The sequence below is a fragment of the Vigna unguiculata genome, chromosome 4, assembly GCF_037176805.1.
Source record: "Vigna unguiculata cultivar grain cowpea cultivar isolate G323 ecotype 2 chromosome 4, ASM3717680v1, whole genome shotgun sequence".
Taxonomy (NCBI): domain Eukaryota; kingdom Viridiplantae; phylum Streptophyta; class Magnoliopsida; order Fabales; family Fabaceae; genus Vigna; species Vigna unguiculata.
In genome coordinates, this window is record NC_140795.1 from 41,262,486 (window position 1) to 41,334,574 (window position 72,089).

General features: G+C 31.5%; 3 protein-coding genes and 4 pseudogenes across 3 annotated transcripts; 3 read left to right on the top strand and 4 right to left on the bottom strand.

The window, feature by feature from the left end:
- Positions 1–5,890: 5,890 nt before the first annotated feature.
- LOC146887201 (receptor-like protein EIX1) lies at positions 5,891–7,492 on the bottom strand. The gene has a single exon (XM_085672427.1). It carries the CDS (start codon positions 7,381–7,383, stop codon positions 6,001–6,003), a length of 1,383 nt encoding a protein of 460 aa, XP_085528553.1. The 5' UTR covers positions 7,384–7,492; the 3' UTR covers positions 5,891–6,000.
- Positions 7,493–8,669: 1,177 nt separating this feature from the next.
- LOC146887202 (receptor-like protein EIX1) lies at positions 8,670–9,226 on the bottom strand (annotated as a pseudogene).
- An 8,667-nt stretch (positions 9,227–17,893) lies between these two features.
- On the top strand, positions 17,894–20,564 carry LOC114169458 (replication protein A 70 kDa DNA-binding subunit B-like). The gene is made up of 9 exons (XM_085672060.1): positions 17,894–18,058; positions 18,190–18,457; positions 18,555–18,651; positions 19,240–19,372; positions 19,452–19,606; positions 19,697–19,817; positions 19,884–20,063; positions 20,164–20,241; positions 20,355–20,564. Exons 1-9 carry the CDS (start codon positions 17,894–17,896, stop codon positions 20,562–20,564), a joined length of 1,407 nt encoding a protein of 468 aa, XP_085528186.1.
- Positions 20,565–23,340: 2,776 nt separating this feature from the next.
- On the top strand, positions 23,341–30,572 carry LOC146887203 (uncharacterized; annotated as a pseudogene).
- Positions 30,573–35,433: 4,861 nt separating this feature from the next.
- On the bottom strand, positions 35,434–39,047 carry LOC114182069 (receptor-like protein EIX2; annotated as a pseudogene).
- Positions 39,048–52,833: 13,786 nt separating this feature from the next.
- LOC114180812 (receptor-like protein EIX2) lies at positions 52,834–56,205 on the top strand. The gene has a single exon (XM_028067101.2). It carries the CDS (start codon positions 52,834–52,836, stop codon positions 56,203–56,205), a length of 3,372 nt encoding a protein of 1,123 aa, XP_027922902.2.
- Positions 56,206–69,241: 13,036 nt separating this feature from the next.
- LOC146887204 (receptor-like protein EIX2) overlaps positions 69,242–72,089 on the bottom strand; it is a 5,861-nt pseudogene continuing 3,013 nt past the window's right edge.

The following is a 72,089-nucleotide window of genomic DNA, read 5'->3' on the forward strand; positions in this document are numbered from 1 at the left end:
CACATCTAGTTAATTTCTCTAATCCATTCCACATAGAGATGGCAAATAAATCTGTTCTTGTGGGTATTGTCCGAACCCGTTATCGTTTTGACGAGAATCTCCGCATTGACTGGGTATGGGTATGGGTATGGAGAATCCCCGACTTTTTCAGTTGGGTATGGGGATGTACATATCCCCGCCATAATACTCGTCCCCGCCATATCTCCATTCTCGTTTAAATTATTAAAATATTCACAATTAATTAAGTAACCCTATATATATATATATATATATATATATATATATATATATATATATATATATTCTATTTTTTATTTCTTTTAATTATTTGGTTTGTCATGAAACTCATTCGTACCTCCAATATATATTTTATCTTATCATAACCTTTATGTAATTATGTTAAGATGATGTATGTTAATTAAAAAAAAAAATTATGCCTCACATTTGAATATTTATATTATTTTTTAATATTTTTATTTATTATATATTTTTCTTTCACATGAGAATGTTCATACTCTCAATTTAAGGTAATATAACAAAAATTATTTACTTATTATTATTATTATTATTATTATTATTAATTTTTGTTTAATTTGAAGAACTTTTTTGTTTCATTAAAATAATTTTCGTTATTTTTCAACCATTGAGTATACATGTTGATATTTGAAAAGTTTTCTTAGTTCTCTAAGATATTTTTCATTTTATCATACCTTAATTATACATTTGATTTCCTTTGTACGATTTCTTTTGATAGTCTCTCAAATTATTTCTAAAACACACATTTGTTAGTTTTTTAATATTTTTATTTGTTGTTTATTTTCATCATGTAGAAAAATATTTAGATATATTCTATCTAATTATTTTTTACTTTATAACTCATTATTAATCATACTGTAATTTTTTCACTTTAAATTATGTTTGAAGTGGTTAAAATTTTATATATATATATATATATATATATATATATATATATATATATATATATATATATAATGATATTTAGGAATAGTATATGATAATTCACTATAAAAAAACATGAAATAGTGACTGATTTAGTCATTAACCCATATCAGTCACTATTTTTCGTCATTAGTGGTAGTAGTTGATTTATTGTCTGAATCAGTGATTAAATTAGTGATCGATTCAATGATCGAATCAGTACTTGATTTAGTGACAAATTTAATTACTAATTTATTTGTAATTTAATGACAAATTTTTTGGTCACTAATGATATTTCTATTTAATTTTAACCACTTCAAACATAATTTAATAATTAGTTCTCTAAGGTATTTTTCATCTCATCATACCTTAATTATACATTTGTTTTCCTTTGTACAATTTCTTTCAATAGTCTCTTAAATTATTTCTAAAACACACATTTGTTAGTTTTTTAATATTTTTATTTGTTGTTTATTTTCATCACGTAGAAAAATATTTCGATATATTCTATCTAATTATTTTTTACTTTATAACTCATTATTAATCATACTGTAATTTTTTCACTTTAAATTATGTTTGAAGTGGTTAAAATTTTATATATATATATATATATATATATATATATATATATATATATATAATGATATTTAGCAATATTATATGATAATTCACTATAAGAAAAATATGAAATAGTGACTAATTTAGTCATTAACCCATATCAGTCACTATTTTTCGTCATTAGTGGTAGTAGTTTATTTATTATCTGAATAAGTGATTAAATTAGTGACCGATTCAATGATCGAATTGGTATTTGATTTGGTGACCAATTTAATTACTAATTTATTTGTAATTTAATGACAAATTTTTTGGTCACTAATGATATTTCTATTTAATTTTAACTACTTCAAACATAATTTAATAATTAGTTCTCTAAGGTATTTTTCATCTTATCATACCTTAATTATACATTTGATTTTCTTTGTACAATTTCTTTCAATAGTCTCTTAAATTATTTCTAAAACACACATTTGTTAGTTTTTTAATATTTTTATTTATTGTTTATTTTCATAAAGTAGAATAATATTTTGATATATTATATCTAATTATTTGTTATTTTATAACTTATTATTAATCATATTGTAATGTTTTCACTTTAATTGTATAAATAACTTTTATCTACTACAATATAAAAATTTTAATGTAATTGCTATGAATATTTATTTGTCACTATCCAACATATATTGAAGTTCAAAAGATACAAAATCTATGTCAAAATTTTATTATTATGTTTATTATTTGTTCTTTGTGTCATTTTGATCAAGTGATGTATTATAACTTTTATTAGTGTATAAAAAAGAGATTCATTAGAATTTAAAAAATAGAAGTAAACAAACATTTAAAATATATTTTAATTTGAATATTTGTTTTCCTTTTATATTTTTTTGAAATATTTTTTAATTTTATCCACTAAGTTTCATCAATGTTGTAGTTTGCAAATTTAATAAATGTCTTGGTTCTCATGAAATTTTATTTGGTATTATAATCTAAAATGTAGACAATTATAATTTATTTCAAAATATTTGATATGGAAGAAACAATCATCCTCCTAATATTGAATATTTGATAATATTATGTTTTCTTTACCGTAATTTTTTTCTTTTATAAAAATTAATATTGAAGTAGTTAGAATACGGGTACGGGTATGGGTACGAGATTATACCCGTTACCCGGTGGGGATGGGGATGAGACAAAAGTTTGATACCCGTTGGGTTTGGGTATGGGGATGTGGATGAATTGTTTTTGCGGGGATGGGTATGGGATAGCGAAACCCGTCCCCGCCCGCCCCGTTGCCATCCCCACGTAATATTTGGTTTGTAGGTTTGTGGACAGGAAGTGATCCACATAAGTAATTATTTATTTTTATAATTTTTTTCTTTTGTAACATACTATGACATAAGATTATAATAATTTTATTTTTATTTAGTTAGATTAGTGGATATAATAAATTCTATAAGTTGTTGAACTAAATAATATTCATTATTTTATAATTTTTAATTTTTAAGTACAAACACTTGAAAATAAAAAATGGTTTTGAACTTAATCGAAACCAGAGATATGAGAACGAGGGAACTAATTTTGAATGAGTGGGATGCGAATGAGTGAATTACTTTTGAACAAATGTAATGCAAATGAGCAAACTATTTTTGAATGAATTGGGGAAGGAATGTGACTGAACAAGTTTGTTGATGGTTTTATACTTTGTTCTATAATTGAGTGTGTTGAATAAGTAAATGACTTTATTTTGTCTTTCATATCTGGTAAAGAACAAATTTATTTAAGTTCAAATACTCATTGCCAATCTAATGAAGATAAAGAATTTAAGCTAAGTGGTTTACTTCAGAGTTTCTCAAACATAATAAATGCTCAAGGATTCTCAATCATAGGATTGAATTGATAGTTGGTGTACTTATCATATTTTTAAGAAACATTGATCAAGCAATTTTTTTTATAGAACAAGGTTTCAAGTTAATTATTTCATAAAGAATGCTATTTTTGCTACAATAATAACAAAAAAAATGTTGTGATAAAATATTTATACCAAGAATAAACTTGATTCCTTTTGATTCAAATGAGACAATTTTCAATATGTCTATGTTTTGCAACGACAATAAACAAAAGTTAAGAATAAATTCTTTCTAAAGTTGAACTTTATCTTCGCGTACCGTATTCACATATGAACAACTATATGTAATCACTACAACTACAAAAAAAAAAGATTAAAAATAATAATTCTTAATGAAGATGGAAATGTAATCACTACAACTACAAATATCATTTACAAAGAAATATTTGAAAATCTTCAATAAGAGGTATACAATCTTACACTATTATAACGTTGTATGTGTTCTATATATCCATATCAGAATATACTTCTCCACAATGAAACTAAAAGGACAGTTGTGTATGAATGTTTATAAGAGGTACATACATAGATGTTCAAATACTTAAACTTTCATATTAGACAAAACAATGATTACTATCATTAGTGTTGTTATTATTGTCTATGTTTGATATTGTTGCACTCGGTGTAAATAATGTGAAATTAATGTATCTTATTTTGGATCATGTTTGTCATCATTATTTAAAGTGCCATGTATATAACACAATTATGCATACAAGATAAATGAAATAAACACAATATTTATTCTCTTTTTAGGTCTTTTTCCTCTTACATGTACCTATATTTATTTGTGGACATAATACAATCATTGCAGTTCACAAAAAATAAAACAAACGCATGCAAGGATAAACTGTTGAAATATTTTTTGACTTAGATAACCAAAGACAATTCAATTCTATCAAACAACAATATTTAAAAATCATAAAGACCACATGGATCTTATTTGTTAAAGATATTTCTCTAATGGAAAATAGCTTGAGCGAAAATATTTTTTCTTTAAGTAAATATATTTTTGTTTAACCAAAACTGTGCTTGCTTGAGTGAAAATTATGTAGAAACTAGGTTGAGTTCCAATGTTACTTTTACTTGAGTGAATTTTTTTCCCTTGAGATAAAAGATAAGGCCAAAAAAGGTTATTTTCAACTGTATTTTCATTTGAGTGAAAAGAGATCATGGAGTAATGTTAGAGAAATCAGCCTTAACAACAAAATCAAATTAGTTTTCAAAGATATTTTCAAAAACATTTCCATAATACTACTTCTAAATAATTTGAACGATCAATCTAAATCCTGATTTGCTCCAGGATCATCTTCTACTCGTATAAATTTAACCTTTGCCTCTTAACTCAAAGTATGTTATATATGCACATGTCAAAATTTCATAAACTATAGGAAGGATTCAAAACTCAAATCAAAGAAAATCTATAATTAACTTGCATAATCTAATCTTTGAATTAATATATGAATGAGAGTATCGTATTCAAAGCAATTCAAATAATCATTGATCAAACAAATCTCAACAACATTTAAGTTCAAACATTTACACATATTTTCAACCAACCACAATTACTATAAACCAAAAATTTAGATAACAAGCCAACTTCACATATAAGTCATCTATTCTGTGATTCAATAAAAATCATAAATAGCTTGCCTTGTGTAAAATGTTTATCCTCAAAGAAAATATGTCAAATCAATCATAAAAGCTACTTAAAACTTAAGCACATAGAGCAAGATATTCTAACGTAACATAAATTCAATATATGGGAACACAAGGATGGCTTTTCTCAACTAAACCTAATTAAATTAACGATAATTATCACCGGAGCATTCAAAATAGATTGGAACTCGCAAGACAATTCGGTCCATCACGGATTTGGGTAAGGTTGGGTTGGAAATTTTTTATGAATTTCAATACGGGTTGATTTTTGACCTGGTCCACCTAGAACCCGATTCATCCGAATTGAACCATTGATGAACCTACTTGACTCACCAACTCGTAAACAAATGGTCATATAAGTATTTTTTTTTGTTAAGTTGGCTTTTGCATTAGGATCAGGTTAGGTTATTTTTTTAGCCAACAAATAGATAATTTGTTTTTTTGTTGATTTTAGTTTGTAGTTGGATTGTATTAAAGTTTATTTAGATTTTAATTAGAATTATAATTTAGTTTTGACTGAAAAAAATATATTTTTGTAATTAAGTGAGTCCGTGAGCTAACCCGTTTAACCCACCAATTTGTGGTTGACCGGGTCGGATTTGAATTTTTTTACTCGCTAATAAATGAGCCGGGTTAGATTGGCTCACTAAGTGATCAACCCATGATAGATTGACTTACTAAATGATCAACTTGTGATAAATTGACTTACTAAATGATCAACTCATGGTGGATCGAACTGGACCGAATCGAATTATCTGATAGCTCTACACTTATCACCAAAAGAACGCGTTTATTTATTAAGTAAAGTATAACAAGTTGATTGGTCCCGATATAAACAATTTACTTTGATAAAAATATTCATTCTCACAGAATTAAACAAAAGCAGATATATGAAGTAGCAAATTACAAGAAAGAATTTATTTGTAAAACATGACTACTAACTATCCTTTGAGCCACCTATGACACTTGGTAACGTTTAATTCAGCCATTACAAGTATATAGTGTGTCAGTCTGTTCAAGAATTTCATGTAAACCATTCTCCATGGTTCCCAAAGTAGCATTGATCCTAATAAGCCCCAAAAGCCTGCACAGAAACCTAGCCCCAAACTCATGTATAATGCTCCATACAAAATTGAATTCTCTTCTTCACCATTGATTGCTTGTTGTTGAGTCTTTTGTATTGCCTCATCTCCAGGACAACTTTTGTTGAGTTGCTCTCCACAAAGATTAATATTTCCTTCAAAACAAGAGGCATCAAAGGTTTCAAGATGTCTTCCCCATGGGATTCTTCCACTGAGATTATTGTTTGATAGGTCTAACACACCAAGACTATCAATGTTGGGAAGAGTAGAAGGAATATTGCCAGAGAAATTATTTCTTGATAAGTCTAGGAATTCTAGTGAACTTAAATTCCCAATCTCAGAAGGAATTTCTCCGCAAAAATTGTTTCTTGATAAATTCAGAGAAACCAATCCAAGTAAATATCCAATCTCTTTGGGTACTTCACCTGTTAAACTGTTACTCGAGAGGTCAATGCTCTTAAGAAGATTCTCTGGATTCCAAAACTCATGATCCTGACCTTTCCACCCCAATAACAAGTAAGAGTCATAAATTGGTCCGGAGGTTCCTTGAGTTGAAATTTGTCGTGTCCTCACAGTATCCCTTGGGACTACACTCCTTTCCAACAATGTCGTAAACTTTGTGAAACATGTTGGTATTTCACCTGACAAGTTGTTGTTTGAGAGGTCAAAGACTTGAATTTGACTCAAATAGCAGAGTTGTACAGGAACACTCCCAAAGAAGTGATTTACTCGCAAGCTCAAGATTTTCAATTGCATATTTTTCCCGATCCAAGAAGGTACTGGACCAGACAACAAATTCTTACTCACGTCTAATAAAGCTAAGTTTGAACAGTTCTTCAATGTGAGTGGCAGTTCTCCGTTAAAATTGTTGTTTCGTAGGACCAGAGCCTGCAAGTTAACAAGAGTACCCATGGACTGTGGAATCTTTCCGGATAATTTATTATTTCTTAGATCAAGAAATTGTAGTGAACTTAGATGTTCCCAACACTCAGGTAGTTGTCCTGCTATTTGATTATTTGATAAATCCAAAGTCTCCATATAGTTTGTCACTCTATTCCTGCACAAAAGTGTATTTATATCTGAAAACTCATTGCCTGACAGATCCAACGTGCGAGCGTGTGACAAAAATGTAGGAATCACACCTTCAAGTTTATTTGAATTTAGAATTATTGCATTTGGACCGTAGCGCAGTAACTTGATCGTTAAATTCGGTATCACACCTTTGAGACTGTTGTAAGACATATTGACGTCACTTATAAACTGTAACTTGTTCCAAAACCAATCTGGTACAAAGTCATCGATTCTCGCATCAGAAATATCCAGAAATTCTAGCTGACTGAGTCTGGAGCCAACTTGCAAGAAGCTAGGCCCAATTGAAATAATTGGGAGGGTAGAGTCCAAGTGGTAGCAAACTTTAGAGACAATGAGTTGCCTGATAAGTCTAGTGTTGCCAATTGGGACAAATTTGTGAGTTGCAATTCATTGATATCACCCTCAAAGTAATTGTCGTTAAGACGAAGAGTCTTCAACTGATAAAGAAACCATAAGGATGCTGGAATCTTTCCTTTTAGTTTGTTAGAACTGAGATTAAGATATTTGAGAAATCTCATTACTTTCCAGAATCCGTCTGGAATGGGACCTTCTAACAAGTTATTATCAAGGTAAAGACTTTGAAGATTGACAGTGAAGTTGCAAATCCAATGAAATACAACGGATGATTTCAATAGATTATCCGAGAGATCAAGGGTGACAAGAGAATGAGAATTTTTAATGGAAGAAGATGACACAGGAAATTTTTTATCAGTGAGACCGCAATTTCCTAAGTAAAGAGTTTGTAGTTTGGTGCTTAAATTGAAAATCCCTTGAAACATTGATATCTGAGTAAGATTATTAGAAGAGAGATCAAGGAGCACAAGAGAAGGAAAGTTTGAATAGTGAGGAGATGACAAGACAATGTTATTAGCAGAAAGATGAAGCTCTTGGAGATTAGGGCTATAGTTGGACAACAATTGGAATGTGGTTGACGTCAGTATATTATGAGAGAGATGAAGGATGGAAAGTGAAGTGGAAATGTTGGATTGAGAAGGAAACAAAGATAAAATATGATGATCTGAAAGACCACATCGGACTAGACTCAACTCTCGTAAGTTTGGAAGATGGTCACTAATAATTTGAAGCCAGGGATGAGAGAAGTCAAGATTAAAAAATGAATAGAGACTGAGAGTTATTAATGAAGAGAGAGAAGATAGCCAATTTTCATCTTTTATTTCAAGGCCAAGAAAGCCATAAAGTCTAAGAGAATGTAAGAGCGGGAGAATTCCAACCTGGAAAGGGAGTGCTCCGGAAAGTACAGTATATGAAAGATCGAGATACCTCAAATGTGACAGACTTCCAAGTTGAGAAGGAATTGCATTAGCAAGTCCAGTATCTGAAAGATCGAGATACTTCAAATGTGACAGACTTCCAAATTGAGAAGGAATCGCTCCATAGATTTCATCATTGTCACTTAGATCAAGATATCGCAGACTTTAAAGCTTCCCTAGTTGAGATGGAATTTCTCCATAAAGATCAATTCTATTAAGATCAAGATACTCTAATTTTGAGAGATTTCCCGGTTTATAGGGAATTGTCCCTTTGAAAAATGATTCTGATAGATTGAGATATCTTAACCTTTGAAAGGAGCCTATGGATGGAGGAATTTGACCTCCAATGGAACGATCATTAGATCTGAGATCCAAATATTCCAATTTTGCAAGCCAACCAACGAAGTGATATTAAATGAACCTGACAAATAATGCGATTCTGAACCACGAAGATCAAGCATCTGTACGTGACCAGTTTCATTGTTGCACTCAATACCTTCCCATTTGCAACAATCTCTGTTATTTTCATCGTCCCTCCATGTAGACAGCATTCCATGGTAATGTTGGACACTTAATTTGAAATTGAGGAGTGCTTGTCTCTCCCTCTCTATGCATTTCACATATGAACTCTCTGATGGTGAGTTGAGTCCAAGAACGGATACTTTGATATGCAGAAGGCACACAAACACTACGAACAGTATTTTGAGGAAGTAACTGGCCATAGCAATTTTGTAGATATGAAATTTGTGTATGATATGAGTAAAGAACAAACACTACCAATTATGATTTTTTATATGTATTAAATGCTCCGCAACAGGGTTTAAGTAGTTGCATAATTTGCATGAATGAGACTTACTTTCTACGTCCCCAATTACAAGCAAGGAAGAAAGTTTCAAAGGCATAATTATAAAAATGAAAAGATAATCGATCAAATTATTGTGGTCACTCGCATGACCGAATAATGCTATCAAACTATGAGACGCATCCCATTCCTTCATTACAATATGATATAAGATTTGGAGATGGATCTTATCCCATTAATTTAACATTTTTCACAGCGCAGATTCTTTATTTACAATTCTTATAGAACTTTTGTTACAACAAAATCCATATAAGAGGAGTTAATTAGATGTTTAATTTTGTTTATTTCATATACAATTTAACTTCAATGATAATAAAATATTAATTGATAAACTATTTTGTAAGAACTCCTTTTTCATACTCTTTACGACGTTCATTCATTCAGCTTTGCTCCATACTATGCTTGTAACAAATTTCATCAATCTCAAATTTACAACTCTCATGAGGTGATGCCTTATGCATTTGCAAAAAAACTATTATAATTCACTAACATGTACACGAAGAAGTGTGACATCATAATAAAATTTTGGTAACATTGTGCATTGATATCTGAAGTACACAAAATGAAAGTATCACTCATAACCACAATCAAGTACGAATCTGGAGAATAACACAAAATGATCTCAACTGAAATATTTTAAAATTTATGCATAAATTTCAATGTACATATTATAACAAATAATACAAAATGTTTTTTTGAAACTGTCTTATCAGACAATTCAAAATTAAATACAAACTATTAATATTTAAGCCTTTGTACTAAATCTCAAATGAAAACTAAAATTCGCTTAATGTTCAATTAAAGTTATAATTAATCTCAACGTAAATGCACCTAAAAATAATTTATAAATTCATCCAACACATCTAATAAATCTAAATTATATACATGTACAACTAATAAATTTAAAATCAAACATATAATTAAATAAAACTAAAAATACAATTTAATATAAACTAAAATGCACTAATTTAATAAGATAAAACTAAGATAAAACTAAATATTCATATTTAGTATTCATATTAAAACTCTAATTAAATATTCATATTAAAACTAAGATTAAACTAACAAAAAAACTAAATATTTAATACGACAAACATTCTAAGAATTTAACAAAACACAAAACCACCACATGGGTAAAGATCACATGCAATCAACAATAGAGATAACCAATGTCATTACATAACAAGAGTGAAAGGACAATCCAAAGTTGAAGAAAATTACGCGAAAACCAATCTATTAGAATAAATCCTTCAGAGAAAATGAGCACCACAAGCAATTAAATTCAAAATTAATGTCAGATCTAAAGTTAGCCGATGTTAATTTTGAACTTGACGGCTGTTAAAATATGTCCCACATCAATTTGAGAAAAATATTTACAAAAAAGCAATTGCACATTTTTAACTTACTTTGCTACATGCGACACAAAATTAGTGACGTTTGAAAGTCATTATTGTGTTAGGATCATGGAACAATTTCATGCTAGAAGAGCCTCAATTTCAGAATTAATATACAAATTTTAATGTTTGAAAAAAAAAGAAAAAAAAAAGAATTAAACGTCTCCCTGAAAACAAGCTTCATCTGTCAACTTCACAGAAATGTAATACTATATATAATTGGGAACTAACAAAAGGAAACTTTTTACATTGAATAATATATCTGATCTTCTTCATAATTCAAATTTTTATCTACAAAAGGTAAAAGAGCTTACGTGTCACTCTCTCAGCGTTTTCAAGTTTTAAAAATAATTGCAAAAACGTCTGAAAATCTGAAGTTTATATTTTCTTTCTCTCTCTTTCGGAGTCTTCTCAGCTTCCTCTGTCTCAATGCTTTCTCTCTCTTGCTCATTTTCTCTGCGACCGCCTTCTCTCTTCTTTCTCTATCTTTCTCATTCTCTCTGGCAGCGGCTTCTTTCTTCTTTCTCTATCTTCTCATTCTCTCTGACCGACCCAGCAAAAAAACCATTCTGGAGATGCTTTTTTTTTTCTTACATTTCATCTGTTCATCTTCTTATGTTCATCATGTTTGTTTTGTTTACAGGCTTCAACTGTCGCTTATAACGACATGCATCTCAGATTTCCCGTTGATCTATCCATTTTTGTTGTGGATGTTTAATTTTTTGGGTTTGTCAAGCTAACTGGTATTTTTCTTGATGTTTTTTCCAAAGATCTGATGGTTTCTTTTGTTCATCTTATTTTTCAGGTATATAAATGGTTGAAATCAAGAGTACAACCACAAACATCTTTTTTAACCACCAAAAAACCGAGTATGGAGATGTTTTTTCTATTTTTCTTACATTTCATCGTTTCATCTTCTTATGTTCATCATGTTTGTTTTGTTTTCAGGCTTCAACTGAAGCTTAAAAAGACATGCATCTGAGATTTCCCGTTCATCTGTCCATTTTTGTTGTGGATATCTTTTTTTTTGGGTTTGTCAACCTAACTGGTATTTTTCTTGAATTTTTTTACAAAGATCTAATGGTTTCTTTTGTTCATCTTATTTTTCAGGTATATAAATGGTTGAAATCAAGAGTACAACCACAGTCATCTTTTTTTTCCACCAAAAAACCGATTATGGAGATGTTTTTTCTATTTTTCTTACATTTCATCGTTTCATCTTCTTCTGTTCATCATGTTTGTTTTGTTTACAGGCTTCAACTGAAGCTTAAAAAGACATGCATCTGAGATTTCCCGTTCATCTGTCCATTTTTGTTGTGGATATCTTTTTTTTTGGGTTTGTCAAGCTAACTGGTATTTTTCTTGATTTTTTTTTACCAAGATCTAATGGTTTTTTTGCTTTATCTTATTTTTCAGTGTAAATGCTTGAAATGAAGACTACAACCACAATGGTTTTTTTTAAGCAGCCAAAAAACCAGTCTGGAGTTGTTTTTTCTATTTTTCTTTCATTTGAAGCATTCATCTTCTTCTATTCATCATGTTTTTTTGGTTTACAGGCTTCAACTGACGCTTAAAATCTGAATGTCAGATTTGCCGTTCATCTGTCCATTTTTGTTGTTCATCTCTTTACTTTTTTGTTTCTGAACCTAACTGGTATTTTTCTTTATGTTTCTTTCAAATATTTATTGGTTCTTTGCTTGATCTTATTTTTCAGTGTTTAAATGCTTCAAATGAAGAGTACAAGCACAATCTTCTGTTTAAAGCAGCAAAAACTCGACTCTGGCGAGGCTATTTATATCTTTCTTACATTTCATCTGTTCATCTTCTTCTGTTCATCATCTTCCTTGAAGGGGTGTGCGTTCAACTGAAGACTACAAACACATTTTTTTGTTTTTGTCGAAACCTTTTATTTTTTTTGGTTGCTCAACCGAACTGTTATGGTTCTTTATGTTTTTTGCAAAGATCTGATGGTTTGTTTTGTTCATCTTATTTTCCAGGTATATACAAGGTTGAAATGAAGAGTACAACCACATACATCTTTTTTAACCACCAAAAAATCGAGTATGGCGATTCTTTATCTATTTTTCTGAGCTTTCTGCAGATCATATTCTTCTGTTCTTCTTTTCTCGATATTGCTTCATCTTAAGTTTGAGTTTTTTTAATTCTTGAAATGAAGATTAAAACACAAACATGTTTTTTAAACCGCAAAATAACGATTCTTATGTTCATCATTTTTCTTTTGAACGCCAGACTACCAACACATAGATGTGAGCTTTTTTCATGTCGTAATTTGTTATTATTTTTAATTTATTTCGACTTCTTCTTTTAATTTTTAAAAACTCTGTGTATTCTCTGTGTATTCAAAATAACAGTTCACAAAGCTTAAATTTGTAATTGTAATTATTTATTTATATTTATTTTATTATTTCAACCCTATTATCTTTTAAGTCGTCCTTTTTTTTCACTTTTATATTCACAATTAATTGAATAAATTGTGATGCACGCTTCACCTGTAAGTACGGACCCTACCAAAAGGAATGACTTATCCTTTTCTCTTTCTATATATTTGCAACAGTAATGACCTTTCGTTTTCTCTTTCTATATATTGGCGTCTACATACTGACAAATCTTATTTCTTTTGTGTGACCCATTATCTTCTCTTCCAATTATTCTTCATACCCACTATTTTCTCAAACAATGGAATCCGTGCGCACACAACAAGCCATACTTTCTGGCAAAATGCTTGGCGGTTTCGTCACTATGTTTTTGAAAGACCAGGTTTTTTTTTTATTCATTCACATTCCTTTCTATTTTTGGTTTGTATTTCTTTATTCTAAACTTCCTTATTTTGAAGGATTTTGGGTACGTCGACCGTCTCTTCATAATACGTAATTTGAAGGACCTTGGTTCACAGTGGACCATTATTGATTACGAAAGGAATGTTCATACTGTTACATACAACATGAATATTCACACTCCAATGATCACCCAAGGCTGGAATGATTTAATCTCTTTTTATGCAGATGAGTCTGACAAATTGGTTGTCTTCAAATATTTTGGAAATTCGTCCTTCCAACTACACGTCTCTAAACGTGTTTACGACTCAACATTGAAAGCCAACTTCTTCAACCATCTTTCTATTCGTCGTCCTCTACATACTTCACACTTAAAGCATTTTGAAGTTCAACTATCAACATACTACTGTCGATCCAACCACTTGGTTAGTTTTTTTTTCTTTGATTATTTATTTACATGGATTCTGAATAAGTAAGATATTTTTTCCTTTTTGTTGCAGTATTTGAAAAAAGAATTTGCCACTTATTTTAAAAACAGTGGTCTTAGATCTATTGTTCTACACGGACCACGGGGACAAGTCGAATGTAAACTGATCATAAGACGTAATTCTGTTAAGATTGGAACTGGCTGGAAAAGTTTTTGTAATCTTCATCAACTTTCTGCAGATGATCATCGTGAGGTTTTTTTTGAAGTTGAAGGACACACAACAACCAACCATATCAAAGTGTTTTATCCATTAATCTGGTTTTAAGTTATAACATGTTGTATATTCTTTTTGTTAATCTTCTTATATATATATATATATATATATATATATATATCAATCTATAAGAAGATTTTTAGGTCAATTATATTTTGTATGCACTTATAACATATATTAGTCTATGTGTTTGCTTTTATACATTTAGTCTGTATGATATTTTTAATTTTTTCTTATGTTTACGACTTTTGTACATTTTTATCAAAGACATTAATGACTAATATATTTTTATAAAATTAAACTATTACATTTAAATCAATACTTTAAACAAAATATAAATTAATGTGTTTTACAATTATAATTTTAATCATACACGTCATTAAAAGACATTAAATATTAATCATTATATATTTGCTGAGCAACATCTCAATATTTATATTTTTAATTAGTATAATTCATTTTATTTAATATTTCAATAAATATTCCTTTTTATTAATTTCAAATCACCCAGTCTATCAGGTTTCCCCGCATTAATTACTCTACTGCTCGAGGTAATGATGATTGAACTCCTCGATCATCTGCAACACTCTTTCATTATTTCAAATCATTCAGCCGATTAAATTAATGACCATTTCTTTTTCCAAGAGACGTTTAGATATTTGAAACGTTTTTCTCATTATGTTTTTCACCTCTCACGAGAATGATGATTGCAGTGTCTGTTGCCGTGTCATACTTATCTCATTCTCCAGACTCTTCCACTGTCTGGTATATATTTTTTTCATTAATATTTTTTGCAGGATGAAAGTAATTAACTTATCTTCTCTGCTTCACATTAACACCATTACACTGCGATAACAAGCCATCCGCTTCCACTTCAAGAAGTTCTTATTCATTACAAAAAGGTATGACTGTTAAACCCTTTTATCAACTCTACTTCTCTTCATCTCCTATATCTTCTCACCATATTTCTTTCTCGCCATATTCTATGCATGTTTTTAGAAACAGACTTTTTTATATTCGGTTTTGATCTTCATCTTCGTTTCATTTGTCTAACCAGACGTTTCTATAAGCAGTGGTTTTGATAATATTTTCTGTTCATCTTTCTCGCCATATTGTATGCATGTTTTTATAAGCAGTGGTATTTATAATATTTTTTCTTCATCTTTCTCTGATTTTTTTAAGCAGTCTTTTTTATATTAGGTTCTGTTCATTATCTTTCTCTCATTTTTTAAAACAGACGTTCTTAGAAGCTGTTATTTTCATCATGTTCAACAATTTGTTCTACATTGTTAGAGTCCGTTTAATTTATATTTCCAAAAACAAACCTATTTTTCCAATTTTACAGATGACCACTAAGCAATGCATCCTTGGTGAACAATCCATACTTGGCTCAAAATGGAAGGGTGGATTCTTTACTATTTTCATGGAAGACCAGGTTTTTGTGAACTTGCTTATTATAAAAAATTTACCATCAGTGTTCTCCGACATCCTTTACTAATTCTGTTTTTATATTGGTTTTATTATGAAGGATTTTGCGTTTGTCAATCGTTTGTTTGTCATTCAATTAGGCATTGAACTGGGTCCACGTTGGACTATTTATGATAAAAAAGGCCATGTTCACCATGTTACCTTCAACATGAATACCTATGGTCCGCGAATTACTGATGGCTGGGTTGATATAAGAAAGTTTTATCAAATTCAACCACCGAAACTATGTTATTTAAGGCATACCGGGAATTCTGTTTTTGAAATACACTTTTACGATCATTGTTCAGAATCAACTGTCCATAAATTCCTAAGTCATGTTAGAACAAATGCTCCTCTCATAAGGACCAAGTTAATTCATTTTGAGTTCCGGCTTTCTAAGTACAACTGCAAAGCAAGCTTTCTGGTGATTTTTTTTATCTTCTTTTTCCATCATTTATTTTCTTTAACCTTGACACCTACAAAATTAATTTTTGTCGATATTATTTTTTATATTTTTTATTTTCAGGGCTTAAATTCAGACTTACGACAATATTTTGCCAACACTCAGTTCTCACACATTGTTCTTTACGGTCCAAAGGCACGAGTTGAATGCAAGTTGTTGATTAGACCTAGATCAGTCAAGATAGGAAGTGGATGGAAACGTTTTCGTGAAGTTCATGGACTCGAGGAAAAAAATTTAATTCTTTTTGAGGTTGACGATCAACAAGCAAGCAATGATGTCAATGTTCTTCTTAATATAAATGATTATTATCATCCGCTATGAACAATCTATAAACAATATTTCTTAACAGATTTATAATCTGTATGTTTTGTATGAAGTTTAGTTGTTTATTATTATATTATATATATGTATATGTTTTAGTCGGTGTATTTTGAACTTCTGCAAAGTTATTTACTCATACCTGCTCCATATCTTCTTCCATATACGTAAATCTGTGCCATTTAATTACTGTCAGACACAAATCATATCATGTCTCTGCTTTTTAATTTTTTTTTATATATATTTAAATATATAACTTTCCAGAACATTTTTCATACACATCCCTTATAATACTTTTTTAATATTTGATTTCAATGTCCATTGATATGACATATTGCACTGCTTCATTATGTTTCTTTATCTTCCACCTTCCACGAGATTTCTTCTGCTATAAGCATCCGTCATTTCATAAAATATTTAACTGTACTATTGATATATTTTTCTTTTTATTTTTTCACGTTATTAACTTAAATAATCCAAAGTTCTCCTCGAAGTTTCTAACAAAGTTCCTTCTCTTAGAAGATTGTTTGGCTTCTGCACCATACTTTTATTTGTCTTTTTGTACAGATCCAACATAGTTTCTTCATCCAGAAGACGTTTCACATACATTAACGTATTCTTACAAGCCATTAACGTTTCCAGTCATCACAGGTATGTACTTCATTTGTTTTATGTACAAATATAGTAGTCTTGCTTTACAGACGAAATGATATGACATTTGCAGTTTTGAAATTTCGTCTAAAGACATTATCGTTTGGTATCACTTTTTTCTACATTTCCTCTTTCGTTAATGCATAAGAAACCAGCATGTATGCATGTATATGCAGTTTTTCATTGTTTCCACATTACTGTTTCAATTAATTGTTCATTGCTTACTCCATCACGCCAACCCTTTTTTTATTCACTTTCAAGTAATCTGCTTCATGCTTTATTTTCATCAGAATGCTTTTCTCTGAATTTTCCTTTTCTATGAAACCTTTCAATAAATGAATATCAATACTTTATTTCTTCTGACATCAATAGATGTTATTTGCAGGTTTCACCAATATATATTCCCATGACTTCTGTCAAAACGTTCGTACTCCATGTTTGAAGAGTCCTTATTTGAATATATTCTACTTTTTGCTTTCTTCTAGCATTTCAAAAATTTCCATATCCACGTCTTGATTCATCGTTTAACTTCTTTTACTCTCCTTTGACTAATAAAAAATACATTCTGATAAGTAAGGTATTATTTCAAGCTTTTTTTGGTATTTCTTTACTTTAGTTGTATGCATAAAAATTTTGTCTTATTAGTTCCTTATTTATCTATGTAAGTATAAATATGTCTCCAATCTAATCCAGACTTTTTTACTTTTCACTTTTCAATATTGTTCTTGTGAGTTCAACATGTCTCTCTGTGAAGTTCCAAACCAAAGCCAGAGCATAAGCGAAGTAAGCCCCCAGAAGGAAAATTGGAATATTATCGCTAGGGTCATTCGTTCATGGTTTGTTCCTGATTTCACTAAACAGAGGTGTCCTTTTTTCATGGAGTTCGTTATTCAAGACAAAGAGGTTATTATTATTGTTATTCTTGAAATTCTTCCATTACACCTACTTTCCTTTACAAATTTGTATGAATTAAATAGTCGTATGCTAAACATAATTATACTTAAATTTATAAATGTTCTTTTTATCTGTTTCAGGGTTCTAAAATACATGCTTCAATTAGACGTACTCTAATTTACAAATTTCAAAATGACATTTCTGAAGGCCATGTTTATGCCATACAAAATTTCAGTGTTGCTCTGAATTCTGGAATATACAGAACAACACACCACCCTTATAAGATAAATTTCCAGTTTGGTACAAAAGTTTCTTTGGTTAATGTTAATTTGGTTCCTGATATTAAACCACAATACACACCTTTGTCTTTATTGACAACCACTGCATTTGATACTGATTATTTGGTTGGTAAGTAAATCTTTGTAGTTCCGTTACTATTTATTTTTTTATTAATAAACATTTTTTGTTAAAGTATATGATTTAACACATATACAATGCATTTTAGATATTTTGGGATTACTGGTCGGAGTGGGGACCGAAAGAGAATTGCAAGTTGATGGAAAGACAAAAAAATTAAATGTCATAGCAATAGAAGCTGATGGGTATTGTATATCTATACTATACTATATTAAATTTCTTTTTATATTTCTTTCCAAATAACTACATGACATTATATTGCACTTTAATTTTTAGGTTTCGAATATAGTGTACTTTGTTTGGTATTTATGTGGATGAACTGAATGTATTTCTTTCGAGTGGAGAAGTACAAAATACTGCTGTAAGTATAGAATTTGCGAAAGTCAAAACTTTTCAAGGTAAAATTTTCTTATTACTTTTACAAAGTAGTTTGTACTACTTATTCCATGTTACTCTCACATACACTATATTTTTAAATATAGATAAGGTTCAAGTTCAAAATTGTAAGTTCTGCACCCGTATTAAGTACAATGTTAACTTCAAGGAAGCATATGAACTTAAATCAAGGTAATTTTTATTTGATATTTATATTTAAAAATATAGTGTATCTGATATTTCAGATATCACATACACTATATTATTGCAACTAACAATTTTTTCTTTACTTTGTAATGCAAATTATCCTTGATTGCGTCAACTTGATATTTCAGATATACATACATTCAATAATATATTTAATTTTTATGAGTATAACTATATTTCCTTTTGCACAGAATGTTTGAGAACAATGATTCTCCCTCTCAAGGATTAACGCAACTTTCTCAGACTTCCAAAAATACTGTCAAAGAGGACTTTTTAACACTTACACCTAGAACCAACATTCAAGGTCTAAAAGATTGTAAAGAGGTTAGAATATATTTTTGTATCATTGTGCAATTTTTCTTATTCACAATAATACATTCATTAATGTTTTTTATATTGAAAGGTCACCACTTTCATATTGTTTGGAACAATTAAGCATATCTTGGTTGACGATGACTGGTGGTATACTGCTTGTGTGTGCAACAAAGCTGTTTATCCAGATTCCAAGATGTTCTTTTGTGAGAAGTGTAACAAGCATGTTATAAAAGTCTTTCCAAGGTTAACGAATTGTTTTTTAATATTAATGTCAATTTAAAACAACATGGTAATTACAACTTTGGTTGATGAAATTTATTTATCAATTTTCAGATATAGGATTAAGATCCGAGTTATGGACTCTTCCGATTCAACCACATTTGTCCTCTTTGATAGGGATGCAACTACCCTTTTCAAAAAAACTTGTGCTGATATGTTAGACGTTCATGATAAGGTATACTCTTCAATATGTCCACTTATATATTTAACTACACAATGTTTAATTATTTTTTTTTTGTAGATGAATTCTTCTGGAAATTTGCCTAAGCAGTTTGATGAGTTAGTTGATAGAAGTCTGCTTTTTAAAGTGGAAAGTAGGAACGATCAGAATTTCAAACTTGAACAGTCTTTCAGAGTGAAGAAAATATGTGTTGATGATGATATCATTGACAAATTCAATGATTCTTCGTTGAAATTTGTGGTAAGATGTAATTTAAGATAATATTTTTTACATTATAATCTCTTTATAATGCAGTCATCTTTTTCTTTTTTATAATCTCATTATTTCTACCTATTTGAAGGATGTTTATGCTGGGAATGGTGAGTTTAGCAGGGAAAAAATGCGTATAGTGAATGAGTCCACCGTTAATATTTCAGAGGTATACAACTTATATTAATGTTTTTAAAATCAATGATTTCTTTAATAATTTTAATAATGTTATCAATTTTGTATGTGGATTTTGTTTTAATAAATTTACTTTTAATACTGTAGGATTTATTAGTCCGATTTACCAAAGAAACAATTGAGTCTGGATCCCAATCACCTGAACTAATCCAAGATAATCTAGCCAACGATGATGCTAGCAGTTCACATAAGAGAGAATCTGGAAAGAAGACTGCATCACTTGAATCCATCGAAGAAGACAATGTTCCATTGAAGCTTTTAAAAAGAAATATTAAGAAGGAAAAATCAGCGATTTGAGATCCACTTTTAGTTATTCTATTTCAAGACAATTATTTTTATGGCTTTCATTTTGGGGATGTAATATGTCTACGTTATTTGTTGTCTTTAAATTCATCTGAACATCAACTTCTATGTTAAATTTCATCTTTAATTTCATCTGAACCTCAACTTCTATGTTCAATTTCATGATAACAATATTATGCGCTTTTGAGTTAAATTATTTAGAATTTAAATTATTTTATATGCTGGTGCACAAGATATTGTTGACATTTTTCAATTTTTGTCAACAAAGATGACTACCAGCTACATCAAAACTTACTGAAATTGATTGCATTTTGTAGCATCATGTAATGAAAGTCGTAAAAAACCTCTTTTTTGTGAAAAAGAATTCTTCTTTAAACTTGTGCCCCTCATAAATAACATATCTATATTTTTTCTCATAACATTATTTATAAATGTCTATTTTTCATAATATTTAATTTTCATAAATAATATAAATATGGCAAAGGAATTATCTGTTGACAGATTTTAAGTTTTGACAACAGAATTGGATGCCATATACATTTTTTATTGAATATTTTTTTTGGCTTATCTTCTGTTAATTACTAACTTATAAACCTTCTACGATATATTTGACATTTTTTTATACAATAAGTACGAATGAAATATTATATTTTTACGTATAATATTATACATTACAGAAGTTTATTTTTGGAAATTTGTTATTGGTTTATATTACATATATTATATTATTATATTTGTAGCATAATAGAATAATTTAATATATCTTTAATAACGTTATATATTTTTAATGTTTTATTCTGTTATTATCTTCTTCCAGTTTTCCAATGCAGTAATAATTACATTACTGTTGAAGAATCTATTTGTAATCGTCCCGTCTTTTCATGTGTCATTTGTCTTCTATAAATAAATATTCATCTCCATTCTACCATGAACATTAAACGGCAAGATCAGTTCAAGGATATTCTACATTCTTCAAACTTTTACTGTACTATCTCTCTCAAAGTCCAGTCAAATGGAAAACAACTTCAATGAGTAGGTATCAGTTCTCTATTATTCACCTTCAGGACGAGGTAAGTTCATTGTCAAATTTTTCAGACATATTTTCTTTTACAAGATTTCTTCTACTCTTTCTATTTCATAGACGAATTTCTTCTTCTCTTTTACAATATCCTGTTTTTAACCTTAACTAATCCAATTTTTTCTTCAAAAAATTCTGTCTTTCGAGGTTGTTGGTTTTGTGGATCGTGCATTCGCCATTCTTTATGATGACGATCTTGAGCGTCAATGGACTTTAAGAGATGAAGAAGGCAATAGACATGTGGTTACTTATAACAAGAATTTACAAAAACCAATGCTAATTGGAGGATGGACTAAATTAAGGCACATATATGATCTTCACGATTTTCACACTATTTATTTTGGATATGTTGGTGATTCTTGCTTCCACATCACTATTTTTCCCAGTGAATGCAAACCTTTGTCTATTGCACGTTTTCTTAAAAGAATTCAGGCAGATCAACCCCTTTTCAATGGACCGAAGTTGCATTTCAAAATATTTCTGAATCCAAATCAATGCAATGTTAGCCATCTGGTGAGATTAATTTCATATTTTTTACTGAATGGATGTTTGTATCATATTTTGATTTATATTCCGAAATTATTTTTAAAATTTAATCCATATACTAATTTCATTAATACTTTATGTATGTTTTAGGATTTGCCAGCTGATTTTGGCAATTATCTTCGTCAAGGAAGTTTTAAATACATTTTTTCTTTATGGACCGCGTAAAACAGTGAAGTGCAAACTACTGTTGAGAAATCATCCTAAGAAGTCTAGCAAAATTGGAAGTGGCTGGAAGGAATTTTGTATTGCTCATGGATTTCATCAAACTATTGACTTGGTGTTTGAAGTGGACCACATGAAAAGCAATCAGAATGTCAAAGTGCTAACATATTGTAATTTTTAATTTACAGTTACAATAAATAGTTTTGTTTTTATTTCTGCCACTTAGGTAGTTTTCAACCTACAAGTTCTTTTATTTTCAGCAATGCATATGTATAGTTCTACCTTCTTATCAATGAAATCTCTTTGAAGCTTCTCTGAATTACTCTGAAAGATGAAAATTCATACATGTTATGGTATCATATTCATAAATAAAATTATTTTGTTCTATAATTGAAATGAAATATATATGATGAAATTGAAAGATATATAGTTGGACGAATAATGAAAAGTTATCATGTCTATAATCATATGTATGGATGTATGTTGCTTTAGTATGTGCATACACTCACTGTATGTTATCATTTTTATACATAATGAGGTTAAGATTGTACATAATTCCTTTGAAAAAGTTCTCTTTGTTTTACTATATATAGTACTGCATAAAAAACACGTCTGATTGTACCTACATAAAAAGGAAATGTTTTCTTAGTTGCAAGAACAAATCAACTCTGAAATAAGTGCTATATATATGAATGATTTAGATATAGTAACACTCAGTACTGCATGCTCTTTCTGTTTTTTATGTTTGTCTTCTATTTTTATCTTTTTCTCTTCTGAAAAAACTGCTTCGTACTATAATTACATATATTTCTGTTTCCACAATTGTGATTAGAGGTACAAGTTACACAAAAAAGTTTAACAAAGACATTCACCAATATAGAAATAAAACAGTAAACACTTTTTCATCCATTGAGTCAACTTACCTTTATTTTTGCTTCTTCCATTGTAACCTTTGAAACTATTCCATAACATTTCTGTACTGTAATGGAGCATAACGATTGTAAAAATGCAAGGCTGAGAAGGAAACTAGTGCTACAACAGAGGTTCAATGCAAAAAATCATCAACATTCATGTAAGTCATTAACATCTTACTTAATCCATTTATGTTTTCTAATTCTTCATCAATAATTTATTTATAAATGATGCATTTGTATGTTTCTATGTTTTTTTATGTTGCAGATGACAAAGAAGAGAATGCAAGAAAGAAAACTAAATTTGCAAACCATACGTCTCAAAGTAAATAAATCTCAGAATTTCTTTTTATATATATATTTGTAACTGTATGTTTTGGATTTTAACTTCACAACACAGATGCATACTCAATCATCTTTGTTGTTTTACTCACAGATAAACCAACTGTAACACAAACATCATTTCACCAAAATATAGACAGGAATCCATTACAACAGTTGGATATTAGTAAGTTCTTTTCTTTCTAATCTATATCTTTAAAGAATGTTGTTAAATGAATCAATGAAGTCTTTTTTTTTTATTTCTTTAATAACAATGCTTCTACAATAATCCTTTTCCAGATGTTGACAACAACAACAACAACCTTCACAATATGAATTCATTATTTCACAGTCAAATTGGTCAGTTGTGAAGTTCTTCCAATACTTTATTTTAACATTGTTTATGAATAATATTAATTCCGTACCACTTTAAACTAACATTCGTTTCAATGCAGAAACTGTCAACAAATTCTCAAGTTTTTCAAGTACTTTAGTTGAACAACAAATCACTTCACAATCTGCAACTTCTACTTTAACTTACCATAGTCCTTTCGGTATATTTGTACATTATTCTTAATTTCTTATATAAATGTTGAAATGACAATTTTAGATTTTATATCAATGTTTTTGAATGACTCCAGCTTTTAACAATAACAGTCAGAGAAATTATGGGCAAAATAAAAACAATTCCAGTGCAGGTAATTACATTTGGATTCATACTCACAATGCCAATGCAGGTAGGACAATTGTTTTTTGTTGTTTTTCATAGGTGGGAGATCAGATGTTGTAACTGGGTCGCATTCTGTTTCTAAGAATAAAGTTGTGAAATATCCTTTTCAAGTCATACAATCACTTCAAAACAGATTCAATCTTGATGATGAAACAACAAGACAACATAATTATTCAGACACAACAAACGATGATTCAGCAACAATAAGAGATGATGGTAATTCTGATATTAAACTTATTGATGTTAATATAAATTCCTTTTAAATCATTAATTAGTTTTCATCTTACTAATATTGAAGAACATCATACAAGTACTACAACTACAAACGAATTGTATTGCAAAGGAGAGTTACAAGGTACATAATTTCCAACACAATTGTATATAACTGCAGATTAAAATATTCGCAGCTTCATTCTAATGTTTTATATTGATTTTCAGAATTGCTCAATATTGGAGAACCTTGCTTGGAATGCCAATACTGTAAAGCTCAACTTTGGTATGAAGAAAGAGCAGAAAAATGTAACACATCTAAGGGAGTTGAATTCTCATTGTGTTGTCAAAAGGGAAAAGTACAAATTCCACTATTAAAAAGACCACCTAATCTTCTTGAAGGTTTGTTAAATGGTGAAGATTAGAGAAGCAAATCATTTTTACAAAACATAAGAGTATACAATAGCATGTTTTCATTTACTTCAATTGGTGGTAAGATTGATAATTCAATGAACAATGGTTCTGCTCCTCCACAATTTATTCTGAATGGACAGAACTATCACCGTATTGGCAGTTTATTGCCAGAGCATGGATCAAAGCCAAAGTTTGCACAGCTCTACATATATGATACCGAAAATGAAATGACTAACAGAGTCAAGCATTTCAGGTCAGTGAATATATTAAATAATTTCATTATATGAAATATTTAAATAAATGTGTTGACATGTTTTCTCTTTATTATTTTTTAGTTCAAACACAAAGGAATCTGTTATAGATGAATCATTGGTTGCTGATTTGATTCAAATGATTGACAATCACAATGTTCTTGCGAAAACTTTTAGAAAAGTAAGAGATTTGTCACTGGAACATATGGAATCCGATTTCACGCTAAGACTATTTAGAGGCAGAAACAAAGACCCTAGAGTCTACAATACACCTTCATGTGATGAAATAGCTGCACTTATAGTTGGTGATTTTGGCAATATGGATGTAGGCAGAGATATAGTGGTCAAAAAATGTTCTGGTGAATTAACCAGACTGCACGAAACTCACACAGCTTTCATTCCACTGCAATATCCTCTCATGTTTCCATATGGAGAAGATGGTTATCAAGAGGATATACCAATAAGAGAATGTCATTCAAAAACAAAATCCAGGGTAAGAGTTAGAATTTCTTTGCGAGAATTTATTGCCTTTAGAATACAACAAAGAGCTGTAGAAGCAGGAAATATTGTGAATGCATGCAGATTGTTCCAACAGTTTCTGGTGGATTGCTATACAATGGTTGAAGCGCAAAGGTTGTCATTCATCAGAGCGAATCAGAAATTAATTCGCTGTGATATTCTTAATGGATTACAAGAAGCTGTTAATAGAGGAGAGACAAATCCTTCTTTAATTGGAAGACGTATTGTCTTGCCTGCTTCTTTCACTGGTGGTACCAGATACATGTTCAACAATTGTCAAGATGCTATGGCAATTTGTAAAAAATTTGGATATCCGGATTTGTTCATTACTATAACATGCAATGTCAATTGGAGTGAAATAAAAGAATTTGTCTTAGCAAAAGGCTTATCAGCTTCGGATAGACCTGATATTGTATGTAGAGTGTTCAAAATGAAGCTGGATGAAATGATGACAGATTTTAAGAAAAAGGACTTCTTTGGAAAAAGCACTGCAGGTATGTTGTATAAGAAGTTATATACATTATATAATTTTCTCTTAAATTAAATTCTCACAACTATATTTACTTTTTATTTATATATGCAGGAATGTACACAGTAGAATTCCAAAAAAGAGGTCTACCTCATGCACATATACTTTTATGGTTGGATGGAGAAAGCAAGTTGAAGAATTCAACTAATATTGATAAAGTAATATCAGCTGAATTGCCAAATTCTGATTTGTACCCCAAATTGGAAAAAGTTGTTTCAAGTTACATGATTCATGGACCATGCGGACCTGCAAGACATAATTCACCTTGCATGAAGGAAGGAAGATGTTCTAAATTTTATCCAAAAAAATTCACATCTTCGACTTCAATTGATGAAGACGGATATCCATGCTATAGAAGACTTGATAATGGTAGATTTGTTGAGAAGAATGGAATTAAGCTGGACAATAGAAGTGTTGTTCCCTACAATCCACCACTTCTAATGAGGTATCAAGCACACGTCAATACAGAGTATTGCAACAAGACCAATTCAATAAAATATTTGTTCAAATATGTGAACAAAGGTCCGGACAGAGCTACTATTAAAATAAGCAACAACTCTGCACAGTCTGAAAAATCAACCATTATTGATGAGATCAAAAGGTATTACGACTGTAGGTATCTATCACCATGTGAAGCTGCTTGGAGAATATTTGCTTTTGACATCCATCACAGATGGCCTCCTGTTCAGAGATTGACCTTTCATCTTCCTGGCCAACAATCAGCTTTGTTTAAAGATGATGATGATATTAATGTGGTCTTCAACAGATACGAAAATGCTAACACAATGTTTCTAGCTTGGTTTGAGGCTAACAAAGTTTATGAGGAAGGAAAACAATTGACTTATTCAGAATTTCCAAGCAAATTTGTGTGGTTTGCCAAAGAAAAAGAATGGAAACCAAGGAAGAAAGGCTACAACATTGGTAGACTTACTTATATTCCTCCTGGGTCTGGAGAACTTTATTATTTGAGGATATTACTGACCATTCCAAAAGGTTGTATTGATTATGAAAGCATTAAGACAATTGATGGAAAGTATTATGAAACATACCAAGAAGCTTGCTATGTTTTGGGATTGTTGGCTGACGACAAAGAATATATTGATGCAATCAAAGAAGCAAGTGAATTTGCTTGTGGGTATCAACTTAGAAGATTATTTGTTACTTTGTTGTCCATGAATACAATTTCTAAACCAGATATAGTTTGGAATTCTACTTGGAGTATCTTATGTGACGGAATTTTGTACCAAAAAAGGAAGGAGATGAACTTACCAGGTACTTCATATTTTTTCTTTTAATTTCGTATACATATATATTTTAATTGTATTATTTACTTATTGCAGGTCTTCTCAATCTATAAACAATATTACTTTACAGATTGATAATCTGTATTTTTTGTTGTTTACTTATTTACAGATCTTCTCAAGTTTAGTTGTTTATTATTATATTATATATATGTATATGATTATTATATATATGTATTTGCAGGTCTTCAAATTGAGACTGCTGAATTACAAAAACTATGTCTGCTGGAAATAGAGGAAATGCTAATGTCAAATGGTAGAAGTTTGAAAGATTATCCTTCATTACCTCAACTTGATCTTTCAGATGTACATACATTCAATAATAGATTTATTGTTGATGAGCTGCAATATAATAAACAAGACATGGCGAAAGAACATGACAGTTTGTTTAAAGCACTGAATGATGAACAAATTGATGTATATCAGGATATCATGACAGCAGTTCTTTCAAAGAAGGGAGGATTCTTTTTCTTATATGGCTATGGTGGTACAGGTAAGACTTTTATGTGGAAGACATTGTCGGCTGGTCTAAGAAGCAAAGGCATGATTGTTTTGAACGTAGCATCAAGTGGAATTGCTTCTTTATTACTTTCTGGTGGAAAAACAACACACTCTACCTTTTGCATCCCACTGTTAATTAATGAAGAATCAACTTGCAACATAGCACAAGGTAGTCTTAGGGCAAAACTTCTTATGGCTACCAGTTTGATTATCTGGGATGAAGCACCAATGATGAATAGAATGTGTTTTGAGGCATTTGATAGAACACTAAGAGATATTATGCGAAATGTTGATGATGGCAATAAAGACAAACCATTTGGTGGCAAAGCAGTTGTATTAGGAGGTGACTTTAGACAAATTCTACCAGTTATCAAAAAAGGATCTAGGTTTGATATCATAAAATCATCAATCAACTATTCAGAGTTATGGAATTGTTGTAAAGTGCTAAAGTTATCCAAGAACATGAGATTAAGTACTACATCAAATACTGAAACAGCCAATGATATTCAAGAATTTGTTGATTGGATTTTGAAGATTGGAGACGCAAAAATGGATCTAAATGAGAATGGTGAGTGCATGGTTGAAATTCCCGAACAGATCTTGATTACAAACACAGATTTACCTTTATTGTCATTGGTTGAATTTGTCTATCCTCAATTTGTGCTTAACATGTTGAATCCTAATTATTTTGATGATGGAGCAATTTTGTGCCCAACAAATGATTCTGTAGAGTAAGTAAATGATTTCATGTTGTCCTTAATTGGTGGTGATGAGGTGACTTATTTAAGTTCAGATACACCTTGCCAATCTGATGAGCAAGATGAAGTGCAATCTGAATGGTTTACATCTGAATTTTTAAATGATATCAAATGTTCAGGGATACCAAATCATAAACTGAAGTTGAAAACAGGTGTTCCAATTATGCTCTTGAGAAACATTGATCAAGCAAAAGGTTTATGCAATGGCACAAGATTGCAAGTCAACCATTTAGGCAAGAATGTAATATGTGCAACTGTAATTACTAGAAAAAACATTGGTGACAACATTTTTATACCAAGAATGGATTTAGTGCCATCTGATTCAGGGTTGCCTTTCAAATTTCAAAGAAGACAATTTCCGATATCTTTATGCTTTGCAATGACGATTAACAAAAGTCAAGGACAAACACTTTCTAGAGTCGGCCTTTATCTTCCACAACCTGTATTCACACATGGCCAACTATATGTTGCTATTTCTAGAGTCAAAACCAAAAGAGGATTGAAAATACTTATATTGGATGAAGATGGAAAGGTAACAAACACAACTAAAAACGTTGTGTACAAAGAAATTTTTGAAACTCTTCGAAAAGAAATCAATTATAGGTATGTCATTTCGAATTTTATTTTTCATTTCAAAACTGTTCTAAATATATATCAATTGATTTATGTTATTTTCTGCCATGTAGGAAAATCATTGTACTGAAAAAGTTGAACAAAGAAGTCATTGTGTACAAAAGGAAATTATGTACAAAAGGAATTTATGAACTTCAATACCAAAGGATACATTCTAGGTATGTAATTTATTCTTTTTTAATTCTTATATTAACAAAGTAGTGTATTAGTCATATTTTTGTTGTTGGTGCTTGAGGACAATATTCAATGAAATCAAATCTTAACTTGACATACAACTTTAATTACATTCTAAATTGATCTATTCCATTAATACACGTCAAAATCTTTTTAAAACATTAGATTATCATCATATAGATTATTAAATATCCAAAAACCCATTGCTATTACCACAATTATTACATATAAAAAAAACCAGTGCGTTGCACGGGTAGAAGGACTAGTGTTATATATGAAGGGGAACCCATGTATACGCAGAAAGCCTTGATATTAAGAAGGCTCATATCAACATCAATGAATACATTCTTTGTTGAGTTTCCAAGTCTTTCCAACCCAAAATATGGATTAGAAAATTAAGCTCCTCAATCACATGCATACATTAGCTATGGAAAAACGTATTAGTTTTTTCGTACTGGTCATTTATTTATTTTTGTTTTTGTTTTATATCCACGTAAGAAGAGATAATTAGGTGTTCAAAAATTTATTTAAACTACAGTGCAACTTCTCTATGATAATATATTTCAACCGAACTGATAAATAAATCTTAATAGTCTATTTTGTAATATTTAAAATTTTATAAAATATCAATATATCACTATATTGAATATATATCAGTTTTCCAAAATCTCACGTCTTACAAATATTGATTCATATCTGCACAAAGTACTGGATAAATTGATATAAAAAACAACACTAGTTATAAAAGAAACTAATTTAACATGCATTTTTAAGCTTTTTTTTTTTTTAAGAAGCAGCTGTAACAAAAAAACATAAATAGTGAATAAGTGTATAATTGGTATATGTATATGAATTCTCTAGTAACTGAAGTAAATATTACATATTACATCAGTATAGTTGTCTCTTCCCCATCAACTATGAATCATTCATTCCCTTATATTGCTCTAGGTATCCCTTGTCTTAGGTGTTCTCTTTCTTATATTTGTTTGTTTCTAGGTTGGCTGAAATTTTATTAATTAAATTCACTTAACTCAAACATAAAAATTAACTTTGGTTTCAACCAGATAGTTTTAATTTAATATAAAAAACAGAATGAAATTAATGTTTTGTTATCTATTTTTAATTCATTTTAGCATTTTTTTTACTCTAAAATTGTAAAATATTTTTTTTACAAACAATTTATTAACAATTTTGTAATAAAAATTATTAATTAGAGATAAATTTAATACTTTCTAATTTTTAATATATTCATAATTTTAACTCTTTTCCATATTTATAAATAAATCATCTAAATTTTATGATTATAAATTACATTACACATTTATTATCATGTTTTGATAAATATACATTTATTTGAAGTGTGGTATCAACTTAGTTGGATTATCTTAGTGTAACAGTAATGTTTAGCATGTCATAGTTTCAGTAAAATAGAATAAAATTTTAAAACAATTTTTCAAAAGACATATCAAGATATGTTAAATGCTAATTAACTCTAAAGGTATAACATTATATCTCACATAGCCTTTATTATTCCTTTTATTCCCATTATTCCATCTTCATTCATTCAAAAAATCAGAAAACAAAACAAACCAAAAAATAAAAATCTGAACTATGAAGGCAATGAATTGAAGGAAGATCGATATAAAGGAGACACCGGAGCGGCTGACAAAGTAAAGGAGCTCTAGGGGAATGAAAAAATATGCAATGGCCTATGGAGGTGCAAGGAAAAAAAATGAGGGTGGAGAAAGTAGGAGCCCACCCTGTGCCCCAAACTTACCTCCTCTTCCCAATCAAGCCCAAAGTTACCTCACTACAAAGGCGCCTTCTCCCTGCACCTCCAAGTTTTCTTCAGTACCTCCCAAATTTACCATTTTACCCCTAATTAATTTGTAGTTGGCAGTAAGTGAAAAAGGGTGGAAGAGCAATAAATATCATTTACTGCGACAACATATTTTGTCTGACCTGCACCCCCAATTATTTCCACAGCTTATTTCTCTTCTCCGTTTCTTCTCCAAGTCCTTTGTGCTTTTTGAGTGTTAATATTAGTCTTGTATTTTTTTTTCTTTTTGTTATGTGAAACGGATTTCGTAATCCGTTTCAAGAAAAAGCGAAATGGATTTCAAATTCCGTTTGGTATTTTTTATTTTTATTTTCCAAAAACGGAATTCGTGATTCGTTTCAGAAAAGTATGAAACGGATCTCGAAATCTGTTTTAGAAGTTTCCATTTTTTTTTATGAAACGGCTTTTGGGATCCGTTTCATACTTTTCTGAAACGGATCACGAATTCCGTTTCATAAATTTTAAACTTTTTTTCCAGAAACGAAATTCGTAATCCATTTCAGAAAAGTATGAAATGGATTTCAAAATCCGTTTCATAAATTTTCATGTTTTTTTATGAAACGGATTTCGGGATCCGGTTCATATTTTTTTGAAATGGATCACGAATTCTGTTTTTGAAATTTAAAAAACATATACTTTAAATAAATTAAAAATAGTTATAATACAATGAATAATTATTTAATTTACAGCTTAAGTATTTTTTAATTTAATTTGTTTTAAAATTTTTCTTTTATATAATTAATTAAGAAATAAATTAAATAAAAATTTAAAATTTAAAATGAGTTCAACTTTAAATTAATATATATATATATATATCACTATCTTAACCATGAAGTCAACAAAATAAATATTAAAATTGAAATAAAATAAAATAGAATATTAAAAAAAAAAACATGAAACGAATACCAAAATCCGTTTTCCAAATACATGAAACGGAACACAAAATCCGTTTCGGAATTAACAAAACCAAATTACAAAATGGATCTCAAAATCCGTTGCTGGAAGTTGTGAACGGATTGCGTAATCTGTTTCATATAAAAAAAACGCAATATTCAGAAAACAGCTTTCGAAATCCGTTCCGTTTCATATAAAAAACGCATGAAACGCAGTGCAATTAAATATTTTTTTTAGTTTTTTTTCTCTTTCTTTATTTAATTTTAACTGTGGGTAAAATTGGAAATGAAAAAAGTTTTGAAGGTACAGGAGAAATGGTTTGGGGGTGCAGGGAGAAGCCCCCACTACAAACTCAGCATATTTCTCACACCCCTCCCTCCCATTAAGCCCACGTAACCCTCCAACTAAATACTACCTAGTTTAATTTTATGTTACCTTTATATACATATATATTAAGTTTGACATAATTCAGAAAAATTTATTCAAATATAAATTAGAGTGAAACTATAACTATAACATGTTTTGTAAGTATCCTAATATTTTATTAGCTTTTTGGGATGATTTCTTTTTCTCACATAAGCTTGGCTTGGCTAATATGCTTGTTTGTATTTATTTATTTATTTTTTAACGAAATTTCATGTTATAAAAAATTATTGATAACGTTTTAGAATATTAATCTAGTTAGGATACTAAAACTTCAGAATAATGCCTAACATGATTTATGAAAAACAAAATCCTAATGTTTTTTAATGAGAATTGACTACAGATATATACTGTACATGACTATTAATGTTTTGACGAAAATATAACTATTTAATTTATTATGGTTAAAATTATTATTATTGTTAATTTTAATGTCTCATTTCACTAATAATTTGTTAATGTTATATTATTTATAAGCTAATAGGATTCATTCAAAAGAGAAAAAAAAAAGATGGAATGATTAAAGAAGCAAAATGTTTAGAATATACTTTCTACTTTTTACATGATATTTTACTCAAATAAAATTGCCAATTATTTTTTTATGATTTCTGTAATTTTTAGTTTCTATATTACAATAATTATAAATAATTTTTCAAAATCTGTTCGAAAAAAATTAAAAATTAAAATGCTGCGCATCGAGTCCAGGCAGATTCCAAATTTAATCTAAAACCATTAGTTAGGGTTTTGCATCAATTCATTCTTGAAAATATAATTTCAAATTTTGCATGAGATAATTTATTTATTTTTTCAGAAAAATTAATAAAGAAAGAAAAGGAAGTTGTGTACAAATATGGATGATTGCAAATGACAAATAAAGCTATGTGGGAAGAGAACACGAAATATGCATACATAAAAAAATATTATTAAAAGGAAACTAAAATGTGGAAGAATCGTTGAGATGGAATGAAAATTCTTACATTATAATATGACAACATGAAAGACAATGAAATCAATATGTTTCTTGAAGCAGACATATATATTGCATTACATTATAAACCTCAAATACTACATATCCTATGTATCCAGCAATCCATGAAGCCTTCATCCCAGATTGAAATTATGAAGCTAATCCCCCATAAACTGCACAGCAATTTCGTGCTACAAATGAATGAGAGCAAATATATTAGTCCTGTTATGGAAAAATTGAGGACTGAAATTTAGTAATAAGATATTTTAGAGGCTAATTTTGAAGAAAAGTTGAAGAAACGATGAAGATATAGACCTTTTATATAAGGTTGAGGACATGAAGGACTTAGAGCTTATTTTTAATATTGAACCTCTGTTCTAATACTGTTAAAACATATTTAATGTAATTTTTTTTCAGACTTTGTTATATCCTTGTAATTTGTATTGTATATTAAAATCTAACAATTATATGGTTTCACACGAAGAAAATACCATAAAGAAAATGGGACATTATACCAAATCTATCCAAATAAAAAGAGCAATTATCTAAACCTAAATTGAGGAAGATTGAATTTATTCTTGAAAGCTCAATTCAAAGAGAAGGAGCAACACCTAGATTAACCATATCATCCAACCATGATGGGTCTTTAGAATCTGTTGTTATGAATATTGAAAGCAGAGCATGTAAGAAAGTGACAGATGCAATTACTTATTCTAAATATATTTATGGTTTTAAATTGACTTAATAAGCAGTAAGAGTCTTTAAGTCGTAAGAAATCCTCAACCACGACGGGACTTTAACATATTTAATTTTATCATCATAAATCTAAAATCTAATTTATTTACTAAAAATTAATCATTATAAATCTCAATTATATAAAAATATTTATCCTGTTTAAGTATAAAAGACTAGTTTATGAAGAAAAGAATGAAGAATTTCATCAATGTTCATGAGTTTGGCTTTTGCTTAGTTGTATTGAATTATTAGTGGTGGAACGAAAACTATCGTACAAAATCTTCGGTGTATTAGTTTTCCACAGATGAAAATGACTGCTACATCAGCTTTAATTGCTATCAACTACTCTTCAAAAATATCAATCAAAGTAGAAGATAAGCTTACCATACCCTGCTTCCTCTCAGCCACCAAACACAACATTAAATTTTATTCATTAATATTTTCATACTATATGAAAATAAAAAGTATAATTAAAATAATTTATTTATGAATTAAAATAGTTTAGTTGTGAAAATACGGAAGATCTAGTTCAAGATTAAAGAAAAAACTAAAATTATCAATAAAAGTATTTTAGTGACAAAAAACAAACTTATCAATAAAATTATCAATAAAATTATCAATACTATATGCCATCTATGATTTATTTATTGCAAGTAAAATAGTGATTTTTGGAAAATTAGCACTAGTGAAGGCACTAACTTATTAAAAAAATAGAATTGGACAAACTCGATGTTTAAATTTTAAATTAATGCATACCACTTTGTGGGTGTAAGAGACATACAAGTGAACTGAAGAGATATAATGAAGTAAAAGGATACTCATCATTAAAAAAAGAAAAAACATTTATTTAATAAGTAAAGTCTAACAACTTAATTGGTCCCTAGATAAACAATATATTTTCATAAAAACATTCATTCTCACTGATTTGAACAAAATAGAGAAATGAAGTAGCAAATTATAAGAAAGAAGTTATTGGAAGAACACACATATGAACTATCCTTTTAGCCACCTATGGCACTTGGCAAAGTTGAGCTCAGCCATTACAAGTATATAGTCTATCATTCTGTTCAAGACTCTAATGTAAGCAATTCTCCATGATTGCCAAAGTAGCATTGATCCTAATAAGCCCCAAAAGCCTGCGAAGAAACCTAGCCCCAAGCTCATGTACAATGCTCCATACAAAATTGAATCCTCTTCTTCACCATCCATTGCTGGTTGTTGAGTTTCTTGCACTGTCTCATCTCCTGGACAACTTTTTTTGAGTTGCTCTCCACAAAGATCAATATTTCCTTCAAAACTAGAGGCATCAAAGGTTTGCAAGTGTCTTCCCAAAGGGATTCTTCCACTGAGATTATTGTTTGATAGGTCTAACAAACCAAGACTATCAATGTTGGAAAGAGTGGAAGGAATACTGCCTGACAAATTATTTCTTGATAAGTCCAGAAACTCTAGCAAACTTAAATTCCCAATCTCAGAAGGAATTTCTCCATGAAAGTTGTTTCTTGATAAATTCAAAGAAACCAATCCAACTAAATATCCAACCTCTTTGGGTACTTCACCTGTTAACCTGTTGCTTGAGAGGTCAATGCTCTTAAGAAGATTCTCTGGCTCCCAAAACTCATAATCCTGACCTTTCCATGCAGTAACAAATAAGAGTCATAAATATATTCGAAAAATCCTTGAATTGAAATTTTTCGTCTCCTCACAATTTCCCCTACGAATGCACTCTTTTCCATCAATGTGGTAAAATTTCTCAGACATGTTGGCATTTCTCCTGACAAGTTATTCCTTGAGAGGTCCAACACTTGAATTTGACTCAAACAGCAGAGTTGTACAGGAACACTTCCAAAGAAGTGATTTACTCTCAAGCTCAAGATTTTCAATTGTTGCATATTTTCCCCGATCCAAGAAGGTACTGGACCAGACAACAAATTCTTACTCACGTCTAATAAATCTAATCTAGAACAGTTTTTCAATGTAAGTGGCAGTTCTCCGTTAAAATTGTTGTTTCGTAGCACCAGAGCCTGCAAGTTAACAAGAGTACCTATGGACTGTGGAATCTTTCCAGATAATTTATTATTTCTTAGATCAAGAAATACTAATGAACTTAGATGTTCCCAACACTCAGGCATTTGTCCCATTATTTGATTATTTGATAAATCCAAAGTATGCATGTCTTTTGTTACTCTATTTCTGCACAATAATGTATTTAAATCTGAAAACTTATTTCTTGACAAATCCAACGTGCCAGCGTGTGACAAAAACGTAGGAATTACACCTTCAAATTGATTTGAATTTAGAATTATTGCCTCGGGACCATAGTTGACATACTTCATTGTTAGATTCGGAATCACACCTTTGAGACGGTTATAGGACATATTTATCCTACTTATAAACTGTAACTTGTTCCAAAACCAATCTGGTACAAAGTCATGAATCCCCGCATCAGAAATATCAAGGAAGCTTAGCTGATTTTGAGACTGGAGCCAGCTTGGAAAGCTAGGACCCAACTTGCATGAAGCTAGTCCCAAACTAAGTAATTGGAAGGGTGGAATCCAAGTGGTAGCAAACTTTAATGACAATGAGTTGTCTGATAAGTCTAGTTTCAACAATTGGGACAAATTTGTGAGATGCAATTCATTGATATCACCCTCCAAATAATTCTCCTCAAGAAAAAGAAACTGCAACTGATGAAGCAACCCAATGCTTTCTGGTATTTCTCCAATAATTAAGTTATTAGATAAATCTAACACCTCAAGTGCAGGGTTGTTGCACCTTGAGGTATTCTGAATGAAGCTAGAAATTTTCCCACTCAGGCTGTTACTGTTAAGGTATAATATCTTCAATGTGCATATGCTCCCAAGGGAAGCTGGAATATCGCCTTTCAGTTTGTTGGAGCCAATTCCGAGAACTTCAAGAGATTTCATTACATTCCCAACTGCATCTGGAATGGGACCTTCTAACAATGTATAATGTAGGGAAAGGCATTGAATATTGGCGGAGAAGTTGCAAAGCCAATGAAATACAACGGAGGATTTCAATAGATTATTCGAGAGATGAAGGGTGACAAGGGAATGAGAATTTTTAATGTAAGCAGATGATACAAGAAAGCTTTTATCAGTGAGGCCGCATTCAGACAACATAAGTACCTGCAGTTTGGTGCTGAAATTGAGATTTCCTTGAAATATTGATGCTTGAGTTAGATTATTAGAAGAGAGATCAAGGAGCACAAGAGAAGGAAAGTTTGGATAGGGAGGAGATGACAAGACAATGTTATTACCAGAAAGATGAAGCTCTTGGAGATTAGAGCTATAGTTGGACAACGATTGAAATGTCGATGACGTCAGTATATTATGAGAGAGATCAAGGATGGAAAGTGAAGTGGAAATGTTGGATTGAGAAGGAAACAAAGATGAAATATGATGATCTGAAAGACCACATCGGACTAGAGTCAACTCTCGTAAGTTTGGAAGATGGTCACTAATAATTTGAAGCCAGGGATGAGAGAAGTCAAGATAAGAAAATGAATAGAGACTGAGAGTTGTTAATGAAGAGAGAGAAGTTAGCCACTTTTCATCCTTTAAATTAAGACCGTTACCTCCATCAAGTCTAAGAGAATGCAAGAGAGGAAGATTTCCAACCTGGAAAGGGAGTGCTCCGGAAAGTGAATTTCCAGAAAGGTCGAGATACCTCAAATGTGACAGATTTCCGAGTTCAGAAGGAATTGGATGAGAAAGTTGATTTCCAGAAAGATCGAGATACCTCAAATGTGACAGACTTCCAAGTTGAGAAGGAATTGCATGAGCATGTCGATTGCTTGAAAGATCGAGATACTTCAAATGTGACAGATTTCCAAGTTCAGAAGGAATTGAATGAGAAAGTTGATTTCCAGAAAGATCGAGATACCTCAAATGTGATAGACTTCCAAGTTGAGAAGGAATTGCATGAGCAAGTCGATTGTTTGAAAGATCGAGATACTTCAATTGTGACAGATTTCCAAGTTGTGAAGGAACTTCTCCATGAAGATCATTACTTTTAAGATCAAGACACTCTAACTTTGATAGATCTCCCAGTTCATAGGGAATTGTCCCTATGAAAATTAACTGTGATAGATTGAGATATCTTAAGCTCTGAAAGGAGCCGATGGATGCTGGAATTTGACATCCGAGACAAATATTATAGCTGAGATCCAAATATTCCAAATTTTGTAAGTCAACCAATGAAGTGATATTGATTGAACCTGACAAATAATGCGATGTTGAACCACGAAGATCAAGCTTCTCTATGTGACCAGTTTCATTGTTGCATTCAATACCCTCCCATTTGCAGCAATCTCTGTTATCGTCCCTCCATGTGAACAGCATGCCATAGTAATCTTCCACACTTAGTTTGAAATTGAGGAGTGCTTGTTTCTCCTTCTCTTTGCATTTCACATAAGAACTCTCTGATGGCGAGTTCAATCCAAGAACGGATACTTTGATAAGCAGAACAAACACTGATAACAATAGTCTGAGAAAGTAACTGCCCATTACTATTTTCTTGATACGAAATTTCTTCTATGCTCTAAACCGTGGTATGAATAAAAGATCAATCAACAACACCATTAAAATTATTATTTGCTCAGCATTAGGATATTTTAAGTAGTTGACATACGTGAGCGAGGCTTAATTTCTTGGCCCTGTTTTTATTTAATTTCCTAGTCAAGCAAGGAAGAAAGTTTCAAAGGTTGAATGTACTAAATGAAAGGAAAATCGAAGGAAACCCTTTCAGGCCAACAAAATGAGACAACAGGTATAGATATGAAAATCACATTAACTTCATTTAAAAAATAAGGCATTATCAATTATAATAGGTGGAAGAAAACGCTGAGCGGCTCAGCTTATCCATTTATTAGACAAGAACAAAGAAAGGCAGATTAAAAAAATTGAGTAAATTTGACTCGAAAACCAACCGAAATTATCATTCTACTATAATTATATAAGTTTCGTTGTTAGGACTCTTACAATTATGTGAAACCAAAAATAAATAAATAATTATCTTGTGTCCTTTATGTTTATCACACCTTTTAATTTAATGATCTTGTTATCGTGTTTCCTACTTTTGCAAATACCGATTCTTTTCACATTAAATTAATACGTTTTTCAAAATTATTTTTTCTTTATATTTGTTTATATTAACTCTAAGGTTAACACAATAATCGGTCAAATAAAATAAATATTAACATATTTAAGAAAAAAGAAAAGTACAATTTTAGCGCAAAGATTTAATTCCATTAGTTTTAATAAATTTCATTAAAGTCATTAAGGTGATTGCCTATTAATATTAACTAGGGAACACACAGGCGTTGTCGCGCATGTGTATTCGCATTTTTTAATTTTCAAGAAATTTAAGATTAATAACAAATATAAATTTTTTAAAATAGTTGTTAAATATAAATTTAAAAAAAAAATAAGATATGTAAAAAAAAATTTAAATAATGATTTAAGACAAAAGAGAGGAATGATTAAAAGAAAAATAAGATATGTAAAAAAAATGATTAAAAGTAAATTATTTATAAAATAATTAATTTTTAAAATAACTAAAGATAAAACAGATATTATGAAATGTGGACATAAAAAAAAGAATCTCCTTTATTGATATTGATATTAACTTTTCATATGCTAAACACACCAACAATTATCACATACCATACCAAATGCGTGCTCAATAACATCAACTATTAATAAAAATTTTTATTGTAATAAAAATGAAATATAAACGTAGCAAAGTTACTATTTTCCTAATTATAAGGATGAAATTGATTTTTTTTTCAAAATAAATAAATCTTTTTTGTCAAAATCCAAGTATTTATATTTATATTTATTTAAGTCCGTGTTGGTTAGACCTACAATAATTTTATCTATTTAAATTAGCATTGAATTGATTAGATCAATGCTAGTATAATATATCTTTAATATTTATTTAATTTATTGTTGACTAAACCGTAAATTATTCTCAATCCAAAGATCCAAATAAACATGTCAAATTTCTCCACTTACAAAATTTTATTTTCTGCTCTTCATCCACACTTATCTTCATATCCACTATTAGTGATACGAGAACATGTTTGAAGAAAGGTGAACAACGATCCTTGTGAGAGAAAAGATAAAGTCAAGTGATATTATTACAGAGAGAGGTTTATATACACCAAAAAAGAGTTCAACATAAAACAAAGAAAACAATTGTCTAACAGAAATAGTTTTGCAAAGTTGTTAGGCCAGAGGAAGGATCTTTTGTATCACTAATAACCCCTCTCAAGATGGAGTATGGATGATGAGTAGACCCTTCTTGGACAAATTGGTTTAAAAAGAAGATGGATGCATAGACGTGGTAAGCATGTTAGTTAATTGAGGTTTGGATGGAACATGTGAGAGAATAAGGAGTCCTTCAACAACTTTGGCTCGTATGAAGTGGCAATCCACTTCAATGTGTTTGCTTCTTTCGTGAAAAGAATGATTTTTTGCAAGGTGAATGGCAAAAAGATATATCTGGACGGGTTTAGTCAAATAAATGAGCTTTCTTATTAAACGTCTAAAGCTTGTAGAATCATCCAAGAGATCACCACTCTCAGCATTCAGTTTTACAGTGAGGTTGGAAGGAGTGTCGGCAGGCTTGCAGGCAGTGAAGCCAAACTCTGAGAGAATTTCAAGACAATATTTTCGTTTGTTCAACAAAGTCCACGTTAAGAACGAGCCACCCCATTTCCTTCAAAACAAGAGTCATCAAAGGTTTCAAAATGTCCTCCCCATGGGATTCTTCTGCTGAGATTGTTTTTTGATAGGTCTAATTGTTGAGTTTATATACTTTTCATATGTGTTATAGTACTGTGGTTATATATATATATATATATATATATATATATATATATATATATATATATGAATTAGTCTTATACATATAAGTCATTTGACACTATTTTTAACCTAAAAACTGTTTCGTAGAGGCTATTGGGGGTGGCCAAGCCTTGGCTAGTGCGTCAGGCAGTCGTCAATTGTGTCGGGCAATGGCTTCACAAAAGCTGTTGTTTCACTTATTAACTTATAGCGCCAAGCATCGACGACACTGATGTGTTAAAAATGGGTATTTAAACATGTTCTTTTGAAGGGTCTAGAGGGATTACTTGCTTGCATGAATAGAAATCACTTTAAATTAATGCATACCAATTTGTGGGTGTGAGAAACATACAACATACCTGAAGAGATATCACGAAGCAAAATGATACTTATCACCAGAACAAAGCGTTTATTTAATAAGTAAAGTCTAACAACTTGATTGGTTCCGAGATAAACAGATAAACAATTTATTTTCATACAAATATTCATTCTCACAGATTTAAACAGAAACAGATAAATGAAGTAGCAAATTATAAGAAAGAAGTTATTGGTAAAACATAACTACTAATTATCCTTTGAGCCACCTATGACATTTGGTAACGTTGAGTTCAGCCATTACAAGTATATAGTCTATCAGTCTGTTCAAGAATATCATGTAACAATTCTCCATGGTTGCTAAAGTAGCATTGATCCAAATAAACCCCAAAAGCCTACAAAGAAACCTAGCCCCAAGCTCATGTATAATGCTCCATAGAAAATTGAATTCTCTTCCTCACCATGCATTGCTGGTTGTTGAGTTTCTTGTATTATCTCATCTCCTGGACAACTTTTGTTGAGTTGTTCTCCACAAAGATCAATATTTCCTTCAAAACTAGAGGCTTCAAAGGTTTCAAAATGTCTTCCCCATGGGATTCTTCCACTCAGATTGTTGTTTGATAGATCTAACACACCAAGATTATCAATGTTGGGAAGAGTTGAAGGAATATTGCCGAAGAAATTATTTCTTGATAAGTCTAGGAATTCCAGTGAACTTAAATTCCCAATTTCAGAAGGAATCTCTCCATGAAAGTTGTTTCTTTAAATTCAGAGAAACCAATCCAAGTAAATATCCAACCTCTTCGGGTACTTCACCTCTTTGGGTACTTTGAGACCGTTGTATGACATATTCATCATAGTTATAAACTGTAACTTGTTCCAAACCAATCTGGTACAAAGTCATGAATCCCAGCATCAGAAATATTCAGAAATTCTAGCTGACTTTGAGCTTGGAGCCACCTTGGGAAGCTAGGACCCAACTTGCAAGAACCTAGGCCCAATCTAAGTAATTGGAAGGGTGGAGTCCAAGTGGTAGCAAACTCTAGAGAGAATGAGTTGTCTGTTAAGTCTAGTTCTCTCAATTGGGTCAAAATTGCGACATGTAATTCATTGATCTTACCCTTCAAGTAATTCTTCTCTAGGTAAAGATATTCCAACTGATAAAGCAACCCAATGCTTTCTGGTATTTCACCAGTTAACTGATTGCTGGTAAGAGAGATCAAGATCACAAGAGAAGGAAAGTTTGGATAGTGATGAGATGACAAATCCGTATAGCTTGTTGTAGGCGTCGGCTAAGCCCATGTAAAGTGAAATTGTTGGCGTTGAAAAAGTATAGGCTTAGCCGATGCAAATAGAGATACTTTTGAAAATGCAGAACCATAAGCTTTGGTTCCTTCTCGTAGTCCCCTTGAACTTCCTTCTAAAATGCATCATAGCTTCACGAACATTCTTTGGACATCTTGATAACACGACAAATACATGATGTAGTAAGATAACCAATCAAATCATAAAATATTTAAAGCAAATGATTGAAACAATGTGGAGGTAAAATATTTAGGACGGCAGACAACAAAATAACGTAATATAAATAATTTAACCAAGAGCATACCACTCAATAGGCACAAATAAATAGGAACAAATAGGTTAAGCTTTATGTGTGCCATGTTTCTGATCTAATCACTCAATTTTTATAAATCCATATTAATCTTTTGTTTGATTAGAATGGATCCAAAACAAAAGAAATTAAGAGGAACAAAATGTATAGGCAAAAATAACAACTTCAAGCAGAACAAAAGATTAATCGATGAATTATAAAAAGGATGATATTGTAAGCTCTAATATAAAAAGAGAAAGAAAAAAACAAAGGCATTTAATAGAACAAAATAAATAAATTATATATTCTCATTTTTTAGTTCTCACATCATTCATCATGTTGTTTTTATAAGTTCCTTTTATATTTAGTATTATTATGTTTATGTATAATCATTGTATATAAGATAATGATTTTAGTTCTTGAATATGGAATATCTTTTTATGTATTTTTAGGTACATGTCTTGTAAGGTGACATATTGTTATTGTACTTTAGCTATAATCTTCGTTGTTATTTTTCTTGTCTTTGATTAGATAAACTAATTGAAATTATTTCGATGGAAAATGAATATCAATTATTATGAAAAAATAAAAAAAGTTTTTATTTTGTTCAAGACAAAAAAAATATTTTGCTCATCACAAATGTGGATCAGTTTGCAGGCCAACCCGCAGAACGGACAAAAAAAGTAAACCTGATATTAAATTGCGGGACGAGCCAACCCGATCCACACTTTGCGGGCCAAAACGCGGGATAGGCTAAAATGGCCCTAGCCTGCTTTGTCATTCCTAGAGAGATTTGATGAACATTGAAGAAGAGGAGAATCTAATGAATGAGAAATATAGACATAAAATAGAACCATAATGGAAGAGGACAAGACACGTAGAACGTGCTCTAATTTGACCTTGAACCTTTTGGTCGGACCATCCTTATATTAAGATTAATTATATGGAAGTTCACACAATAGAGTTGAAAAGTGGGACTGTGTGATCCGATTCGTCTAACTTTGGCACATATGAATCTGAACAACATAATTTTAATATTTATATATCTTCAAAAATATCTTCTTGAGATGATTCAAAAGAAATAATGTGAAATTGTTGTAAAGTTATATTTATCTCCTCTTGAACCCAGTCTTTAATTTTAATCTATATATTGTGTCCTTTGTTCTTTCGTTTCTCTTCTTTATTTTCTTTTATCCCTGAATCTTTCTTCCATTTAACATATATCTAAAATGTTTATATTTTGAATCATTAAATATTTAAAATTCAGTGATGTTTATTTTCATAAAGCCTAATAATAAAATTGCATACATTATTGCATTCTACATTATAATTTTTTTTTTCATTTTAAAATATCTATGTTGGGTTATGTTTCATCATATGGTCAGTTATGGTTATTGAGAGATTGTGGTTCCATATAGTTATATGACATTAGTCTCACACATTTAAGTCATTGACATCACTTTTATCCTAAAACCTTAAGACAATAGGTAATGATGTTATAAACTTTTATTTTTATATAGTGTTTAACTTTGTCTATTATATCCAATATGAGACTTTTGACTCACAGTTATTCCCAACAATGTATTCTTTGCTGCTAAAACAATTTTTTTTTTTTTTATAATTTATGTAACAGAAATTGCTGGCCTCATGCTTCATCTTCTTGTTCAAAATCAATTCTCCTGCAAATATTCAACGTTGCAATCAAGATCATAAGTCTTTTTCTTCATTTTCATAGAAACCCTTTTCATGTGTTGTAGGTTGAGTATTGAAGTCCCTATAACTTTCTCACCACTTCTCCTACACGTAAAGTCAACTACCATTCTTTTTGTTTGTTTAGGAAAACTCTTTCAGAGGCTGATAATTTAAGTGCGTTAATGACAGAGGAAGCTTCTCGCCGAAGTGAGCTGAAATATGGAATTTTATAGAATGACGCGGAAGTGATTAATCCTATTTTATTAAAATGAATAAATAAAAATAAATAATGTTTTACTTCCAAAATTTATTAATAATTTCTCATATTTGTCTAACTCATTTTTCATGACTGTGCATCATAACCTGAGTCTTCCCATGCTCCCATACGATATAAAAGTATATTAAGCTATCATCACAATAATATAATAATAAAATAAAAGAAAGAAAGAAAAATAGAATAATAAGCTAACATAAAAAAGTAAAAATATTTTTTTAAAAAAAATTTACAAGTCGGTTAAAGTTCAAGGCCTTTTTGAAAATAAATAAAATTTTATTTTCACTAAGATGCACATGCAACACCCTCAAATGGTAGCTTCCTTAGCTACAGTGGAATACATTGCCTTCATAAGACTGTCTCCTCAGCTTTGATCGAACAAAACGTTCTGAAATGATATCTCAAAACTAGAACACACCGCCCTAAAAAGATAGTCTTTTCAACCAAAGTGAAATACATCGCCTTTACATGGTGGTGTCCCAAACCAAAAGTGAAACACATTGCCATCATAAGACAATCTATCCGACTATGGTAAAACCAATGTTAAACACACTTTCACAAATAACAAAACATGCTCACATTACCATCCACCCAAATAAATATGCAATTTCATTATATTTATTATGAATTAATGATTATCCATTGATCTGATAAATCTACTTCTATGATTGATACTCATATGATTTATTATTTTTTATGTAAATATTTGTATTAATTACTTGATTTGTTTCCTTTATGGATTACATGTTGAATCTATAAATAGGACTCTTCCTATCAATAATAATACACAACACAGAAAAAAGTTGCTCCCCATTTACTCATTCTCTATTCTTCCTTTACTTCTTCTCTCTCTATTATTATTTCTCTACTTCTCTCTATTATTATCTATATTTTATAACACGTTATCAGCACGATGCTCCAACTAACTGAGGACTCTAAGGACTAGTGAAAGTTTTTCCTCTCTAATGATAGTGTTCTGCGTGTCTCAATCTAGACTTTTCCTAATCCTTCCTCTATTTACAATTTTACCTTATATTCTTCTTCTTATGATAAGAATTATTTGACTTTATCAATTCTCATCTCCGTCTTATTATTTTTATTTATTATGATGATGATTATTATTTTTTTTATGGTGATTATTACTATTATTATTACTAATTTTAAACATGTCAAATCTTACAAATTATGAATTTGTCATCTTGATATTACAAGGAAGAATTTCTTATATTGGATTTTAAATGTTGAGATACATTTAGATGCAATGGATCTGGGGATACTATTACAGAAAGAAATAAAGCATTTAAGCAACTAATTTGCTCATGCGACAAAAGTATTGTGAAAAGAGATCTCACAAATATTATGAATTTATTTTATACTTGTGTATGGGTGGACAAAACAATAAAACTTTTGATGAAAAATCATGAGATCCACCTAATCTGCTCTATTTCCCAGAAGTGAATGCAACAATAAATATTATGAATTTATTTCATGCCTTTGTATGGCTGAACAAAGCAATGAGCTTTTGATAGAAAATCATGAAACCTGTCCAATTGGTTCTACTTCATTCCTAGAAGTGAATGCAACAACACTTGATTAATATTTTCATGATCGTGATCATGATATTGATTATGGACATGGTTATAATCAGGAGTGGCACAATAATGTGAAAAAGGGAAAAAGAAAATGTGAAAATATTGACAAAAAAGATGAAAGTATACATTATCGTTACGGTGGTAAAGACCATTTGAGTTGTACTTATTGTACACCAAAACATCTTACAAATAATGAGAAGAACATAGAAATACATTTTGCTTATGAAGATGGTGATTCTGATTATGGCCATATCACTAGTGCAGAATGGGGTTTTTAACTCGCCTTATAGGCCTCGATTACTGCGGGACCGAAGCCTATAAGGAGGCGGTGGCATTTTTGAAATTTTTCTCAGCATTTTGCCTCGGGTCCCCAATCAACCGAAGCATGTAACTAGTTTTATGCTTCGGTTCTCAACCAACCGAAGCCTATAACCCATTTGTGGCCCCCAGATTTACAAAACTGCCACTGACAGCGCACACTTTGGCCTCGGGTGACAAAGGACCGAGGCCTATAACTTCGATTTGGCCTCGGGTGGCGAAGAACCGAGGCCTATCATCCTTTCTGCCTCGGGTGTTTACAGAACCGAGGCCATATCCTTTATTTATGTTCCCAAATCGCGCAAACCCTCACTGTTCATCATCTTCTCTCTCGCGAAGCGATCCCCCACCGTGCCCTCCGTCAGCCGCCCTCTCCATCGCCCTCTCCATCGTCGATTGCGCCTCCGTCCACGAAGTTTGGGTCGCTGGTCTTGCTCCGCCACCGAACAACAGGCGAAAAGGAGGCAGCCACCGTCGCGCCACCGTTGAAAAGGAAGTAGCCACCGTCGCGCCACCGTCCAGCCCTCGTTGCGGCCTCCGTCGCGCCACCGTCGCTCCTCCGTTGCGGCCTCCTGCGCGCCACCATCACGCTGCCTCTGGTTGCGCAGTCTTTCGCGCATACGTCGCGCCCTCCGTCGTGCATCCTTCGCCCCACTTCACCATGGTCCCCCACAGTCACCACTTGGCGACAAACGTTGCACTACTGCTCCGTGTGACTGCTCCGGCGAGTATCTTGCGCCTCATTCGCCATTTGCAGCTACCATTGCACTGCCAATTCTGTCTGGGGTAAATTCAAAACGTGTTATTTTTTCTTTCGTTTTGTATATTTTTTTATGATTTCGGTAATTGTTTTGCATTTTGATGAGATTTTTGGTTGATTTTTGCGTTGTTCTTTTGCTATTTTTATGGTCTCTTATTTATTTTATTACCTCTTATAGCTCTTGAAGACCTCAGTATCGTGGGTGTGCATCATCTTCCATTGTCATTCAATTTTTACTCATCTTGATATTATTATTTTCTTTGCTAAATCAAATGGCAACATTGATCACCTCATTGGTTATGAGAGTGTTAAAAAAAATTCATATTGATATTTATGTTTATAAGAAGAACGAGTGTTGACACTAGTACCAAAGATTATGTGTCTTATTGGTAGTGCAACAACTTATACAATTCTCAAGAGTAATAAATTTTTTTCTTGTTTGATAATGTGAGACATCAATGTTAGTATTATTTATAGTACTACAAATATATTTGAAGGCTCTGAAAGAGCTATTATATTTCTACCAAGAAGTTGAATAGAAACTTAATTCAAGGATATTTGTCTAAATGGATATTATATTGAGACAAACAATGAAAAAGATATGAAGTATCTTTATATCTCTACGATTGAGTTGAAAAAATATGTATATTGGAGAAATTATCAACATTGTCTTATGGTTTGTACTACACATATATTAGTACAATTGAAATAAATGTCATGGTAAATCAGAAGTTTACGAATCAAAATGAATGCCTTGTTTGACATGATCAGTTGGATGATTTGTACTATGCATATATTAGTACAATTAAAATGCATGTCATGGTAAACCAAAAGTTACGAATCAAAATGAATTCCTTGTTTGGTATGATCAGTTGGGTCATCCTGGATCTATTATGATGCAAAAAAAAAAAGAGTTGAAAAACTCATGTTGACACCCACTTAAGAGTCAAGAAACTTCTTTAGACCAATGAGTTATCATGTACTATACGTTCACAAAAGTTGATAATTAGACCATTACTAGAAAAATTAGAAATGAGTCAATCTCATTTTCAGAATAAATACAGGGTGATATTTGTTGTCCAATATACCCACCATGTGGAACATTTATATATTTCATGGTTTTAATCGATGCGTCAACTAGATGATCACATATTTGTTTATTATAAACTCGCACTGAATTAATTGCAAAGTTATTAATATAGTTAAGAGTTCACTTCCCAGATTATCCGATTTAGAAAATCTGTTTTGATAATACTGGTGAAATTACATCTCATGTTTTTCATGAGTATTGTATGTTAATTGGAATTGAAGTTGAGTATCCAGTAGCAGATGTTGATACTCAAAATAGACTTGCGAAATCATAACTAAAACGTCTAAAATTGGTTGCAAGACCATTACTTACGAGAGCTAATATTCCAATGGCTATTTGGAGATATGCAATTTTGAATGTTGCATTATTGATTCACATCAAGCCAATAAGTTATAAAAAATACTCTATTATGCAGTTGGTTTTTGGTAAGTGACATAATATTCTAATGTAAGAATTTTTTAGTGTAATGTATATGTTTCAATTTCCCAACCTAAAAGGACTATGATGGGTCCTTAGAGACGATTGAGAATATATGTTGGATATGATTCTCCCTCAATAATAAAATATCTTGAACTACCAACAAGAGACTTATTTACACTTTGAGTTATTTACAGTTCGACTTTTCGACTGTCACTTTGATGAATAAGTTTATCAAACATTAGGGGGAGAAAGAAAACAATTGGAAAATAATATTGGTTGGAATGAATTATCATTATCTTATCTTGATCCTCGTACAAAAGAATGTGAACTAGAAGTTTAAAGGATAATTCATTTACAAAATTATTCAATCAATTACCAAATAAATATTCTTATTGATAGAAAGGGTAATCAAATCATATATATATCAACTGCTAATGCTTCGAGTATATTTGATATTATTTCACAACACGCCTGAAGCGTGGTAGGCTTGTTAATTCCTAAGACACGTTTGAAGTGTGGTAGGCTTATTGGTTCCAAAATTAAAAAGTCTTGAATGAGAAAGAGAGCAAAAATGCAATATGACCTAATCGAAAAGGTGGAAATCCCAAAAGATTCATTTGACATAATTAATGATTCGGTTCCAGAAGAACCTCGGGTACCTAAAATTGTTGAAAATGATGAAATCTCAATAAATTATGTCACGAACCATATAATATGGAACCAAAATGAAGTCAACATTGACGAAACTTTTACATATAATATAACGATGAATGTTATGAATGATAATGAGGATTAATAACCGATCATCATTGAAGATTGTCGAAAAAGACATGATTGGCCAAAATGAAAATATGTAAATAAATATCATTAGATTTGCTTATTAAACAAAAGGTTTTTGGACCTATGGTTCACGCACCTGAAGGTGTGAAACCCATTGGGTACATATGGATTTTTGGGCAAAAATCAAAGAAAGAATGGTGAAATTGTTAGATATAAAACACAATTAATTGCTCAAGATTTTTCACAAAACCTGATATCGATTTGTGAAAAGACATATTCTTTGGTATTGGATGCAACAAAATTGCAATATTTGATTATCCTAGTTTCACAACAAAGTTTGCATTTACATCTAATGGATGATGTTACAACTTATTTGTACGGTTCTCTTGAGAATCATATTTATATGAAAAATCCCTGAAGGATTTTATTGCCCAACAAGGCAAATTCTATAGAGGGTTATTCAATAAAATTGAACAAGCCCTTTTATTGATTAAAGCAATCAGGACGTGTGTGACATAAACCGTCTTATTGAGTACTTATTAAAAGAAGATATAAAAATAATCCTATGTGTTCTTGTATTTATATGAAAAGATCCAAAGATAAATTTGACATAATTATTGTTTATGTAAATGACATAAACATCGTTAGAACTCTTAATGAGCTCACAAAGGCAATTGATTGCTTAAAGAAAGAATTTGAGATTGGATCTTGAAAAGACAATTTTTGTTTGAGATTACAAATTGAGTATTTAAACAAAGGTGTTTTTTATACACCAACAGGCTTATATAATTAAGGTGCGTAAAATGTTCTAAATGGACAAGTCATGTCCATTATGCACTCTAATAGTTGTGAGGTCGTTAGATGCTGATAAATACTCTTCTTAGACCTCAAGAAAATTATGAATATCTTCTTGGTCTAGAAGCACTATATCTTAGTGTCATAAAAACACTAATGTATCTTGCTGTAAATTTGTTAAGCAAGATATAGTTATTCAACTACAAGAAAAAAATGATTTGGAGTAAAACATATATTTTGTTACCTTAAGGGTACTATGAATATGAGCTTATCCAAATGATTCAGAATCAGACCTAATGGGTCATGTATATGCATGTTATTACATATTCTCACAATGTCACAATGGTTGATCACAAACAAGATGTTTGTTCACATGTGGTAGCACAATGATTTCATGATGTATATGAAACAAACCATAGTAGCAACATCTTCTAATCATACAGAATTACGAGGAAAGTTGTGAATATGTTTGGTTAAGGTCTATAACTCACCATGTGCAAGAAACTTGTGGCTATCCCCAACAAAGATGGAATCAACAACCATGGGTACATTCTCTTATCAATGGACACTCAAAGGGAAGTGTTATGAATTAATGATTGTCCATTGATTTGATAAATCTACTCATATAATTGATACTCATATGATTCATTACTTTTTATGTAAATATTTGTATTAATGAGTTGATTTGTTTTCTTTATGATTACATGTTGTATCTATAAATATGACTCTTCCTATCAATAATAATACACACAAAAATTGCTCCCCATTTTCTCATTCTCTATTCTTCCTTTACTCATTCTCTCTATTATTATTTCTCTACTTCTCTCTATTATTATCTATATTTTATAACACTATTAACTTTAAATAGACAAATTTAAAATATCAATCAAACCCCAAAACATTATTATTCTGGACTTTAAAACACATAAAAAAGCAAGCAAACAATAAATTTCACTTGAAACTTCCCTCTCCTCCCTCCTCAATTTTCTTAAAAAATCAATTAAACTTCTAATTAATTTCTGAAACTGTACTAGTTGAAAATACTTCACCACTAAACACGTTTCTTCCCTTATGTATCACGTTTCCTTTTCATATAAATCTGCACCGCCTAATCAAAAAATAAAAATAAAAAATACGTCTTGCCAACTTTAAATCTCCAAGCATTGGCTGTGCTAAACTGCACCACTTCAGTTACCTCCTATACCTCACGTTTTAAAGATATAATATCATATAACCTAAATATAAACATTACGGTTTGTTAATATATAAGACACTGAACTAATAATCTCTAAAGGATTGAGTTATTAAAACTACACCAAATCCAAACTGCACCACTTACATTTATTTACTATATTAATTATATTATATGTGAATATAAATTAGCTTATGCCTAAATGGTTTTATTTCATATTTTAATGTCTTCTTGTACTAGTTTCATGATTTCTCTTTTTAACGTGTGACATTTTCTAACCCATAAAGTGGATTCGATTAGGTCAATCAATAATGTTAGGTTTTTAATCAATGATGTGCTTAATTAATATTACAATCCTTAAAATGATTCGATCAGACGGTCAATTTTACCTTTTCTCATTATGTAATTATTGATTTGGTTAATTTTCTTACCATAGAATAGAATTAGGAGATAAAAATATCGAACTCGACAAAAGTTAATTCAACCATGATCTCCACGCTCGGGAAAAAAAAATCCAAATTAAAAAAGAAAATTGTTTAGGCATATGATAGATTTTTGGAAAGTCACGGCCTGTCCGTATATAAATTATACGATGGAGCTTTCTTAACATCACAGCTGAAAAAGAAAAAGTAGTCTTGTTTGTGAAGATTTTCCAGTATCAGAAAAACTATAATGAGTGCTTATTTTCTAAAAACATTTTATGTTCTTCTCTTGCTTTCATTGCATAACTCTGGAATTAGTTTGACATTGAAGAACTCAAGTGAAAGTGGTGAAGCAAAGTGCATAGAGAGGGAGAAGCAAGCACTCCTGAGTTTCAAAGAAGGCCTCATAGATGACTTTGGCATGCTCTCCACATGGACCAATAACACAGATTGCTGCAAATGGAAACGCGTTCTCTGCAACCATGAAACTGGTCATGTACAACTACTTGATCTTCATGGAAACTATGACTATACACAGCGTTTGAGAGGTGTAATCAATGCCACTTCACTCATTCAATTGCCATATATTCAACATCTGGATCTCAGCCATAATCATTTTGTACCTGGTCTCATCCCCGACTTCATGGGCTCCGTCACCAACTTAAGATATCTTGATCTCTCCGATTCTTATTTGTCGGGGAGGATTCCTTCCACACTTGGAAATCTCTCGGAACTACGCTATTTGGATCTTCGAGATAATTATTTTTGGGGAGAAATTCCTATGCAGTTTGGGAATCTCAAACACTTACATTATCTCGATCTTGGAGTATTTTATCTTACCGGCAAAATCCCATGTCAAATTGGGAATCTCAGAAAGCTACAATATCTCAGTCTCGGAAGTAACACTGCTCCATATAAGCCAAACTACATTTCAAGTTCCCTTTATGGAGCAATCCCTTTCAGCATAGGGAATCTTCCATTGTTGCGTACTCTCCGACTAGTTGGCAATTTTGAAATAAAATCTAAGGATGCACAGTGGCTGTGTACTCTCCATTCATTAAAAATTCTTGAGCTGAGTTCATTTTATAGTCTTGGTTCCTCTCACCAGTGGCTACAAACTATTAGTAAAATCATTCCAAACTTAAGAGAGTTGAGGCTAGTTGATTCTAATCTTTTGGATAATGATATTCAGTTTTTGTTCCATTCTCACTCTTCCAACAAGTCCACCTCTCTTACCGTCCTAGATCTCTCTTCTAATATGTTGACATCATCAACAACTCAACTCTTGTTTAACTTTACCCTTCATCTTCAAGAGCTTTATCTTTCTCACAATAATATAGATTTCTCACCTTCTCCGGCTCCAAATTTTCCTTCTATTAAGATCCTCGACCTCTCATATAATATTCTAACATCATCAATGTTTCTTGGGAATTTTAATATCAGCTCCAAAATGCAAGAGCTTCATCTCGTAAACTGCAGTATTATAGACCCGAGTTTCTCGGTTTCTTCCGGTTCTGCAATGAATTCTTTATCTTCTCTTTTCTACCTTGATCTCTATGATAACTTGTTAAAATCATGCTCTATATTTCACTGGCTTTCTAACTTCACCACAAATCTTCATACCCTGCACATTGATTATAATTTCTTGGAAGGTACCATTCCAGATGAATTTGGGAAAGCGATGAACTCTCTTGAATATCTTTCTCTCTCCAATAACAAACTCCAGGGCAAAGTTCCGTCTTTCTTCGCCATCATGTGCAGATTACAATACTTAGACCTCTCAAAAAACAGATTGGAGGGCGAATTTCTGAGCTTCATTCAAAATTCTTCTTGGTGCACCAGACACACGTTGGGGAAATTGAACTTATCTTTTAACCAAATTACAGGCAATATACCCGAGAGCATCCAACTACTATCTAGGTTGGAGATTTTATCGTTGGAGGGGAATTCTTTAGAGGGTGATGTCACTGAATCTCATCTTTCTAACTTTTCCAAATTATATTACTTAGATTTGTCACATAACTTGTTGTCTCTAAAATTTGACTCCAATTGGGTTCCTCCCTTTCAGTTAACCTTCTTGGGTCTTGCATCTTGTAAGTTAGGTCCGACTTTTCCAAGTTGGATCCAGACTCAAAATTCCTTAGTCACACTAGATATATCTCATAATGGGATGAATGATCTAGTACCAGAATGGTTTTGGAACAAGTTGCAAATTATGTACGTTTTGAATATGTCTCACAATAATCTCATTGGTTCAATCCCTAATATGCAATTGAAGCTTCCATTCAAACCATCTATATTTTTAAATTCAAATAAATTTGAGGGAAAAGTTCCATTATTTTTGCTAGAGGCTTCCGAGTTGTTACTCTCTGCAAATAAATTTTCAGATTTCATACGTGGAAACTGGGTATCTGCAAACTTAGCCACTTTGGATTTATCATATAATCAAATAAACGGGAAACTGCCAGATTGTTGGGAATTTGTAGACGGATTATTGTTTCTTGATTTAAGTAACAATAAATTGTCAGGAAGGATTCCTGTATCCATGGGCAACCTTGTTAAATTGGAAGCTTTAGTTCTACGAAACAATAGTTTAATGGGTGAATTGCCTTCCTCTTTGAAGAATTGCAAGAATTTAATTATGTTGGATGTGAGTGAGAATATGTTGTCGGGACCAATACCATCATGGGTTGGAGAAAGCATGCAGCGATTGATAATCTTGATCATGCGAGGGAATCACTTCTCTGGAGATCTTCCCCTTCATCTATGTTATTTGAAACGTATTCACTTGTTGGATCTTTCTAGGAATAAGTTATCAGAAGGAATTCCAACTTGCTTAAACAATTTCACTGCGTTATCTGAAAAGACCATCAACAAAACTGAAACTCAAAGTCGTGTGCATTGGTACAATGCAAGTTACTCTGAAATCTATAGTTTTTTCGGTGATACCGCTTATGTGCTTCACATAACATGGATGTGGAAAGGTGTGGAACGCAACTTCAGACATCCCGAATTGATTCTTCAAAGCATCGATCTCTCATGTAACAATTTGACAGGTGAAATGCCAAAAGCGATTACATACATGTTGGGGTTAGTTTCTTTGAATTTATCAAGAAACAATTTGAGTGGAGAAATTCCTTTCGAGATTGGGAATTTAAGTTTGCTAGACTCCCTTGACCTATCAAGAAATCATTTCTCTGGAAAAATTCCTCCTTCTCTTTCCAATATTGATCGTCTTGCTGTGTTAGACTTATCAAACAACCATCTCACCGGAAGAATTCCATTGGGAAGACAGTTGCAAACCTTTGATGCCTCTAGTTTTGAAGGAAATCTTGATCTTTGTGGGAAACCCCTTGAAAAAACTTGTCCTGAAGATGAGACAATGATAAAGTTTGAAGGGCCAGAAGAGCATGATGAAGATGATGATTCAATTTTCTTTGGAGCATTATACATGAGCTTGGGGGTAGGGTTCTTCACAGGATTTTGGGGCTTGTTAGGGCCATTACTACTTTGCCAACCATGGAGAATTGCTTATCTGAGGTTCTTGAATAGACTCATAGATTATCTTCTTGTAATGGCTGAAGTCAACATAGCAAAGTGTCAAAGGTGGCTCACAGATTAGCAGCTACATCATTCTAATAATTTCTTTCTTTCAATTTCGTTTTAAATAAAATTCTACTTATTTATAGATAATCTGCTTTGTTTTAAATGAATTCCACTTGGGCCATTTCAAAACTGCTTACATGTTATTATAGTCTTTTTTTTTTATACTCCAATGACTGCCAATATTTCAATTGGTCTCTAATTTTTTTTCCATCATTATCAATGTCTGTCATATGATTTTTAATTAGCACAAAGTTTGCAGTTTATATCGATTTGTTTGGAGATTATGCTATGAGATGAAAGCTTCATGGATTGCTGCGAGTGCAAGATTTGAAGGATTGAAAAGTGTAATGAAACCATGACAAGTTCCGTTTTAAAGTAATGGTTTGCGAAATCATTGAATGATGAAACTTAAAGATTTGATAGTGTGTATTACTATAATTAATCTACATGTAACATTATTTTAATTCAAGAAACTTAAATTGATGAAGCTTAAAGATTTGATAATGTCTGAGCTTAGATCCTCCACTGGACATTTGCCACATTCTATAACATTTTTCACTTATTTGAATATAACTTATTCTTATGAGAATTTTTTTTTAAATAAATTAATTGATTATATTGTATTCCCAGTGGTGATATATTTACAAATAATCAACTATTTCATACCCCAATCGATACATAAGTTAGGAAATCGTTAATACAATCGAATATTTAGAATTTAGTTCAGATACAAATTTTATAAATAATTTATTATGTATGGAAATTATCGATTAAATTGCTAAGTTCGTGTTTTCAAAACTAACTGTGAGTAATATAATCAATTTGCTTTAAATATAATAAATTTTGTATGTTTCTAAATCAATTTTATAGAGTATTATTGCCGTCATAACTTCGAATGAAATTCAATTAAAATCTTTTATAAACATTATTTGAGCTTTCAAAATCTCCTCAAAATTTAATGTATAAAACATTGTGTTCTTAAAATTCAATTAAAATATTTTACTAGTAGCTACATGTATAAAGAAATAAATAAATGAGATTGTCATCCCTTTTAGGTAATTTCGATATTACAATATCATATGCTCTTATAATAAGTATGACCATAACTGTTCGCAACGCTCAAATGAGTTAATTTAAATTTAATCGTTATACACGTCATAGATACATATAAAACACCTATGTATTTGATTAATACACTTTCAACAATAATATATCACAATTTATAGTGGTACATTTTCACCGTGATAAAAAAAAAAAAAAGAAAGAAAACTCTTCAACATCTCCTATTAAAGATTATAAACTAAAACATCGTCAAAAAAATATCAAAATCCTCAATTTCTTTCCTCCGGTGTACAGTGTGACTTTCCTCGTGATTCATTCTATAAGACTGTCAGAAACATGTCTCATTAAATATCCATACCTAGCTCATGAAACATCACTTAAAGAATTTAGCGAGAAGAATTTATGAATGAAAAAAAAAAAATTGACCATTGTATTGTATGGTTCGGGCAACCAACTCTGACGTACCCGACCAGCTAAGTTAATGGGAATTGGGAGTGGAGTTTGCTTCAAAGGAAGTTTTCAGAGATGTTATTGAATGTCTGACATCACCTCTCTCAGTTTCTTAGTCGCCATCAGCTTAACTGAGGACCACAATCTAGGTTGCTCGGGTACAACGAACGAACCTCTCAGTCGTTATCAGTTAGAGTCTCTGCAGGATTTCACCCTATACATATTATGATCGGACTGTTAATTTGAAATAGTGATTTAAGTCAAGAAGGAGAGGTTTTGATAGCATATTATATATATATATATATATATATATATATATATATATATATATATATATATAAATCATGAGAAGAAAAAAATATGTACAATAGGTGTTTTATGAAAAACAACTAATATAGCTTTCATATTGATCTATTGGAAACTTGTCCAATATATAAAGTACAATATCCCATAATATAAGGAAAAAAATAAATCCTAATACATCATCATAATATAGGAATATTTGATAATAATACAGGAGAATAAAATATATGATATCTCCATCAATAGATGGAGATATCATATATCTCCTCTCAAGATAGGCATGAAGCTTCTGAAGGTCCAACTTGAAGGTAGCAATTTTTGGAGAGCAGTTGGATGAATTGAGAACACGAGAACCTTGAGAACGCGAGAACCTTGAAGAACAGGAGAACATTGAGAACGCAAGAACCTTGAAGAACGTGAGAACCTTGAGAGATTGGTTTAATAACACCGAGAACTGGAGAAGGTTGAGAACTTGAGAAGGTCGAGAACTTGAGAAACCGGAGAGCTTGAGAAAGCCGGGAACGAGAAAGTCAAGAACCTGACAAAGCTGAGAACTTAAGAAAGATGAGAACTTGAGAAAACTGAGAACTTGAGAAAGCCAAGAACGAGAAAGTCGAGAACTTGACAAAGCCGAGAACTTGAGAAATTGAGAAAACCGAGAACTTGAGAAAATCGAGAACTTGAGGAAGTCGAGAACTTGAGGAAGCCGAGAACTTGAGAAAGCCAAGAACTTGAGAAAGCCGAGAACTTGAGAAAGTCGAGAACTCGAGAAAGCCGAGAACTTTGAGAATAAACAAGAACTTTGAGAATTTTTTTATTATTGATATTGTTATCAACAAGAAAGAGATATACAAGAGCAAGTGGATCTTTTTCTCCAAGATGAAGAAATACAGGGTGAGAAGAAGCAAATCTCGCCATGAATGAAATGGCGAAGAGAAGGTAATGACGAAAGGTGTTTTTCATCTGATACCATGTTACATATGTATAAGCTATGAGAAGAAAAAAATATACACAAGAGGTGTTTGATGAAAAACAACTAATATAACTTTCATATTGATCTATTGAAAACTTGTCGAATATATAGAGTACAATATCTCATCATATAAGGGAAAACATAAAACTTAATATATCATCATAATACATGAATATTTGATAATAATATAGGAGAATAAAATATATGATATCTCCATCAATAGAATTAAAATCAGGAGATATATGATATCTCTAACAGAATTGATTGTTTAAAACTTTTTCAAAAGCACAAAATACCTTTCAATTCAATCAAATAGACTGTGAAATTTGAATGCAACAAGCTACAGAACAGTACACTTTCAATCGGTCAAAAAATAAAACAGCAAACTAATTTGTTCTTGAACTATGAAACAATCGATTAAAATTTCAAATCAATCGGCTAAAATCTTGGGAATTTATGCAGAATGCAGAATTCGCAGATTTAACTCAAACAACAAACTTTTACATACAAGACTTGTTCCAATCAATATTTCTAATAGGTATGCAACATCAGATTACACTAAAATGCATTAAAGCACAACAAAGAATGGATTACTTGGTTTTTTGGAGTTTTTAGAGTGATTCAAAGTGAGTAAGATGAATGAAAGCGAACTACATAGTTGTTTTTATACTGGTTTCCACTATATTCAAAAGTTTTACAAATTACACACCAAGATTACACTTTTTAACAAAGAAACTCACAAGATTTTGACTCACACAAAAATCTAGACTAATACCCTGCAAGAATCACATCAAGCAAACAACCATAGGCACAAGAACTATAAAACCTGATGGTGGCTCTCCCTAGGCAACCATACATGTGTTCTTCAAGCTAATCCCAAGCCAAAATGCCTCCAAGATCTTCAATCAACACGTTGTAGTTGTGTATTGGAGAGAGAGAGAGGGAGAGTTTTCTAGTGATGAATGACAAATTTTCGCGCTAAAAAACTCAGAATTGTACCTCTACTCTCGAAAACACAACTTATATAATATGATTTAAGTGAAACCAGTCGGTTAAATTTTTCATACAATATGTTGATTTCACTTGACTTAAGTGAAATCGGTTGATTGAAAAATAATTCAATTATTTGAATACATTCATACTAGAAACTATATACAACAAGTCTTTTAACCTGTTGAAACCCATTTTAATATGTTAAAACGGACACACTAAGACTAATAAGACATCTAACATATGTCATATAGCCTACCAAGGATATATAGCATTTAATCATTACATTTAACGCATTATTTCCATATTTAATACACTAGAAACATAATCTTCAAGTGGATCTTCATCAAACACATGTGATCTTCATGCACTTGACTTTATAAAATCTTTGCTTGAAGCTTGCTTATGCCAACACAAACGGCACCTAAGACAACCAGCTAATCATTTAGTTAATGTAAATATGTAAGTAATCAAGATTAAAAAGGATTAGGTCACTAGTGTACTTTGGGCTTTCTAACTCGGGCTTTATGCATCGGTTATAGCAGAAACGAGGCATATAAATAAGCGGTGGCAGTTTTGTAATTTATGCAACACTTTATGCCTCGGTTATCAGTTGACTCGAGGAAAAAACTTGTCTTATGCCTCGGTTCTGAGGGACCCGAGGCCTAAAGCCTCTCAATTTTGCACCCCTCCCGCGCACTTGAAATTTTTGAATTTAAAACAAAAGCTTTATGCCTTGGTTGTTACTAACCCGAAGCAGTAAAGTGGCCTACTAAAAAATTTTTTTCCTTTTTTTTTGGACTCTATGGCCTCGGTGTTAGGAGCCGAGGCAGAATATATTGATGTTGATATGCCTCGGTTTTCAATTGAACCGAAACCGAGGCGTAAGGTGGGTTAAATATCCCTAAATCCAGAAACAGTTCCATCTTTTTCATTGTGCGTAAAAACAATCTTTGGTGCGCGAAATCTCATCTTCACTGTTCAGTCCCGCGACCAACCATCGTAGATCCGCCGTCGTGCCCGCCTTCTCCACCTATTGCCAGTGTTGCGCCTCCTCTGACGAGAACAGAAGCAGCGCCACCTTCGTCCGCACAATGGGGTATTTTTTGCATTTCCATTTTGAGATTTGAATCCATTTTCTTGGGTGCTTTTCCTGTAGGGTTGGGGTTCGTCTTGCTGCACTTCCTCACGTTTTGGTGCAGGTGAACTTCACATAGTGGTTGATTGAATGGTTGTTGGCACGAGATTTTGGACGCGCAAGGTGGTGATGTTTTACGAACTGGCGGAGTTGCGTTCTGGGTCAACGAGACACTGCACTTGCAGGTGGTTTCCGTTGATGGTGGTTGAAACAGAAGGAGATCTGTGAATGGTGATGGAGGCTTTTTCCAATGAGGCTCACATATTTTTCTTCTACGTGTTCTTGCAGGTTTCAGCCATTTCTGAATTATTATTTTTTTAATTTTTAACGTATTTTATGCCTCGGTTGGTATCAGAACCGAGACAGTAATGATGAGATATGCCTCGGGTAAGAATCGAGACAGAAAGGTGAACTTTTTTACCTCGGCTAAATATGCCTCGGGTCTTAAACCAAGGCCAAATGACCAAAATAACTGGGACAAAAATCATTTCCTTCATTGGTGGGTCGATCGTAATTATGAGGTCATGGAAAAAACTATAAATGCAAGTCAATGTCAAGGCTATGGTTATTGAAATTTTTGTCTCACATTAATTACCACATTTATTGATTTAACCAATCAATCTCGTGTTAACTTTAGCATTGAAATACCTTTTAATAGGTACACCCTAATGAGCTGACCAACATGAACAACGGAAACAACCATCTATCTTCTATTTATAAATTTATTATTGTTTATTCATTAAAAATTTGATCTTGAAATAAATATGAGATCTTACAATAACAAAAATGTGTGTATTTAACTATTTATATTATGCATACATATTTTTTATTATTTTATAACTACTCTTATTGTAATCTCTATTTTTCATTGAACTTTTTGGTATTTCGTGGACTTTGGCCTAGTTCTCACTTGATGTCTCTAATATATATATATATATATATATATATATATATATATATATATATATATATATATATATATATATATATATATATATATATATATATATATATAAAATTTACTCTAATTATATTTGATTATTATAAAAAATTAAACACCACTGATATTAATATTGTATGAGTTATAAGACATTCATTTTTGTGATTTGTTAGAAAACAAAACATACAAAATAATCAATTCCAGTCTAAAAACACAGAAACTGAAAGTGATTTCAAGCCTCATAGAAAATCTCGAATAAACTTGAAAGAAAGTGCTCCCAAAATAGAATAATGGGATAAAACCCTAGCAGCATTCTCATCCCTTAAATTTATGCAAATTGAATCATGCATTTCAATTATATCACCTTTCCAAGTAGTTATCTTTCAGATGAAAGGACTCTTAACTCATGTCCATGCATTGAGTGAACTTTAATATTATAATTATAATTATAATCAATAACTTATTCAAAGAAATAGGTGGTCATGCTTCATCTTCTCTTCATCGCTTGTTTTTCATACAAACCTTTTTTATGTGTAGTACGCTCAGATTCTCATCACTTAGAACTTTCTCACCACTTTTCCTTCATGTTTCAACATTAGACGTAAAGTCAACTACCATTTTTTTTAGTGAAACTGTTTCAGAGGCTGCTCCACGTTTTTATCTTTTTCATTATACGACCTAAAAAATTCCGCACACACAATTACTTGCCGATCATTTAAGTCACTTGTAACACCCTAATTTTAGCATCTTAAAATTATTAAAATAAGATGTTCAAAATCGATAAAGAAATGTATAAAGTATATTAATACACTCTTACAAATGATTGGACAATATAAATATATCAATTATACATACCAAACATTTCTAACTATAAACACAAGCTAACCACTTACAACAATTTTTCACTAATACCTCCTTTCGACCTAAAAGATGGTTCCTCAACTTCCACAAGTGCCTCTGAAACTACAACCACCACTGCTCCCACTGAATAGGTGATAATCGCAAAAGGAAAACAAACAACACAAGAAGGGTAAGCTAATGACTTTTAAAGAATTTTCTCAAATCATATAATATTGATATATATATATATATATATATATATATATATATATATATATATATATATATATATATATATATATAACCACTACAGACAAACAGATATTCACATACATATATTTATAAACTACGACTCAACTAATCTGAATACATGCATCGAGGTCGGATCCAGTCAATTTTGCACTTGTAGTGGCATTTCATGCTCTGCAGAGCGACAGATTTAGAGTGAAAACTCTACTCCATACAAGGTCAGTCTGTTAACACCTATGGTCAAGGAAAAAACCCTAGGCTAGGACCTCCTACTCCTCTCCCCACATACCTCATTCCTCTCTACTTGAGAATTTGAATGGTTATTAAAGCGTCAAGATAATTGCCAAGACAATCCCTACTTCAATGCATACACTACCACAATCACCGATAATCCTCCTTATGTTAACATCAACAAATCTCAACGCAGTCTCACATAAACAATCTCATATCATATATTCATCATTCATAATAATTACAAAGCTTTCATGATAACTAAAATATCATCCAATTTAACTCAAAAAAATAAGTTTCAGCTTCTGACTCACTCGCCTAGCCACTAGCCCATGTTCGCCTAACTAGTACCACTCGCCCAACCACTGGTCCAGGTTTGGAAGTTCCTGACTTGAAAATTCACCTAGCTAGTAGCACTCACCCAACCATTGGCTCATGCTTAGGGATGGCAAAAATACCCGCACTCGTAGATATCCGCGGATAAAATCCGTGACGGATAGTTAGTACCCACGAGTATTTATTACCCGCGGGTAGCGGGTAATGGGTATTTTAATACCCGCTTATAAATGGGTCGGGTACGGGTATCATACTATCCATACCCGCGAGTACCCGTTACCCGTAAAACATTAAATTTAAAAATTAATTTATATTTTATTAAGTTAAATTTAATTAAAAATAAAAATAAAAATATATTTTATTAGGTTAAATTTAATTAAAATTAAAATTTAATTTAATTATACTTTATTTTATTTTTATAATTTTATATTAAAAAATTTATAAAATATATATATTTTTTAATATTTGTGGGTATGCGGGTATCCATGGGTACCCGCGAGTTTTAAAAAAATCTGCGGATATTTTTTAAGCTAGTACTCGGCGAATAAATGGGTGGGTAACGGCCGGATTTTTTTTTTTTTGCGGGTCGGGTTGTGGGTAGACACTATCCGTACCCGACCCGACCCATTGTCATCCCTACCCATGCTCGCCCAGTGAGTAACACTTGCCCGACGAGTTTACAAATCTTCATAATTTTGTAGAGCAATGTTCTGCATAACTCTGCAGATCGGCTCACTCGCCCAGCGAATACCACTCGCCTAGTGAGTGTGCAACTCTGTAGAACAAAAACTTATCTAACCCGTTTTATGCATCTTTAGCCAGCCCATACCACTCCAAAACCAGTGCAAAGATCATTCAATTATCAAACATCAATTCTATCTAATTATTCATACCAATTGAATGCAAAACACATCTAACCCACTAGTTATTCTCAATTAAGAGGAAAAACACACATCGTCATAGTTTTTAACATCACAAGCAATCTCTCATATTAGATACATCAACCAATCACAAACTAAACACACAATATGCATTCTTAATAGGTTGATGAATTAAGATAGAGAAATTAGCTTCCCTTATTACCTGGTATGGGTATAGTATCCTGCTTAAATAACTCTATAAACGTCAGACGTCTCTAACTCCACAAGATGCTCTATCTACACATAGAAACATCACAAGAATGATCAGGACATACCATTATAATCACTAATCAACAGATACTCATACTGATAAATAAAATGACGCATGCAAGTGGAAGAAAACTTACATACAGCAAAAAGCAGAAAAGACCAAAAAGACAGCAAAAACTTAACTTACGCAAACGAAAAAACTGATCGGTCCAAATTGAAGAGCTCACCAAGAGGATCAATCCTAAGATCTCGATTCTTCAATCAGACAACCAAAAAGACGGAACTCTTAGAGAGAAGTCAGAGAGCTATAGAAAAGTGGTTTATAGAGAGATTGTGTGTTTTAAAAGAATGAAACTCGTTTATAACAATTATATTTATACTAAAATCTTTTAATTTTAAAATAATTGAGTCTCACTATTTTTAAATCACTATCATTTTTAAAATCTCATTTTCTAGGATTTTATATCACTAGCGAAAATGGGTCAATTATATCGCATAATTTATATTTGACTATAAAGAATCAAATGTTAAAAAAACATGGTGTTATTTTTGTAAATAAAGTAAACTTTTTTATATCTAATCAACGTAAATTTATGTCAACTCCCTTACGGCCAATTGTAGATGAGACATTTTACATTTAACTACAAAGGGTCAAACGTAAATAAGAGTAACGTTTTTACATCTGATCACAAAAGGTTAGACATAAAAGTCACATTAGTGGCATTTAAGTTGGGGTAGGATCTGATATGACGATAAGGGGTCCCACGTAAATGAGTTTCTAAATTATTTCCAATAACTTTTCTTTCTCACTTCTTATCGTCGGAAAACCTAAGTATGATGTGTTAACACTTCATTTTTCATTTCTTTTCCTTTTTAAAAATTTTCTTTTAGTTTAAATAAATGAATTTTAGCTATTAGTAATTAGTTTTTGTTGAGTATTTAAAAAAATAGAGTTTTCAATAAAATGTGATAAAAAAAGGTTAATTTTAATAGAGTTTTTGTTGCATTTAGTTTGTTCCTTGAGAATTTCCCTTTTTAAAATAAATTTGTTCTGTTTGCGGGAAGTCTTTAATTTGTGCTTAATTACAGAAGAACCCCTGCTTTGGCCAACTCTCTTCTCAGCTCTGAATTCTAATTTCCTGCAGTTAGTATTTTATGATTCATGCATACTTCATTAATTTTGCATCACTTAGCTTAGCTTACAGGCCTTCATAGTGCATATAGCAATTTTGCATTAGCCTTAGCATTTTCTTTAGCATTTTATTTTTGTTTGTATCTTATATCTGCATCTGCACGTTCATTATGCTAGGAAGCCAATTGAATCTGCACAAGAAAGTCCCTGCTGCCACTGTCATGTATTGATCATGCTAACACAGATCAATTTTCTGCATTTTATATCAGCACCTGCACCATAATTCTGTATCTGGTTTGCTGCAATTCCCATTTCTTTCCAGCACCTTAACTGCACTCATCATGTTTGGAATAGTTCACATCAATACCTTGCTGTAACAGAAGTTGTATATGCATAGGTGGTTTAATTTACACTTAAATAGCGTGAGATCACATCCATTCAGTGGTTACCATTCTGATTCCTTTCCATAATCTACGTTCACCATTGCCTCTCATGCATTCATCTTCATTTGAGAATACTATAGTTGCATCTTTGCATTGCTTTTGGAGTTGAATTGATTTGAGTGAGTGGCTGAGTCAAAATTCCTTATGGGAATATGAGTTGAATTGGTTCTTGCTGCTGTAATTGGAAATTTCCATTCTGGCCATGGAGTGTATCCTGCATACGTGATTGGCTCAGATATTCAAATTGAATTTTCTTTTCAGGGGATGGGAAAGTTTGGATCTTCATGAATAATCTGTACATCTTACACCTAGTTTGTATTGCATTCACTTTAAGTATACTGCATTCATGTTCTGTTTTCTGCCATCTGGTTTCTTGCACATTGAAATGATCTTGCTGCTATTATGTGCTATTTCAATTGTCCTGCTGTTAGATACTAAACTGATTGCTGTCACAGATTAGATTTCTTTTGTGAATTGGTTTCACGTGTGTCTCCATTACAATGTGTGCCAATCTGCTGCATACTTGAATCAATTTGCTCATGAATTCTGCATCCAAATTACATCATACTAGTTCTGAAATGCACTGCTTTTCTGCTGTCAATTGGATTCACATATGCTTTCATTTGCATGGCACAACGTGCTTAAATTTCTTGCCACATATCAGCAGCATTCCACTCTAAATTCTGCATTCATATATTCTGTATTTCACTGTTGTCATTGTTCAAATCTGTTGCCACGGTTTCATTTCCTTGCAGCCAAATTCTGAACCTGTATTGGAGTGAATAAATATGTGTTTACTACTGTTTTGTTGGTTTAGTGCTGCCATATGGGTTCTGCCATTGTTGGAACATCTACTTTTGCATTTGCATTCATGGCTAATTCTGAATGAGCAGCCACAGTTGACATCAGTTTGCATCCTTGTGCATGATTCATGGTTGTGATAAAGCATAATCATATTTGTTGCAGCCCTCATCATTCGAGTATTTTGGATGTGTTCACATCATGAAAGAAAAAAAAATCTGCATCAGTTTTTCATCTCATAAGTTAGTTATTCATGCATTTTAGTTAAGTCTTAATTGAACCAAAATCTGATCAAGCATCATGCTATTCATCTAGGTTCACTTGCATTCCATTTACATCTAGTTTCTCATATCAATTAGGTCCCACGCATCTGCATCATTTCTGCATATCTTTTGTCACTTGCATATCATGCACAATATAGTTGAGTGTCAATCATGCAATTAGCTTAGTTTTTAATTGAATAAAAGTTCAGCATTTTCTCTTAGTTCTTTACTTTATTTCATTTCTTTTTCCCCCATTTGTTTTCTTTAAATTTCGCAAGCTAAACTTATGCACCATTTTCTTGGATTTGATCCCGAGTTAATTTCCCTGTATTTCGTTAGACGGGATTATTTGAGTTTTGTTTAACTCTAAAAACTACTGAAAAAGTGGGTTAACATGGGGCTTCTCTCTTCTTTGACGACTATGAGTTGTCCTGATTTGATTTTATGTGCTAGTATTTTAGAGAAAATTAGGGTGAATATGTGAGTAATTTTTCAGCCTTTTTAGGGGTACAAATTTCTTTTATGTTAAGTTTGTTAAAATTTTTAGGACTTTTAAAAATATGAGAGATATGAGATATATGACAGATATATGATCGTGGTTAATAATAATAATAATAATAATAATAATAATAATAATAAAGTGATAAGTCAATAATTCGAATCGATAGTTCTTCATCTGTTGACTTACAGACTTTGGTTATGATGTTTAGTAAACTCATTTACCATTGCTTTCATATCTTCATTTTCCATTCTAATTTACAAATATTCTGTTAAGGAAGACCATAGGCGCAAAGCATTTTAACCGCTTAATTTGGCACCATGTTTATGCTCTTTTAAGTGAAGCAAAGAATATTTATATTTTTTGTGTTATAGTGATCACCGCCTCATTTTGTTACAATGTTGAAAACCTCCGAATGAGACAGAGCAGTACCGAAGAAAAATTTGTTTCCACGAATTACGGATTATCACAAAAGCTCTTTTCTTTCTTCGGTGCTAACTAGAGTTTCCACGAATTACGAATTACGAATTACTCAAGTTTCTGCTTCAAATTTGTAAATATTCATTTGTTGGTGCTTAATGTCTCGAAGTTATATGAAAGAACAATTGCAGTTGAAAGCAGAAGCAGATGAGAAGTGATGGCAGGGGATGGACAAAAAAAGTATTATGTGACAATTTAAGAACAATCGATGCACCGAATCAGTTTAATGTGTTAACATGAAGTAGTAACAATATTATTTTAGTATTAACCGTAGATATCTTTTAAGATGAAACATCTTTGTTTGTACCAAGAAGAAGGACTACACTGTGAAGTATGAATGAACTACAAAACTCTCATTCATTATTATTGTAACCAAACTTGTTTTTGTTTCCATCAATGCTGTGGGTAGCCAATTTGCAAAACGTTCACTTTGTAAGAAGAAAAAAAGAAAAGTTGCGCTTAAATTACAAAATAGAAGATAATGAAATAAATAAGTTCGTTGAAACACTGATTTAGCATTACATTTTGAACCTCAATACCTACGCCAGTAATCCATGCAGCTTTGTGATTAATGACAGATTTGTGATTGTGAGAAACATACAAGTAAATAGATATAATGAAGTAAAAGATACTAATCAGCAATAGAAAGAGTAAAGAATTAGTAAGTCTAACAACTTGATTAGTATCTAGATAAACAATCTTATTATCTAAAAAAGGTACATTCTACATAAAAACAGAAATAATCACTAGCAAATTTAGAGAAAGAATTTAATGGAATAACGTACCTAATAACTATCCTTTGAACCACCTATATGACACTTGCTAACGTTAAATTCAGCCATTAAGCATATAGTCCATCAGTTTGTTCAAGAATGTCATGTAAGCAACTCGCCATGGTTGCCAAAGTAGCATTGATCCTAAGAAGCCCCAAAAGCCTGCAAAGAAACCTAGCCCCAAGCTCATGTAGAATGCGCCATAGAAAATTGAATTCTGTTCTTCACCATCAATGGCCTGTTCTTTAGGTTTTTTTGTCTTGTCTGCAGGACAACTTTTGTTGAGTTGTTCTCCACAAAGATCAATATTTCCTTCAAAACTAGAGGCTTCAAAGGTTTGCAAGTGTCTTCCCAAAGGGATTCTTCCACTCAGATTATTGTTTGATAGGTCTAACACACCAAGACTATCAATGTTGGAAAGAGTGGAAGGAATACTGCCTGAAAAATTATTTCTTGATAAGTCCAGAAACTCTAGCAAACCTAAATTCCCAATCTCAGAAGGAATCTTTCCATGAAAGTTGTTTCTTGATAAATTCAAAGAAACCAATCCAACTAAATATCCAACCTCTTTGGGTACTTCACCTGTTAACCTGTTGCTTGAGAGGTCAATGCTCTTAAGAAGATTCTCTGGCTCCCAAAACTCATAATCCTTACCCTTCCATGACATTGACCAATAAGTCATAAATATTGACATAAGATTCTTGAGTTGAAATTTTTCGTTTCCTCACAATATCCCTTGGGACTACACTCCATTCCATCAATGTGGTAAAATTTGTCAGACATGTTGGCATTTCTCCTGACAAGTTATTCCTTGAGAGGTCTAACACTTGAATTTGACTCAAAGAGCAGAGATGCTCAGGAACATTTCCAAAGAAGTGATTTACTCGCATGCTCAGGATTTTCAATCGTTGCATATTTTCCCCGATCCAAGAAGGTACTGGACCAGACAACAAATTTTTACTCACGTCTAATAAATCTAAGCTAGAACAGTTTTTCAATGTGAGTGGCAGTTCTCCACTAAAATTGTTGTTTCGTAGGACCAGAGCCTGCAAGTTAACAAGAGTACCCATGGACTCTGGAATCTTTCCAGATAATTTATTATTTCTGAGATCAAGAAATACTAATGAACTTAGATGTTCCCAACACTCAGGCAGTTGTCCCATTATTTGATTATTTGATAAATCCAAAGTACGCATATATTTTGTTACTCTATTTCTGCACAATAATGTATTTAAATCTGAAAACTTATTTCCTGACAAATCCAACGTGCGAGCGTATGACAAAAATGTAGGAATTACGCCTTCAAGTTTATTTGAATTTAGAATTATTGCATCTGGACCATCCCCAAGAAATTTCATCGTTAAATTTGGAATCGGACCTTTGAGAATGTTGTAAGACATATTCGTCTCACTTATAAACATTAAGTTGTTCCAAAACCATTCTGGTACAAAGTCATGAATCCCAGCATCAGAAATATCAAGGAAGCTTAGCTGATTTTGAGACTGGAGCCAGTTTGGGAAGCTAGGACCCAACTTGCAAGAAGCTAGTCCCAAATTAATTAATTGGAAAGGTGGAAACCAGGTAGTACCAAACGTTAAGGAAAACGAGTTATCTGATAAGTCTAGTTCTATCAATTGGGACAAATTTGTGAGATGCAATTCATTGATATCACCCTCCAAATAATTCTCCTCAAGACGAAGAGACTGCAACTGATGAAGCAACCCAATGCTTTCTGGTATTTCTCCAGTTAACTGATTGTTGGAAAGACATAAATACTTCAAAGATGTATAGTTTGAAATATTAGGTAGTTTTCCAATAATCAAGTTATTAGATAAATATTGCGTCTCAAGTGCAGGGCTGTTGCATCTTGAGGAATTCTGAGTGAAACTAGAAATTTTCCCACTCAGGTTGTTATTGTTAAGGTATAACATCTTCAATGTGCATATGTTCCCAAGGGAAGCTGGAATCTCACCTTTCAGTTTGTTGGTCTCGAGTATGAGAACTTCAAGAGCATTCATTACTTTCCCAAGTGCATCTGGAATGGGACCTTCTATCAAGTTATTATAAAGGGAAAGGCTTTGAAGTTTGGTGGTAAAGTTGAAAACCCAGTTAAATATAACCGATGATTTAAATGGATTACTTGAGAGATCAAGGGTGACAAGTGAATTAGAATTTTTAATGGAAGCAGATGTCACAGCAAAATTTCTATCGGTGAGACTTGAATTTCTTAAGTAAAGACTTTGTAGTTTGGTACTAAAATTGAAGATCCCTTGAAATATTGATGTCTGAGTCAGATTATTAGAAGAGAGATCAAGGAGCACAAGAGAAGGAAAGTTTGGATAGGGAGGAGATGACAAGACAATGTTATTATAAGAAATATGAAGCTCTTGGAGATTAGGGCTATAGTTGGACAACAATTGGAATGTGGTTGACGTCAGTATATTATGAGAGAGATCAAGGATGGAAAGTGAAGTGGAAATGTTGGATTGAGAAGGAAACAAAGATGAAATATGATGATCTGAAAGACCACATTGGACAAGACTCAACTCTCGTAAGTTTGGAAGATGGTCACTAATAATTTGAAGCCAGGGATGAGAGAAGTGAAGATAAGAAAATGAATAGAGACTGATAGTTTTTAATGAAGAGAGAGATGATAGCCAATTTTCATCTTTTAAATTAAGACCGGAACGTCCATCAAGTCTAAGAGAATGCAAGAGAGGAAGATTTCCAACCTGGAAAGGGAGTGCTCCAGAAAGTCGAGTATTGTTGAGAATATTACTTAATATTTTTTTTATTTAAATTAGTTTTTAGAAAATATTTCAGTTTTAGAGATATGTGTCAGTTTTAGAAATTTGTTATTATTTTAG

Coding starts and splice junctions, on each gene's coding strand:
- LOC146887201 (XM_085672427.1), bottom strand. CDS start 7,383: ATGTCTTACAACAGTCTCAAAGGTGTGATACCGAATTTAACGATCAAG.
- LOC114180812 (XM_028067101.2), top strand. CDS start 52,834: ATGAGTGCTTATTTTCTAAAAACATTTTATGTTCTTCTCTTGCTTTCA.
- LOC114169458 (XM_085672060.1), top strand. CDS start 17,894: ATGTCTCTCTGTGAAGTTCCAAACCAAAGCCAGAGCATAAGCGAAGTA. Junction 18,458..18,554: donor TGATACTGATTATTTGGTTG/GTAAGTAAATCT, acceptor AATGCATTTTAG/ATATTTTGGGATTACTGGTC. Junction 20,242..20,354: donor CCACCGTTAATATTTCAGAG/GTATACAACTTA, acceptor TTAATACTGTAG/GATTTATTAGTCCGATTTAC.